The sequence below is a fragment of the Eptesicus fuscus genome, chromosome 16 (genome assembly GCF_027574615.1).
Source record: "Eptesicus fuscus isolate TK198812 chromosome 16, DD_ASM_mEF_20220401, whole genome shotgun sequence".
In the NCBI taxonomy this organism is placed as follows: Eukaryota; Metazoa; Chordata; class Mammalia; order Chiroptera; family Vespertilionidae; genus Eptesicus; species Eptesicus fuscus.
In genome coordinates, this window is record NC_072488.1 from 6,400,705 (window position 1) to 6,472,793 (window position 72,089).

A 72,089-nucleotide genomic window follows, 5' to 3' on the forward strand; every position below is an offset into this window, starting at 1 on the left:
CTTCTTCATCTCTAACATTCAGCTACATTTTATTCTAGTTATTTTTGTCTGTGTTTTTTTTTTTATTTTGTACTGTTGAGATCACATTGTATGAAAACTACTGTACTTTGACGTTTCATTTAATATAATTAGTACCAGCCCTTTTCCATGTCATTAAATGGCATTGCAAATGCCCACAAACTTTCGCACTGTGCACATGCATCGTTTAACCAGACTTTCCTCCCTTGTTTGGCAGTAACTGATAAAGAGCAGAATGAAGGGTCTCTTGAGGCATGGAGATCAGTGTTAGTTCTTGCTTGGGACTGTCCTAGCCAGGCTTCTGATCTTCCTGGGTTGAGGCAGTTGTTTTGTGTTCCCTCGATCTAGTTTATGTTAACCAACCATTTGATTATGTGGATGGTTTACTGGGCATGGGGGCAATAAGATGTCAGTTAAAATGAGAATATCCCCATCTTGTGCCTTCTGACTTTTATACTTTGAAAAAATAGAAATGACACCTAAACAGATGGATGACTATAGGCAAGCAAGTCCAAACACCAAATGCAGGTTTTTACCCTTTAAGCTTTACGGAATAATTCAAAAGAGCATGGGAAGTATATGTTAATCAGCTTAGTGCAAGTTTAAGACCTATGGAAACACAGTGTCATGGAATGAATAATCTCAGGATCCTCCTTTAGGTTGTGTCAGCTTCTGGGCCAGTAAGTTCTGTGCTAATGATTTGATATAGGACAAGGGGTATCCTAGCCTTGCATCTGCTAAGGAAGTGCCTGTCTAGGAATAGACAGAGCTGGAGGTTTGGAAGCATTTAATTTAAAGTGAAAACAGGTCTGTTTTGTTGGAGATTCAGTAGATCTGGAAATGAAATCTCACAAATTGTTTGTCAAATTGGATTTATGGGAACAGACTGAATTAGATATTATTCAATTGAAGATATAAGTTAGAGCTTCATTGATATGCAGGGTGCGGCAAAAGTAGGTCTACAGTTGTTCATATGAAAATAATATAATCTATAATAATAAAAGGGTAATATGCTAATTAGACTGAACATCCTTCCAGGTGTCATTCCGGAAGTCCTTCTGGACGAAGCCTGGGCCGGAGCGAAGCCCCGGGTCCCGGGTGCCCGAGGAAAGCCAGTGCTGGCAGCTGGGGGAAGGAAGACCTACTCTTGCACGAATTTTTATGCATTGGGCCTCTACTAATAAATAATACAAGAATAAACTGTTTCACATACTCATAACTGTAAACCTACTTTTGCCCCACCCTGTATTTGAGATGCAATGGTGTCATTTTCAAAGGTTCCTAAAGTATTTTTTTTTATATATTTAACATACACAGGTGTGAGGTGATACCTCATTGTCATTTTAATTTGCATTTCTCTGATGATCAGTGACTTGGAGCATTTTGCCATATGCTTTCTTGGCCATCTATATGTCTACTTTGGAGAAGTGTCTATTTAGGTCCTTTGCTGAACTTTTAATTAGGTTGTCTTCCTTCTGTTAAGTTGTATGAATTCCTTATACATTTTGGAAATTAACCCCTTATCAGATGTATCATTGGCAAATATTTTCTCCCATACAGTGGGTCCCTTTTCATTTTGGTGATGGTTTATTTTGCTTTGCAGAAGCTTTTTATTTTGACATAGTCCCACTTGTTTATTTTTTTTTCCTTAGTTTCCTTTGGGAGATGTATTGGCAAGCATATTGCTTTGAAAGATGTCAGATTTTGCTGCCTATGGTTTCTTCTAGCATTTTTGTGGTTTCATGACTTACATTTAAGTCTTCTATCCATTTTGAATTTATCCTCACCTCACACCTGTCAGAATGGCTACCATCAACAAATCAACAAATGACAAGTGCTGTAAAGGATGTAGAGAAAAGGGAACCCTAGTACACTGGTGGTGGGAATGCAGACTGGTGCAGCCACTATGGAAAACATTATGGAGTTTCCTCTAAAAATTAAAAATGGAACTGCCATTTGACCCAGTTATCCCACTTCCAGGAATATATCCTAAGAAACCAGAAACACCAATCAGAAATAATATATGCACCTCTATGTTCATAGCAGCATAATTTACAATAGCTAACATCTGAAAACAGCCCAAGTGCCCACCAGTAGATTAGTGGATAAAAAATCTGTGGCATATTTACACCATGGAATACTATGCAGCAGTAAAAAAAGAAGGATTTCTTACCCTTTGAGACTGCATGGAGGGACCTGGAGAGTATTTGCTAAACAAAAGAAGCTAGTCAGAGAAAGACAAGTATAAAGTGATCTCACTCATATGTGGAATCTAATGAACAAAATAAATTTATGAACAAAATAGATCCAGAGACATAGAAGCATGGAACAGAGCAACAAATCTCAGAGGGAAGGCAAGGAAAGGGGGTATTTGGGAGAGAAATTAACCAAAGAACTTATATGCATACATGCATAACCCATGGATACAGACAATTATATGGTGAAGGCCTGAGGGGTCAGGTGTGGGGTTGAGGGGTCAATGGGAAAAACAAGGGATATATGTAATACTTTAAACAATAATGATAAATTTTAAAAAATTGACATACATGGTACCCCAGGATGAATAAGACTATGTTATAGAAGAGAGGTAAGAAGGCAGGAAAGGAAAATTTAAACAAAATTAAAGGTAGTTTCTCACTCAGTGGAAATTATGGTTAAGCAGTCATTGCATGGTTAAGATAAGGCAGAGTGGGGTGGGGCCTGACCATGGCAAGACTGAAGATGGACATGACCGACTTCAGGACACCGAGTTAGAAATTTGAAGTCAAGGAGGTAGACATGCTCCCCATCCGCCAAATCCTGCCTCTCAGCCCACTGGCTTTGGCAGAGTGCTGTAGGGCCTGGTGAGAGAATATTGTGGGATAGGTTGGGTGATTTAATATTAAATATAGGAGATGTAAGTCCTACCTGGCAGAATTTTTCAAACTGTAGGTTGTTCCCAGTACTCGTCTAAAACATAAAGTAGAACAGAATGGAGTGAAATAGAAAATATCAGAGTGATATCACAGAGAGTGAAGAGAAATATGAATTCCTAAAACTTTGGTTTCAGTTTTGAGGGCAGAGCAAAGTCATATAAATTATATTTTTTTCTGTGACCCCGGGTCCGTAATGTGGAAAACAGTGCTCTAAAAGGCTGCAGAAAGCAAATTAGGAAGAGATTTGATAGGATTAATAGGATAATGAAAGATTTCATTATAGCATGTTCTTTATTGTATAATAAAGCTTTACACTTACTCCAGTGCTGCTAAAAATTGAATATTATCCAATATACTTATAAATGTATATTCCAAAGAACGAATAGTTAAAACAAACAAAAATAACAAAACAAACACTTCCAGGGCTAAATATTAAACAGTGGAGAAAACAGCTATGTGTATGTGTGCATATGTTTGAGTCTGTTCATAAAATAGGACTCAGTCTAAGATAGGAATTAGATTGTTCTTTACAAATAGCAATCTGACACTGAATGCAGGGAAGGGCAAATGTAATTGTCTTGTTATTTAGACTCATGGCTCTACAGGCTCAATGGATATTTTTCAGGACGGTTAAGCTGCCTAGAATCATCTTAACCAACAAGTGTAGTTGTATTTTCTTCAGAATATAGAAATACATATACTTTACAGGAAAGAAAGCTTATAGCATTTGGGGAAGCTGGTATCAGATAAATGGTTTTAATAGGCTTACGAAGGCCATTACTCTCACTGGGAAAATATAAATTACTTTGAATACACGAGCCTAAAATTGTTGCTACCAACATGTTTAGGGTTTTGTTATACGACAGAAGTAAATAGTTTGAGATGGCTTAATGGCAAGAACGTTTCTAAGTGAAGATGGCAATATCTGGAAAGGAATTTTGGCAATTAGCAAAATAATGCTGATTGTTTTGAAGTTATGTCTACTGAGTAGATTTCGTGAGCATGTTTTCATGTCTACCATTCTCAATGCTGGTTTAAAAAAGTACTCCATTTGCCAGCTGGGTAGAATTCCTTTTACAAAGACCCAACTGAATGGATTGGAGAGGACTCTTTATTTATCTATGATTTCAACTCCACCTGTTTACCATTTTCTTGTTAAAAGGAATTAGCGAGTGTTGGGTATGTGGCTATGAAGCAATTGAACAAATCTCCAGTGCAACTATAATACAAATCCATCTTCAATCCCAGAGCAAATTGTTCTCATTTTGGGAGGGGAAAAGGTATTTTCTCAGCTAAACACAAAAATTAACAAATATTTTGCAGAAGGTGAACTCTAGGGTCCCAACCAAATCCTGAACAAATTAGAGTGAAGCAGAAACAGCTGTTGGGTAAACTGCACATCCTAAGAGTAGGTTCTGGGCTGTCAGGCTGGATTGCTTGGAGCTGGCCGGTCCCAGCTTTACCATTTCTCAGCACCTTGGCAAAGAGAGGGAGATGTGGAAAGAGGAACACAAGTTCAAGAACAACAACAGGAGCTCCAAGCGCTCTTTGCTTTGGGACCTAAGGGATTCCAATGTAGATTTTCTTATTTTCCCCTGGGAAGTAGCTGATGATAATGAAGAAGACTTGTTCTGTGACAAGGGTACATGAAGCTGTGACGGACTTGTGAAAATGCAGCAGGCATCTCAAGAAAATTGTCATCTCGCTGCCAGAGGTGCCCTCAAACAAGGTTTAGCATGGTAATCTCATGACCTTCTCCCATGAAGGTTAAACTTTGCATGACAATGATAGAAACATCTGCATGTTATCCACTCATAATTTAAGTCAAGGGATATGGAATGACTTGGAAAGACTGAAATACAAACTTGATCATTTTCAAATTCCAAACGAGCTTTTCCTCCACCAAAAACTGTTGTGTTTGAGTCCAAGGGAAGTGTTACAGTTTCTCAGAACATCCTAGATATTTTAGATATGCTAAGGAATTGTGAAGCGATTCAGTGCTGGTCCCCTCCTCAGCTTGTTTTTCTTGTTAAATGTGTTAGAGAGTGCCTAGGGATCCATAAGAAAAGCACACCACTTTCCACCCAAGTTCCAAGGCAATTAGAAATGAGAAGAAAGAGAGTGAAAATTTTAAGGCCAAATATAACTTTTATAACGTATAAAGTCAATATGGTTCAGTATGGCTTATTTCTTGGGGCATTGCGTTTTTAAACTAACTGAACTAGACTGACATATTTCAGGGAGAGGGACAGGAAGAGATTAACCAATGAATTTATATGCTACTAGAGGCCCGGTGAACAAAATTCGTGCACTTGGTGGGGGGGGGTGGCGGTGGGGTTATCCCTCAGCCTGGCCTGCACCCTCTCGCAGTCTGGGAGCCCTTGGGGGATGTCTGACTGATGGCTTAGACCCGTTCCCTGTGGGGAGCAGGCCTAAGCCATCAGTCGGACATCCTTAGTACTGCCACGGAAGCGGGAGAGGCTCCTGTCACTGCTGCTGCGCTCGCCAGCCATGAGCTGGCTTCTGGCTGAGCACACTGACCACCAGGGGCAGCTCCTGAGCTGAGCGTCTGCCCCCTGGTGGTCAGTGCATGTCATAGCAACCGGTTGACCCGTCATTGGGCTGAAACTTGCTCTCTGACATCCCCCAAGGGGTCTCAGATTGCGAGAGGGCGCAGGCCAGGCCAAGGGACCCCACCGGTGCATGATCAGGGCCATGGAAGGACTGCAGGAGGGCTCCAGAGCATGTCCGGCTCATCTTGCTCAGTCCTGATTGGCCGGACCCCAGTAGAAAGCTAACCTACCGGTCGGAGCATCTGCCCTCTGGTGATCACAGCACATCATAGCAAGCAGTTGAGTGGCCTTAGCATATCATTAGCATATTATGCTTTGATTGGTTGAATGGCCAACTGGACGACTGGACACTTAGCATATTAGGCTTTTATTATATAGGATATGCATGGCCCATGGATAGGCAATAGTTTGGGGAAAGCCTGGGGAGTGAAGGGGAGCAAGGTGGAAAGAGTCAATGGGGTGCGGAGGGGACAGGGACATCTGTAATACATCAATAAAGATAAATTCAAAACAAAGAACAACAAGAAACACTGAACTAGAAATAGAAAGACTCATGGTGCCTGTTCCTCAGGTAGCACCAGCCAATACCGCAGGGAAGCCAATGTGACTGGGATGGCTACTATTATTGTTTGCCATGCGGCCAGGAAGAATTAAGAACATATGCTCTCAGTGGAATATAACCCCCCAAACATTATTATAGTAAAATATATCTTTTCTTATATAGCTAATTTTCTGTTTATAGTGCATACAAAGTGTGAAGCAGATGACAAAGATGTAAAAATGAAAATAAAGCCCCTCATTTATGTATCCTTCCCTCCTTCTCACACTCAAGAGGCACCAACTCTTAAATAGTTTCTGTTTTTACTTGCCCTGGTTGCTATCATTATAATTTTAAATGACATACTTCTATTTCTACTTCCAAAATTGTCTTTAAACAGTATCTGTTGATTCTCTTCCATAAACGATGAGGAATCTGGCATACTTACACCACCTTCAACCTCCTCTCTCCCCTTCATGTTCTAATTTTTATTAAGCATTTTGTTGTTGTTTTCACTTTTTTTTTTTTTTATGGAGGAAGCCTAGTTAAAAGTGAACCCCTAGAGTTCAAATTTCACTTCATCACTTATCTATTTATTTGCTATGTAATCTTGAAAAAGATATTTTGCCTCTCGAGACTCCAAATTCTTCCTTTCTAATGGGGGATAATAATGGTACCTCCTTCATAAGTAACTATGTGGACAAAACTGGCCAATCCATATAAAGCTCGTAGCATTGTGCCTCATAGTCAGATAACACTGAACAAATGTTACATATGGTTCTGTGACAAGAATAAGTTTTTATCAGGAGCTTGATTCTAAAATCAAACAATATATAATATGATGATTATTTAAATACTTTTATGGTAGAATCAAATAGTGATGCCATTGTAATTAGCTAGTCATTAGTAATAGGAAAGGGGCAAGAGGGGGGCAGACATGATAAGCATGGCAATTGGGCAGCTTCACCAGGAAGCTGCAGTTTTACACTCCCCAGGGGACCTTAGGTTCATTCCTGCAGATTACTGGGGGAAAGGACTGGACAAAGGGGAAGATGGACGCATGTGCAGTCAATAGGGGTAACATCAGGAAGGTGGTTGCTGCCAGTCAAACCTGGGACTAAAGATCATTGGCCAGAGGGGGTGGGGCCACTAAAAACCCATGGAAGTTTGGGAATACATAATCCCACAGACAAAGGAATTCTCTCTCTTGGCTCTTGATGCTCCTTTGGCTTTCTGATTCCTTTGGCTTTGCTTCTGCCCCTGTTCCTTCCATAGCTATATAGCCCTGCAGACTCCACACACACTGGACTGATGGACTGCAACTGAGAACACAAAGTAAGCTGGCTAGATGCTGGGCTGGCCACTGCTCCAATATGTAAGGAAAACTCTGGGCAATGGCTTTGATTTAAGCTCTGCGGAAGCCGCAGCTCCACTTCTTCTATGGCAGGACGAAGGGACATGGGACCTTGGAAACTAAGGGGTATAATTCCACAAAAATAGAACTTTCTGCAACACTCACCCTCCCGTGCAAGTCTCGGAAAATACTTTGTCTCAGGATATTGCAAGAAACCCACTCCCACCAGCAACCTATGGGGATGAGCAGTGCTCCCCACGTATAACAATAGCATGAGTGGACTCAGAAAAAGAGATGTAATTTTTTTGTCATTAAAACTTTGTCCTCTAAAAGATGCTCCTACATGTCAATGTTTAATAGATCTTCTTAATTACTTCTAGGTTTCATTATTTCTCCTTGTCATACTAGTTTCCATCTACTTCTTTGAGAAACAATATAGTACTGGTTTTCAGCTTACCTATTCTACTGTGTTTATGACATTATATAAGTTAATTAGTTTTTCTGTGCCTTATTTTTCTCATCATCAGATAGGGATAATAAAAGCATCTTCCTTAGAGTATTGTTAGAAATGAGAAATGAAATAATGTGTGTGCAGCTCATAGAAAAGCACACGGCACCCTATATTAGTTTGCTGTTTCTTTTTAAAAATTTTTGCTGGAATACTTTATTAATTTATTTATACTTACAAAATGTTGGGGACACTAAATGTTCTGGGTTTACATATACAAAATACATTTTTATTTTCCTCTCCTCCTCCCATATGTGAGTGCTTATAAGATTTCAAATTCACTGTGGCAATTTGGAGTTGCATTTTCAATAATGATGAAATCGCTTGTTGCAGACCAATACTCCCATCAAGAACATCTAGAGAAGCTGGGGAAAAATACCCAGGTAGACACTGGAAACCTAGCAAGGCAGCCAGGACTGCCCAGTTGGGAAAGAACCCAGAAAGAAATAGGTGCATTGAGGTGAATCCAACATTTTGCAATTTTTTTTCACTTAAGATATTTGCTGTTCTTGGCATGTGGCCAAAGGCCTAAAAAGTTGAGCAGGAAGTGGCAGCTAATTGAGCAGAGCATTTGATAAGTATGTGGACTGAGGAGATAAAGAATGGATTCAGCCCTAACCGGTTTGGCTCAGTGGATAGAGCATCGGCCTGCAGACTGAAAGGTCTCAGTTCAATTCCTTGGTTGCAGGTACATCACCAGTAGGAGGTGTGCAGGAGGCAGATGATCGATGTTTCTCTCTCATCGATGTTTCTCTCTATCCCTCTCTTTCTCCCTTCCTCTCTGTAAAAAATCAATTTAAAAAAATGGATTCAGCCTACCAGGAAAATGGGTCCTTGGTAAAAGTCTCCTACTTCCAGGTCAGACCCCTGGAGGAGTAACCTCTAGGAGTATAGGCAAGCTGGAAATAGATCATCTCTCACTAAAGACTGGATGACGGTGATCTGCACCTACTTTAAATGCCCACTAGAGAGTAAACTCTCCCCTTATTGGAAGAAGACAAATCAGTCAAATCTCAAATTATGTTTACAGGTTTCATTCATAATGTCTGACATTCAATACAAATAACCAAGCATTTCAGGAAATAGGACAAAAAGGACAAAAACCAAGAAGAAATACAAACAATAGAATCAGATCAGCAGGTGACCCATTTTTTATTTACTTTTAAATGACTATGATTCCTATGTGAAAGAAGACATGTCAACAGTTGAGAATTTCACTAGGGAGCAATGGCATATAAAATAATCTAATAGAAATTCTAGAACTGAAAACTACATAAAATAGAATTAAGAACTGAAAGTACAGTTTTAATAGCAAATTATTCATAGCAGGAGAGAAGTTAAGTAATCTAAAACATATATTACTATCAAATATCCAAACTCCTACGCACAGAGAAAAAACATGTAAGATAGATAAAAATGCATGAAAGACATATGGGCTTGGTGAAAAGATCTGACCTATGATGCATTTGAAGTCCTTGGAGGAGAGGGAAAAGAATTCTGGTAGATTCCAGATTTGAAGAGAAACTGGTCATGAAGGATTCCAAATTGATGAAAACATCAGGTCACAAAATTCAAGAAAAATGGCAAACCCTAAGTTGGATGAATAATATTTTAAATGCCTAGGCATAGCATAGTAAAACTACTTAAAAGACAAAAATCTTAAAAGTAGACCAAAAAAAGACATTTTACCTTGAAATGAGCAAAAAATAAGAGTAACAGCTAGACAACAAATTGACATCTTTAAAATACTTAAAGAAAATAACTGAAAACCTAGAATACTGTATTCTACTAAATATACTTCAAGAATGAAAGCAAAATAAGAAAATTAGAAAGAAATGATCAGAACACCAATGGTCACATGATTAATTTAAATGCAAATATATAAGGAATTACTTCAATCTGGTTCCCTTTTAACTCACAAAGGATATGCAGCATGAATGAGAAATTATCCTTTGTTGTTTTAAGCCTATTATATATGAGTTTTTTTAGTATAGAAATATAAACTATATTTATATTGACTGACAAGTTGATTCAAGTTTTTTCCCCCCTGATTCCTTCATTCTTCTTTCTACTATTTGTAATTTATACTCTACTAGAGGCCCGGTGCATGAGATTCATGCACAGGGGTGTGTGTCCCTCAGCCCAGCCTGCACCCTCTCCAATCTGGGACCCCTCGAGGGATGTCCAACTGCCCATTGGGATCGGGCCTAAATGGGCAGTTGGACATCCCTCTCACAATCCAGGACTGCTGGCTTCCAACTGCTCACCTGCCTGCCTTCCTGATTGCCCCTAACCGCTTCTGCCTGCCAGCCTGATCACCCCCTAACCACTCCCTGCCAACCTGATTGATGCCTAACTGCTCCCCTGCCAGCCTGATTGCCCCTAACTGCCCTCCCCTGCAGGCCTGGGTCCCCCCCAACTGCCCTCCCTTGCAGACCTGGTCCCTCCCAACTGCCCTACCCTGCTGGCCATCTTGTGGTGGCCATCTTGTGTCCACATGGGGGGCAGCCATCTTTGACCACATGGGGGCAGCCATCTTGTGTGTTGGAGTGATGGTCAAATTGCATATTACTCTTTTATTAGATAGGATGTCTATCTATGCTTTCAATAGTTACTCTAGTCATATTTTTTATTTTTAGAATGCATAATTAACAAATTCAAAGTACTTTGATTAGATTCTCAGATTTTAATGTATATTCACAGCCCCTGAGGATCTTGTTAAAATGCAGATTATGATTCCAGAGGCTAGAGGTGGGGCCTGAAATTCTGCATTTCTGGCAAACCCTTGGGTGTTGCCAATGTTACTGGTACCTGGACCACACTTTGAGTAGCAAGGCCTTAACACGTCACTTGGCTTGCCCCATCTTCAAACTTCTACCTTACTGTTTGTTCTCTATTTTATCTTTATTTCCCCACAAATTAAACTTCAAAAATTTTACATAGTCAATATTTATTTAGATTAATCCACTTGCCAATTTATTTGCTTATCATTCCTTCTTCTTTTTTTTTAAATCCTCACCTGTGGATTTTTTTCCATTGATTTTTAGAGAGAGTGGAAGAGAGAGGGAAAGACAGGGAGAAATATTGATGTGAGAGAAACTCATCAATTGGTTGCCTCCTGAATGAGCCTTCACCAGGGCCCAGGCCAGGGAAAAGCCTGCAACTGAGGTACGTGCCTTTGACCAGAATCGAACTCAGGACCTTCCAGTCCTCAGGCCCATGCTCTATCCACTGAGCAAAACTGGCTAGTGCATCATTTCTTCTTTGTTAACTTTATTTTTTTAATTTATCTTCATTGTTGAAAGTATTATAGTTGTCCCCTTAGTTTCTCATTGACCCCCTCCACTCTGTAGCCGTCCCCCCTTTTACTTCTTTTAGAATTTCCTTCAGTAAATGTATGTATATTTGTGATAAATGTCATGGTTCATCCTTCAAAAAAGTCTTTATTTTACTCTCCTTTTTGAAAATAATTTTATTGAGCAGAGCATTCCAGGACATTGCACAGCTTCTGCCCTCCCTATGTACTAATGTGAGAATGGGCCATCTGTCTTATTGACACTCAGGAGATGCATCCTTTCTCTCTATTTGCTTTTAGGAGTAATTTTCTTTGATGTTCACTGTTTATGCTACATCTTTTTGTGAAGTTATTTTTTATTTATTCTTTTTGGAATAGACTGGGCTTTTTGGATCTGAGAATTGGTGTTCTTTTGTGGGTCTGGAAAATTCTCAAAAGTAGTGTCATTAAACATTGGCTTATTCTCCTCGGATCTTCTCCTATATTGTAATTAGGGATTTGTCAGGTCTCCTCACTCTACGCTCTGGCTCTTAATTTCTCTTTCGTATTTTTTAATCTCTCTATCTTTATGAGTTGCATTTTTATACTATCGTTTTTATCTACATTCTAGGTTAACCTTCATCTTCTACTTAAACTATCCATTTAACTTTTAATGTTAATTATTATAGTTTTATTTCTAATATTTTATTTGTATCTTTTGAAAACATTCTTACATTTGAAAATATCATGTATACTTTGTTCATATTTTCATGCTCCTCCTTTATTTCTTCAAATAAAGAAGGTATAGTTATATATTCTCTGTGAATTACAATATCTGATATTTTTAGGAAACTGATTCTCCTGTACTTAATTCAAAATTCCTTGTCTCTCTGTGTTTTTCTTTTTCCAAGTGAGTTGTTCATGTTCTCTGGAACTGTGTCTGTGGGCATTCTTTGAGGCCTGGTTTGAATTAGTATTCCTCCGGAATGGTGTGTGTTTGCTTCTGCCAGTTTCCTGGGGGCACACTGACCTAGGACCACTTTAAATTAAATTGTCCATTTAAGATTTTTCAGACCTCACAAGTGGCATACATTTGGATGGCAAACCTGTGAAGGGTCTGTTGTGGTTATGAAACCTCCGGGGAGAGTTCTTTCCTTTACTAGTGCCAATGTAGAGACGAGGAAGATTCCTTGATCTTCTATTTTTGGCAGTGAGTTTATGTCTCCTTCAACCTTCTACAAAGCTGATAGGCCACCGGGGTTTTAACTTTATGCAGGGATCTTCTAATAGACTACCCACCTGGGAGCAGTTCCTCTCCATGTTATCCAAACCCCTTCACCCCTATCAGCTTTGGTGATGGGATCTCAAGCTCTCTAGGATTAAAGAACTCTGTATTCTGGAAAGTGAACTAGTTTGTCTTCCTTCTTCTCTTCCTTCAGGTTCCTTGTGCAAGCTGAAGTGGGCAGGTGAGGGAAGTCAATTGTATGTTCAATACCTTTGGACACTGTCTACCCGTTCTACATTCACATAATGCTATGTTATGCTTCTGGCCCAAGATCATCAATGGAATACTATACCATAGTGAAACTCATTTCAGTCTGTACTTAGAGGGAAACTCCCAGTAAAATAGGGGTAGTATCTGTGTGTTTTGCCTCAGTTCATACCTACTTCTTCATATATAGCAACTTCTCATTGAACGTCCAATTAGATATTCAACTAAAAGCATTAATGTTATGACTAATGTGTTTGTTAAACTGTGAAAATAAATCAACAGAAATCTTGAATTGTGTTAGCTTGATCATTTCTGTATTTGGGCACCTCCAGTCACTTCTGGAGAAATCAAATTCAGTTTCATAACTCTGTGTTTCATGGCTATGTGATTTAGAATGTTTTGCTTCCCAGAACCAAACCTGCCTCTGACTTTCTATTCTCAGCCATCTACATGGACAGTGGATGGAATCAAAACTACATAATCAAGTGGAAGAGATTTAAGATGTGTGTTTTGAGACTGTTCCCAGACCTGTCCCTGTGGTTGAGACCCCCAGATATCGTTCATACCCAAATCATACTGGGAGAATGATGGAGGCTTTCCTTGGGGCCTGAGACGAAGCCCAGTGAAGGGGCTGTGGTCAGTTCCAGTGGGATTCTTCATTCCTCCAAGGTCAGACCTGTCAGATTCTCCATAAGTCATGAGTTAGTTCTACACTTGGGACCTAGGCAGCCCTCCAGCCTCTCCCTCTGCGAAGCCCTCTGGCTCAGGCCCTCAGTCATGTTTCTTCAGCAGACAATCAATGGGGCTCCCCTACCCCTGCTCATGCTTTTCTAGCTTGATTTCAGGCCCCTTTGGATGGCTTGAACCCACCATATTTCCTGAACTTCCCCCCTTCCTCCATCTTGACAATTTTTACCACTGCCAAATTTCTCAGAGGGAGCCTCAAAAATTCTGGATTTAAAGAAACCACATTTTGGAGTCATTATAGGTAATCTATGGCATTACACACAATCCATGTTATTTCAGAAGGATGGAAGGACATGGACACTCAAAAGCTACTTCTATAGCATTTCTTTTTATTGGCTGCCATCTCTAAACGCTGGGGCTTATTCATAGTCACTCTGCTCATCTATCCTCAGGGATGATGCTCTTCTCTTCCCTCCACCCTTCCTGGGAGATGTATTTTTTTTTTCTTTCTGATCTTCATTTCTTATTGAATCTGGGAAACTTCTTTTTCACTGCATCAAACCACTGCACCCCTTTTTTTTCTCTGCTTGCTAGGGCAATGATGGCCGTCTTCCTTCTGGCCAGGGAGGTGTCCCAATTGCTTCTTAGAAGACAGACCTCTGCACAGAAACCAGGTCCTTGGCAGTTGATTTCCAAAGCTCTTAGACTCTCTATTGCACTCCCAATACCTGCTTGTTGTTTAAACTCGGCATGATTACATAGACTTAGTCGAGTTTGGAAGGCTGTGATCTAGATTTAGTTTCCTATTTTGCCACTATTCTGTGTGGCCTTGTTCAGGTTATTTATTGAATTTTCTTCTCTATAAAATGTGTAAATTAGTGTCTGCCTGGTATAGGGGTTGTGAGCAGTAGAGAGAAATTGCCTAATCTAGACTTGTGCCTTACAAATGGGAGGGAACCAATAAATGTTAACCCTTATTATTGTTGTTCTTCATCTATTCATTCAATAAACATTAATTCCGTGATTGCAACTGTGGCAATGGTGATAACTCATAGTAATTATAGTAATTTGGATTTGCCCCAGGGCCCTGGCCACCATGCTCATTGCCCTGAAGGGAGGGTGGATTTCTAATGTAGTCAAATGCCTGGATGTTCAGAGCTAAGTGGCTTTGAAGCTTCTCCTGCTGAAAACACCCTGCCCCGCACCCTCAGGCCCATGCGGAATTCCTGTGCAGTCAGCCCTCGCATGCGCGGCTTTGGAGGCTCTCAGGCCAGTGTGTCTGGGAGAGTTTCAGGCTGGAGGCATCAAGGAGTATTAGCGTACAGCTGTGGGATCTGTCAGGAATACGAGCTGTGGTGCAACAGAAACCACCTGCGAGGCTTGTGATGTTTTGAAACGGAGTGCTGGAAAGGAGAGGCCGGGCCAAGAAACTAAAACGGGGCGCGGATTCCTGTGCAGCTCAGAGCACAGGTCCCAGAGTGGGGGGATGGGGGGGACGTGGGGGGGGGGGGCTGCAGCTGAGCTGCCACTGCCCCACCCTCGCTGTGGCTCCGGGTGTCACTTCTTTATGACCGATGGACCCTGTCAGACTGAGGTGTGCTGGGCTTACTTCTGTGCACATAGAGAAGGGACTAGAAAAGGCCAGTATCTTTCTTAAGACACTGTGAATGTGTCACCCCCAGGAGCGACTCCCCCATACCTTTACATCAGAACATAATGGGGCCGAAACCGGTTTGGCTCAGTGGATAGAGCGTCGGCCTGCGGACTCAAGGGTCCCAGGTTTGATTCCGGTCAAGGGCATGTACCTTGGTTGCGGGCACATCCCCAGTAGGGGGTGTGCAAGAGGCAGCTGATCGATGTTTCTCTCTCATCGATGTTTCTAAGTCTCTATCCCTCTCTCTTTCTCTCTGTAAAAAATCAATAAAATATATTTAAAAAAAACACAGAATGGGGAGTTACCCAATGGTAGCACCAAGTCGTCCTGTGAGTTGCCAGGACCTGGGCTGCCTGCCGCTCAGACCCCAGGGACAGTACACTCTCCCAGGGAGCCTGCTGGCTCCATCAGCCTTCACGCACTGCCCCTCTGAGCTCGCCCCAAGCACCGCAAGGACACTGCGGAGGTGGGGAGCAGAGCCCTGCAAACAGGCAGCCTGGTGCCTACCCAGTGGCCCTGCTGCTGGGATGGGAGGCGCACAGCCCAGGGATGGGCTGGCCTGTCCTGTTTCCCGGCTCAGAGAGCCTTTGCCAAAACAGGCCTCATGGCTCTATGGATCTTCCAGAGCCACGAGTTCAAACGGGTTTTTCTGTTCCTAATTTATGCCACGAGAACCCTGACGGCAACTCAGTTAGGAGTTCTGGAATGGCAGAGAGATGGCTACTGAGGTGCACCATGCTGGCAGCACCCCCCAGGCAGACCCTGCAGTGCAGAGGTTCGCTGAATGAAGGCTGATCCTAAGGAAATCGTTCCCCAGCAAGTGGCAGCGGAAGAAGTCCAGCCATGTCAGGGCGCCGAGACATTGTGGACATTATTCAGGCTGAGGGGAACAATTCCCAGACCAGCCTTCCCACCGACGGTGCTATCAGCATGGATTCGCCCGGCACTCCCAGGCTTCCACCCCTCTCCCGGGGCCTCCAAGCCTCTCCATCGCCCAAGGTGCTGTCCACAGCAAGGCCGGCCCTCCTGACTTCCCACGTCGCCTGCTGAAAACCCACATGGATGGGAGAGAAGGAGCAGGGTCAGAGGTGAAGACAACACCTGGATGAGAAGAGAAAACTCCAAAACCCGCGACTGGAGTGATGAGTTGAAGATAGCTGACACTCCGGAGTAGTGAGCCTAGAAGTAAGTGCACTGATGAGGAAATGCATTAAAATGTGTTTTTCCCTTCTGAGATGGGAAATCATCAAGTGTAGAAATCTGAGAGTATATAAAATGCTGTTGTGAAGGAAAAACTATTTGTTGGCCTAAGTGGAATATGTGCATCTATTATAAGAGAGAGAGGATTTTTAATGGGATATACTAATTTTAAATGATATTGAATATAACACATTTTTTATTTTACCTCAAGGCTATCATGTAGAGTAAGCAGATAAGATGATATTGTGTCTGTTTTTCAGAGTGGGGGCGGGGGATTGTGATGCTTAAGACCAAACATGTAGGATCAGCAGAGTTGGATTCTCATCCCCGTTTTCCAACTTCAAATCGAGTGTTCTTTCCATGGGATCTCATTTTTGTTTTTACTTACCTAGCTTCCAAGCCCAAGGCTATCCTAAAATAAAATGTAATAAAGTGCTTATTTTAGCCACAAAATGTTCCGTGTGTGTGTGTGTGTGTGTGTGTGTGTGTGTGTGTGTATGCGTGCACATGATCAGGGTACATTGAACATGACTTGGTTTTTGGTCAATTTATATATAATCAGGAGAATCTGTAGCAGGACTTTTGAGTAAAGAGGCACTAAATAGGTTTGTAAATATCTAATTTGCTTAAAAGAAAGTATAATTAAAAAGAATGGCTGATTTCTAACCAATGTTCCTTTTAGGTACGTTCCTATTATTTCAGGAGATGGAGATTAAAACCTATGATCTTAAATTTTTGTTATTTGTTACTGTGTAGAGTCATATGCTCTGAAATAACTATTGTGTTAAAACATAGGCCCCTGCTTCGCTGACTATCTGTGTGGCCAGAGCAGATGTCAGTAACAGGCATTTATTGAGAACTTGCTGGGTGTGTCCGAGGCAGCATGTTAAACCCTGCAGCTGTGGACATATTTGCTTCCATCTTCCTCTGGTTGGTTTCCATGGGTTTGGGTTTTAACCTAGCAGATGTGTTTCTATGCCATCCACTTGTATTAGTCAGGATAGTCTTGGTTATAGTGCAGTGACAAACAGTGCCCAACTTTCAAGTTTGTCACAGGAAGTTTGTTCTGTCCCCACACCAAGTTCACTGAAGGTCCAGATGATTATACATAAGCTGTCTTTTACATGGTACCTGCGTGATTCCAAATACTTGAGTCTTTATCATCTCCATATGAGACGTCTGCATTTGGAATCAGGTAAACAAATCCATTGACATGTCAGACTTTCTCTTCCAAGCTCTGTCTTTAAGGAGTGCACAGTAATTCTCACAGTTAGTCTCTGGGCTGCTGTCACACAGCTCAACTTACCTGTGAAGGCATTTAGGAAGGAAAGCCTACCTTCTATCTGGGAGCAGGAAGACAAATTGATATCGTTAGCCACAATAAGATCTACCACCCTGCCTCTGTATGGAGAGCCTGAGTAAGATGCTACAGGCAATTACAAACCATCTATAATAATAAAAGGGTAATATGCTAATTAGATCGGATGTCTTCCGGATGATATTCCAGATGTCCTTCCTGACCAAGCTGGGATGGAGGGAAGCCAACCCGGGTCCCGGGTGCCTGCCAGCGGCCAGAGGAGGGAAGCTGGGTCCCAGGTGCCAGAGGGAAGCCAGTGCTAGCAGCTGGGGGAAAGGAAGGCCTATTCTTGCACAAATTTTTGTGCATCGGGCCTCTAGTAGCATATAATAAGAACCAAATGAAGGGCAAACTGAGCTGAAACAATGTGCAGCCTCACATGGGCTGAGGTGGTCACGGGGGCAGAGCTAAGCTGGGCCTGGAAACATGAAGAGGAGCTGGAGAAAGGGAGGGGAGCTCCTGATAGGAGAGAGGCCCCGATGGTTCTCCAATAAAAGAACCAAGCAGGTGAGCCATCCTCAGACCTACTCCAGGTGAGCCCCTCAGCAGGGGCTGCACTTTTAATGGTGCTGAGTTATCCAAGCACAATAAACTGAGCAGTGAAAGCAAGCCAGGGGATAGCAAAAATCCTGCTTGGAGACATCTGTGTGAGGTTTGAGTGCACATGGTTTTTCTGGGAAAACCTTGATGGGCCATCTCTAGCATATAGGCACCTTCCTGAAAGGTATTCCCAGTACACCAGAGGGATGCCAAGTGCTGTATCCATCGAGCTGTTTGGCCAACTCTTAGAGAATCTCAGCTTCCTTTTTTAAAACAAATTAAGTTAGATTTATTAGAGGATAAGTTACATCCAAAAAAATCGATCCTCTTTCTGAGACTACAATAATTTTTAGCAAAATACATAAAGTCATGTAACCACGGGCACAATGAAGATAGAAACCACCTACATCACCTGACCAGGTTTCCTCATGCTCCCCTGCAATCAATGCACTTCCTCCATACCCAGCCTGGATCAATGCACTTCCTCCATACCCAGCAGCTACCCCTGTAATCAATGCACTTCCTCCATACCCAGCCTGGATCAATGCACTTCCTCCATACCCAGCAGCTACCACTGCTCTGTTTTAGGTCCTTATCATTTTGCCTTTTCTAGAATATTATATAAATGGGAACATACAGAATGTAACTTTTTAAAAAATATATATTTTTGTTGATTTCAGAGATGAAGGGTGAGAGAGAGATATAGAAACATCAATGATGAGAGAGAATCATTGATTGGCTACCTTCTGCATGCCCCACAATGGGGATTGAGCCCACAACCCAGGCATGTGCCCTGACGAGGAATGGAACCATGACCTTCTGGTTCATAGGTTAACGCTCAACCATTGAACCATGCCAGTAGGGCAGAATGTAGCTTCTTTATCAGCATCATGCATTTGTGATTCATCCATGTTTGGTGCATGCGACAGTAATTCATTTCATTTTATTGCTGAATACTATTAAATTCCATGGATGTTCCAGTTTGTTTATTCATTCACCAGTCAAAGGATGTTTGGGTTGTTTCCAGTTTTTGGCAATTATGAATAAAGCTGCAATAAAATTTCCCATCTCGATTTTTATGTGAACATTTATTTTCATTTCTCTTGGGTAAATACCTATGGGTGGGATCATCAGGTCAAATGGTAAGTGTTTGTTTAACTTTATAAGAAATTGCCCAACTCATTTCCAATGTCTCAGCTCTCCCTATAATTCCTGCTGCAGTTGCTCTCATGATGCACCAGGGAAGTTTTTAAAGGCAAGAATGATATTTAATCCTCACATATTCATATATTTCACAATTTATGAAGTACTTTTTATCATTGTTTTATATGGTCCTTGTAGCAACCAGAATAGGAATGATGCCAAATTTGGAGTTGCATGCTATAAACAAGGCCATTCCAAACTTAGATAAATCCTTTGACTTTTCCAGATCTCAATTTCTTTCTTTTAAAAATGGTCATGATATTCAGAAGGGACATTATGGGAGTAATAATGATTAAGAGCTTGTATTTTAATGTCACCTTGCCTTTGAATCCTAGCACTGCTACTTAACTCTCTGTGATATCAGCAAGTTACTTGACCTAGCTGAGCTTCACCTATAGTGATAATTGTTATTATTATGCAGAAACAATAATTACTTTTTGGAGCTCTCTTGATGATTAAATGAGATATATGTAAAGCACTTAGAGTCTCATTCCAGAATAAATGCTTTATAAATAATGGTTATTGCTACTATTGACAGTAATATTACTATAGAGAGAGTATTCCTGAATTGAAAGCATTATATGAAAATGAGCCACTTAGCAATTAACAAAATTAGGGCTCAAGGCATTCCATTTAAGTGATACTCTCAGTCATAACACTTCTCATGTGCGAGAACTTTAAGCCTAGAAATCTATCTTTCCACCATGTGGCCTCTTTAAAATCTTTCAAGGGATTTTTCAAATAATTTCTCCTGTGAGTAGAGCCTGCAAAGCTCTAGCACCGGGTCCTTCTTTGTCTTTGCTCTTTAAGCTCTCAGATTGCATTCACTAAGGTAGAGGCCAATGACCATGGGGAAGAGAATTCATCCTCAAGGCCACAATGCATCTGGGCTGCTCTTGATGTCACCAAGGTCCTGCAGAAAGTGTGGCATCATACTCTTCAAGGCCATCTAGGGGATCCTTATAGAGTTGGGCTGAGGTAGTTTTATGAGGGTCAAGATTTCTGTAAGTGCTTTCCTGGAAGTGGCTGTATATTGGTGCACACATGTAGTGCTCAGGTGATACTCAGGTGTCTGGCTGGTTGCTACCTGGTAAATTAAACTAACTGTGGGGCCTGTTGAGCATCATTATTTGGTCATACATCTTGAATGGGGTTTGTTTAACTTTTTATTTTGAAATAACTTCAAGCTAACAGAAAACCTGCTCAACTATTAATAAAATTTCCATAGATCATTTACCAAGATTCACATTTAGCAAAAGCTCTCTATATGTCTGTGTGGGTCTGTGCACATCTTGTAATTCTTTTCTGAATCATTTGAGAATAGTTTACATGCATCATGCTCTTTTACCCCTTAATATTTTTCATGTATTTTCTAAGAAAAATGATATTCTGTTATATAACCCCTGTATAGTTACCAGATTTAGAAAATGTATTGATACAAAATTTTTATTAAACCTGCACTGTGTATTCCAATGTTGTCAATTGCCCCAATCATACCATTACTAGTATTTTTATTTTATTTGCAGGATTAAGCGCAAGGTCACAGGTCACATATTACATTTAGTGTCCTTTAATTTGGAACAGTTCCTTGACCTTGCTAAGCCATTTGTGTGATTGACATTTTTGAAGAATAGAGAATAATTATTTTATAGAACATTCTTCTATCAGGATTTACCTAATGTTCCCTCATGATTCCATTTTGGTTCTGTATCCCTGGTGGGAATACCACAGAAGTGAGGTTGTATCCTTCTCAGGATTCACATCCAGAATCTACAATGTTTATCTGCTCTCATTGGTGATGCTAATTTTGATCATTGGTCAAAAGGTAGTTCAGTTTCTCAACTTATAGTTATAATATTCCCCTTGCAATTAATAAGCTTTCTCTCCTAGATTTAGCATTCATTAATGATTCTTGCCTAAACCAAAGATAACTATACAACTTCATTCTCATTCATCAGTGGGCATCCTATTAAAAGAAAAAGCTCCGTTTTCTTTCTCTATCTACTTACATACCTATCTGTAAATATTCTATTATCTATAACTTTTATTGTATATTCATAAATGGGTCATAATCATGGCTCTTAATCCATTATCTTCTTTATTTTGATGCCAGTGGTTGCCAGTTTAAGCTGGCTCCTGTATCTTTTGGCATCCTTCCTGCATTCTTTTGAGAACTTTACTTTTTAGTATAATAAGATATTTCAAGCTCACCTTGTACTTTTATCACTCCAGCCATAGATTCAGTAATTTCTCCAATGATCTGTTTTGTTTTTTTTTTTCTATCAAGGAATGATATTGACAAACCAGGATCTGGGTGCTAGATGGGCTCATTACTACTGGGTGCCATTGCTTCTCAGCACTTTCCACAGATAGAGCTAGGGTTCAGCAAACATATTTATATGTATATATTTCTTTAGAAATTGCAAATTCAATTAACACCTACATTCCAGTCCAAATCCACATGATTCTTCCTTGCTTTCCCCCTTTCCCAACTTGCTTCTTCCATAGTGAGATCTTTGGCTACTAATTACATCAACATATTTACTTAAGTCTACAATACATAACAATTAGTTTTAGAATTGTTGGGCCCAAAATAATATGATAAAAGATGAAATCCTACTCATAAGAGTCCATGGTTTATTTGAAGTTTCATTTCCTCGAATCTTAAGTTATATGTTAATAGTACTGTACTTGGCCCTAGCTGGTTTGGCTCAGTGGATAGAGCATCAGCCTATGGACTGAAGGGTCCCGGGTTTGATTACAGTTAAGGGCATGGTCAAGGGCATGTGCCCAGGTTGCTAGCTTGGTCCCCAGTAGGGGGTATGCAGGAGGCAGCCAATCAATGATTCTCTCTCATCATTGATGCTTCTATCTCTCTCTCTCTCCCTCTCCCTTCCTCTCTGAAATCAATAAAAATATATTAAAAAATAGTTCTGTACTCCACACTCACTGGCATTAGATCTATGTTTTCCTTTAGTGTGATTATATATATTTTTTAATTTTAAATATAGTGGATTTATTTGTTTCCCTTTTGTATTGTTTAAGGTTTTTCCCAACATCTTTGTTGATTTTATTTTTGAATATGTGGAACATTACTGCAATTTCAAAAGTTCATACGCTGCAAAATTTCATACTTATAGGAGTCTCTTCCCTTCATCCCTGCTCTTGCCTTTGTGAGGCAAACACTTAGGTTGTTTATGTTAATCCTTCCCATTTTGCCTTATGAAAAAATAATCAGATTTATATGTTTTCTTATTTCCTTTTCTTTCCTACATTAAGTCTTTTACCAAAACTCATTATAATAATAGATCCAATTCTACTAACCTCTGCCTTATCTGTGCTGTGGATTTATTGCACTTTTATATTGTGGCTCAGTTGAGCATAGTAGATGCCTCTGAAGTACCGCAAGGCTTAGCAAAGAATTGGCACCCTATACAATTATGGGATAGATATTTCATTGAGCTGGTCATTGAAGGGAATGAGGTGACAACACTGAAATAACTGGTGCATACTGGATGTGTAACCACCTCTCTGTGGCTCCTATCATCTTTGAAATAAAGTCTAAACTCGTCAGCTGGCAGGTATGACTTTTAGACTATATCCCAAATCCTCTTTTTCTACTTGTCCACATAGATCTTAGGGAGATCCATCCTTAGTACATGATCCTTATTATAACACACTATTCCAAACTTTTAAGTATTTGAAATTCCATTTTAGTTGTCTAGAATTCTCTTTCTACCTTTTATGCGTGATCAACATTTAACCATCCTTCCTTAACTAAGTTACTTTCCACCTTCTCTAGGAATCCCTGGTTATGCTACTCTGGCAAACATATTTCTACAAAAGCACTTGGTACACATCTCTAATAATACAACACTTGTTGACCTGAATTGCAATGCTTGGTATACTTCTATGTCTCTCCCATGAGTTCCCTGAGAATTAGGATCTTTTTTTCTCCAGTGATGAACACAGTACTGACTGACAATATGCTTAAATAATTCACCAAATGGATAATACTCTTCTCCTCTAATTACCTTAATCTATTTTAGATTTCTGATGAAGGGTCTACATGAGATTATAGTTACAGACTTTTTATAAATCTAACAATTTGAGATGCTAAAAGGCAACCTGATTTTTTTCCTTGACCAATGTCATCACTGACAGGAAGGGGGCGCCATTTAACAGTTTGTGGAGAGAAAGATTTTAGCTTTTGGAACTTCTTTTATAGAAAAACATGGTATTACTATTCTAGATGAAATTGAAGTATATTTCATATTTCACCCTGAGATGTCAATTTATTTAACCTTTGACATTTGAATTAATAATGAAGCTAAGGGTACCTTATCCAACTAAACTCCATTGAAAATTTGTGTGTAGCATTAATTATTTTTATAAACTCTAGAGGGATTTATAAAAAGTTAAGAATGTTGATAAGGAAAATGAGTCATGGTTGGTGACTCACATTTTTAAAATGTATTCACACATTCTGTATGAATGTTTATGTGTTTGTATTGCAGTACAATACGTGGGATTGCTGGAGGGGTTTCTTTGAGTAAAAATTAATACCAAAGTGTATTTTATAGCTCCTGTTTCTATCAGGATAAGCAGCAACAGCAGAAAATACTTTCTATCAGTTCCTTCTGTCACTTACAGTATGTGCTTTGTATTAAGGCTGTGCCCACATTTGAGGGGACTCTGTGCCTGAAACAATTCAGAGCCCAGAGTATGTAGAGGTCCCGGAGGACCACACGCAGCTCTGAGGTCCGAACAGTTGATCCGAATGCTCAAACGGTCTTATTTAAAGGAGGACCCGTCTTGGTGAAGCCTCGCCATGCTGCCTGCTCCACTTTGTAGGTGCCTGTCTTGATCTAAGTTGTGCTAACTGCCTGGGCCCAGCCCCCCGAGGCATAAATAGAGCTTGTTATTGTAAGAGGCAACCTCAAGCCACTCTCCAGTGCAGTTACATAAATAAGACCAGGGCTGGCTTGGAAGGGATGTAAATCTCTGGCTAAAATGAGAGAAGAGGGAGCCATTCGCTTGAAACCACAGTTAACATGCTGACGGAGTTTCCAAATAAACTTTTATGTCTTAAGACCGATGGCTGGTGATGGGGATAAAAATGAGCATGAGAATGCAGCCACAGAAGTGACCACACCTTTCCAGATTCTTCAAGAAGGTTGCTTAGCTCTACCTTCATTGGGCATTGTCCTGGAAGCAAGGCCAGGTGGCTCTGGGTCCTGAATGGAACTCAACTCTCTTACAGACTGAAAGGGGGATATTACCCACCCTCGGGCTTCTCTTGCAGCCCCTTTCTGCCAGTTACAGAGCACAGAGGGGCACAGAAGAGAGGACCCACCTAGAGGATAGGTTTTAAGCCAGCTGTTTCCTGCTGCATAGAGGGTGGGAAGTTGCCCTGGCTGGTGTGGCTCAGTTGGTTGGAGCATCCTCCCGTGCTCCTGAGGGTCGCAGGTGCAATTCCTGGTTAGGGCACTTGCCTGGGTTTTGGGTTTGGTCCCTTGTTGGGAATGTGTGAAAGGCAACCAACCAGTCCATCTCTCTCTCTCTCTCTCTCTCTCTTCTCTCTCTCTCTCATCAAAACATAACCTTGGGTGAGGATTTTTATAAAAAGGTGCAAAGTCATTGTGCCTCAGCCTTTCTTATCGCACAGAAAAGGAAAATGCCTCATAAAAATGCCTCATCTTTGAGTGAATGCCTGTGGGTTCTGTGGCCGGAGTCAGACCGCCGACCCAGGGCACTGTGCAAGCTAGGAGATGGCGCTGGTAGATTGCAGTTGTCGCGTCTCTTAAAAAAGTGACCAGGGCTGCAGATCTTTGAGGCGTTAGCTTCATCTTGTGTCTTCCCTTGATTTATAATTTTATTTGTCCTTAAAGTGATTTTTATTTTGCTGCCCATATGCACAATGCAAAATAGCAACAATGTGTTTTGTGTTTGAACTTATTTGATTTCCGCCTCAACATTAAACTAAATTTCTTGCATTAGTTTAGACCTTTGCAGTAAAGATCAGTGATTATGAATTAGTGTTCGCCCCCCCCCCCTCCCTTTTTTAGAGTCAGCACCATCGAGGAATTTGGGGATGAGTTGTGTTTTTATCTTCTTCTGAAATGGATATTTTTTCTTTTCTCCCTTATTTTTTATTTGTAAACTGGATTACCAATTGAGGAAAGCTTTTTGAACAAACAAACAAAGATCCTCTGATAATTGAGATATCAGCAGCCAAATGTGATGTCCAGGGAAATATTTCTAACTTGAGATGCAGGTTCCTTCTGACACCCTCCAGTGCCGGTCATCGTAGGGCCCAGGAAAGAATTACGACTCGGTGAACTGCATGCTGACATAGCTAAATAAGTAAATAGCTGGAGTGAAGGCAAACTGCTGTTTAACAGCTTCCCCTGTTACGTATACACTTTCAAACAAGCATGAAATGTGAGTCCCTGGACATCACTTAAAAGAACCAGAAATAAGCAGAGTGTGTGATCCCACACTCCTATTCCTCCCGGACAGAGAGAGCTAGGCTGGGACTTGGGGTGATTGTTGTTGCCCTTCTGTCCCAGGCCTTATAAACACGAACCCTGTCGCTCAGAAAGCTCGGGGTCACGCTGCTGCTGACAGACCCGTCGAGCCTGCAGAAGTGAGGGAACTGAGGAGGCAAAGAGTCCGTGACCCACGGGCCGTCGCCTCACCTCCTGTTTTGCAAGGAATCACACTCCAGACTCAGATGCTTCCATTCTGACATCTGGGCTAAGTCAGCCTCGAGGGCTGGGAGCCAGATTTGCCCATTCCCACGTGCAGCTCTTTTTTTTACCTGCAAGATATATGTTAAGCTCAAGCCCTGCAGCTTGGGGTCAAATGGGTGCCAAGGTAACGATACTTTTATGTGGAACATTCCTTTTGCATTAAACACACATTACAGCGGGAGGGCTTATCAGACAATTACCTATTCTCACTTCTTCTTTCTGCACATGAGGAAACTGAGGCAGAGAACAGAGCTCAGGAAAGAGTTCGAGTTTCCTGATTCTTGGACCACTGTTTTATCTCAACCTTTAACTCTCTGTATAGTAGTTAGTTGCCTACTGCCGTGTAGCAACCCACCCCCAAAATGAGTGGCTTAAAACAATGATGATTTAAAAAATAATTTTTATTTTTAAAATTGAGTTCATTGGGGTGACATTTGTTCATAAAACTAACTATATAGGCTTCAAGTGTACAATTCTTACATCGTGTGCTCATGACCCAAAGTCAAATTATCCATCACCATATATTTGACCCCCTTTACCCTTTCCTACCCTCTACACTCCTTCCCTCTGGTAGCCACCATACTGTTGTCTGTGTCTATGAGTTTTTGTTTCTTTTACTTGTTTGTTCATTTGTTGCTTCCAGTTTTATATCCCACCTATGAGTTAAATCGTATGGGTCTTGACGTTTTCTGTCTGATTTATTTTGCCTGGCATGATATTCTCAAGATCCATCCATATTGTTGCAAATGGCAGTATTTCATCCTTTCTTATGGATGCGTGGTATTCCATTGTGTATATGTACCACATCTTCTTTATGAAATCATCAATCACAGGATGCTTTGGTTGTTTCCATGCCTTGGCCACCGTGAATACTGCATTATTTGTCTCAATTATGTGTCTGACTGAATCAGTTGTGCCGCACTTGATTGGTTTCACTCATGCAACCACATCCATCTGGCCGGTTGGCTGGAGGCCGGGCTCACCTGCATAGCTGGCCTGACTGGGCCTGCTTCTCTCTGCTGGGCTTTCACCCCAGCCTCTGCACAGTATGAGGACCCCAGAGCAGAGATCCAAGAGGGCAAATCCCCAGTGTGTAGGACCTTATCAGAACTTTGCCTCTTCTCTTTGCTGATGGCCCACTGGCCAAGGCAAATCACAAGGCCAAGGTCAGGATGAAGGTGGGAGAGGAATGTAAAGAGGCCTGGATGTCGGAGCATGAGCAGTCAGGGGCCACTGCTGTAAAACCACCACACAGCGAATGGCAGCCTTGCTCCCAGTGCCCCATCCAATAATGGCTTCCTGGAATATGTTCGAAGGCCTGCCTTGAAAAACAGGTTTCTCTGGTCAAGACTGTGTGCAATAAGTCCCAGGACTCTAATGTGATAACCTGCACTGTGTCCCAGGCCACGTGAGGAGAGAAGAGGCAGAGGAGAAAGGAGCATTTTGAAAATGCATTTGATGGAGATTTCCTTTTCCTCATGAAGCAGCTGTTAACACCCTGGCCTGGGGCATTAAGAAGAATGGCTCCTCCCACCTTTCTGCTCTTCTCCCTCCAAATACATTTTTGGTGAACTTGAACTCAGTCCGTGGGGTTTCAGGATCGAATGCTGATTTGTTGGCACTGTGCATTTTCACAGTGACAGGGCAGGGGTGGCCCATCTCAGGGGGTAAACAAAGGCTGAAGGCCTGACGCTCCGTGGACTGGAGTGCCAGGGCACAGCCCTGGGCTGATGAGACCTCAGAGGGCTATTCTAAGTCAGAATGAGCTTTATTTCCCAGGGGTTTTATATTCCCAGAGAGCTCTGCTCTGCGTTAGAAAGATCTCCTCAGTGTCCCACACTACAGAAAAGTGCAGGTGGTATTCTGCTTGCTTTTCTGGTTTATTTTTAAAAATATATTTTTATTGATTTCAGAGAGGAAGGGAGAGGGAGAGAGAGAGATAGAAACATCAGTGATGAGAGAGAATCATTGATGGGCTGCCTCCTTCCTGGCCCCTACCGGGGATCAAGCTGAGCATGTGCCCTGACCGCGAATCGAACCATGACCTCCTGGTTCATAGGTCGACACTCAACCGATGAGCCAAGCCTGCTGGGCACTGGATTTAATTTTTAAAATACTTTCTCTGAGTTAGCACAGAATGATCATTTTCTTCAAAATATTCTTTAATTCAGAATTAAATTCCCTTTTGCAAGTGTAATGCATGCAAAGTGCAAAAGTTAAAGCAATGCAAATGTATAATACAGTGGTCGGCAAACTCATTAGTCAACAGAGCCAAATATCAACAGTACAACGATTGAAATTTCTTTCGAGAGCCAAATTTTTTAAACTTAAACTTCTTCTAATGCCACTTCTGCAAAATAGACCTGTCGAGGCCGTGGTATTTTGTGGAAGAGCCACACTCAAGGGGGCAGAGCCGCATGTGGCTCGCGAGCCGCAGTTTGCCAACCACTGGTATAATACAATGAAAATTAATACCTGCTTCCAATCCTCAGCTGTCCCCAAAGGCAGTCGCCAATTACCCAATTCTTTTATATCATTTTAGGGATAGTCTTAATCTATGTAGATACAGGACTATATGCACAAATAGCACCATAATACATGAACTACGCTGCCTCTTTTACTTCAGTTTTAATTTTAACAAACTTATTGAAGTTCATTCTATATAAATAGAGAGATGTTTAGCTGAAAAAAGAGCATCTACTTTTTCCACAGAATCCAGTTTTCAGATTCACATCTTTCCATTTTTTACTGGATCATCTTATAGGTCATCAATTTCGGTCAGCCACAGCTGGCCATTATGTTTACATTATGTTTATAGTATCTGGTCGAGGCTGTCGAGGTTTCTGCCTTTGGTCCCGGAACAGGTGGCTGGTAACAACGTGGTGGTGGAAGGACGGGGGCCTGGATCCACACGCAGCCCCACACTCCACTCTATTTCTCTGACTCTTAGTCTCTTCTTCTTTTTTTAAAAAAATATATTTTTATTGATTTCAGAGAGGAAAGGAAAGAGAGATAGAAACGTCAATGATGAGAGAGAATCATCAATTGGCTGCCTCCTGCACGTCCCCCACTGTGGGCATGTGACCTTGACCAGAATCAAACCCTGGACCCTTCAGTCCGGAGGCTGACACTCTATCCACTGAGCCAAACCAGCTAGGGCTTTCTTTGGTAAAAAAAGAAGATAATCACAATGGCCTTGCAGATGGTTATGATGGTAAAATATGTTTGGAAGTGTTTAATAATACTTAGATGTTATACAGTCATTCTCCTATCAGCCTCCTCCCCTGCTCTGGAATGAGGTGTGGTTCTGAGAGGGGCTCTAGGTCTTGAACAATCAAGATACGCATTACATCAGGGCTGTGTGTGAGTGTGTGCATGTGTGGGTGTGGGTGTGAGAATGCGGGATAAGTACAGGAGATCTGGAAGATCCTGGGAAGACGATCTATGGGTTGAAAATCTTCATGTCTGGTTTGCCAGAGGAGAGAGATGGAGAAATAACTATGTCCAGTTAATCAAATTCCTCTGATTAACTTAGCCTAAATCATCTAATCGGTACCTATGATAAAACATTTTGATTAAAAAGCGACACAGCTCTTTGTTATTCTCCTTTAAAAATGTCTTCGTCTTTATCCTTCACTGACTGCATCTCTTCGTCCCTCTTTCTCTCTTTCTTTATCTGTGTCTGGACATGTGTGAGCATGCATGTTTGTATGACTGTGTGTTTTAAAGCATTTCTTGATGTAAATATTCATAAAAACTAAAATTTTTTTAAATGACAGGAACCTCCAAATGCTATTGATTGCTAAAGTAGGGGCCACTTTTCATATGAAATTTAAGTGTCCGTCAGTCTTTTTAAGGTTTGTTTTGCTTTTTTCCCCCCAAGTTTCGAATTGGAATGTGCTACTTTGCATATACCTAAAGAAGCTGATGAGAAGCAGAGTCCACATTAGAAAACACATTAACCAACAATGACCTCGTTAAAATAAATGGTGATCTTGGTTAACAATGAATATTGAACATGGAGTGAGGTTTATTTCTGGGTGTCCATCCACATGTTAAATCAATGAGCATTGCAGCTCCCTAGAGAAGTGGCAACAGCCTCTGAATTCATAGGAAGCTTGCTTGAGTGGAGACCAAGGGCTGTGCAGCACCGTTTTCTTTCTGTTGTTTTTTTAAAAAATATATTTCTATTTATTTCAGAGAGGAAGGGAGAGGGACAGAGATAGAGAAACATCAATGATGAGAGGGAATCATTGTTCGGTTGCCTCATGCATGCCCCTCACTGGGGATCGAGCCACCAACCTGGGCATGTGCCCTTGACCAGAATCGAACCCAGGACCCTTCAGTCCACAGGCGAACGCTCTATCCACTGAGCCAAACCAGCTAGGGCTGCAGCACCATCTTCTACAGGCTGGGGTGACAATGAGGTCCCGTCATGGGGAACTGTCAGCAGAAGGGTTGGGGAGGCGACAGAGTTGGGTCCCTGGCTTATGATGTTTCAACTTATGATTTTTCAACTTTATGAGGGTGGGACAGTGATTAACATTCAGTAGAGACTATGCTTCAAATTTCGAATTTTGATTTTCCCCCCCTCAAGTTTCTTAAATCATTTAGTGTAATTGCTTACCAGAGTCCAAAGTTTTGTTGCTTTCTTTTTCTATTGTTTTTATCTTATGGATCTACACCTTAAAATATATCAGGTCATTTTCTGAGGGTTCCAGGAAGGAGCAAAAGTACATACATGTTTATTTTGCTGCCTGCATCTGGAAATCTAGAGTAGCTAGATTCGATATGTATTTGGTAAAAATACATTTCCAGCGTTTCAGCAATAACCTACAATTTGAGAACATTAAGTCCAGTTGCCTTGTTTTCAGGTTATAGGTGATATTCAAAAAAGCTGAGTAAGTTATCCCAACTTCCACTGCTAATTTACCAAAGAGGCAGCGTTCAAACCCTGTCACCAAATGTGCTCTTGCTTGCATGTAATAAAATACCTTTCAAATGACTCATATCATTAGCAACTTAAAAACAAACATTTTGTTCTAGATTGTTCCTTTAGTTTCACTGAAAATCACGTTACAAAATACATTGCTTCTTACAAAGAAAATTTCTGTATCTCAGATATTATTTTCTATGGTAAAATAGGATTGTTTTCTAACTGATGTATTTTGGCTCCAAAGCATGATTTTAAAAAATCACATAGCAAACTCACAAATACCTATAGTGTCTAAAAGTGTTGGGGTTTTTTGTTTGTTTGCTTGTTTTGTTTTCCTGCTAAAGCATGTGTGACTCTAAAAATGAAGTCATAGTTACCAATGAAGCCTTGCGACTTAAAATGCCACAAATCAGAAACAGGGTTCTCTTCTTGAACCGTGGAAGAGGGCCTGTGTTCTCTGCGCAGCCTGTCTCTTTAAACTCAATCTTGGGTTTTATCTCAGTTCCAAGGTAAATATTCTTTAAAAGTCTAAATCTCTTAGCTGTTCCTTTAAAAGGTTTATCTTGTGCACGTATTGCTTGTTTATTCAGTAACCCTGTGAAGCTGTGGACGTGTTTGTTTAGTGCTCTTTCTAAATTATTTACGGCGAGAGCCAACTAATCTTCCGTCACAGTGAGTTTCAGGTTCTGGAAAGCGCTACCCTTATTGGTGCTATTTCCAATTGAGAATTTCCACAAAGTGATAGAGCTTACATTAGTGTTAGATCTTTAAGCACCTTTTTTTTGCAGAGAAAAGTGAGGGAGTTTTGCACACTTGATCTTATTCCCAAAGGAGAGTTTGGGAAACCAATGAACCTGTGGATATTGGGAAAGGGTTATGTCTTCCATAGTCATTCATTTCTCACTCTCCCTTTTATTATTGAGGTAAAAGGAGAGAAGTGAGGGGACTTTCATCAGGCACTCAGAGGAAACTGGAAAAGTAATGAAGACAGGAGCAAAATACAAAGGCTCACAGCAAACACGTCCTGCAAGAAACGGCAGCAATGCAGGGGAAATGCAGTCTTCAGCTCCTCATCCTATCTTAAGTCTTGGCAGTTTTACAATTCAGGGCAAATGACCGGCAGACCCTGAGCTCTACTTTCCCGGTTCACAGAGGGGCCTCCGTACTTTGGAGAAAAGGGAGTGTTCAACTTCATCTTTCAGGGCAAAGATTAGAATCATAGAATGTTAGCACTCAAAGGGAATTCATAGATCATCTACTTTTTAGTTCAATCTCTTTGTTTCACAGTTGAGGTCGCTCTGAGGCCAAGAGAAAGGATCTAAGTTTTCCGGAGTCATACAGTAAGTTAATGGCAAGGCATTGATCAAAACCCACCCAAATCTTGATTCTCAGACTACAATGTCAGCAATAATGTATTAAAATGCAACTGAAATCCAAGCTACTTAACTTGGCTGACCTTGTCTTCTGTCACTCTCCCCATTATTCCCTCTGCTCCTGCCACACTGGCCTTCTTCTTGATCCTGGGACATACCAAGACATTTCCTGTCTCCAGATCTTGGCTGTTCTCCGGGCCTGGAATGCTGCCTCCTCCCCCTACCCTCTCCCTCCAGCTCATCTTGTTTTCTTGTCAATCATATCTGAGTCTCAATCTGAATGCCATCTCTTCATTGAGTCCTTCCCTGACTAGGCAATACCAAGTGTACACCCAGGATCTCATTATCATGTCATTATATTTTATTTCTCAGCCTAGCCCTTATCATAATCTGTTTTTGGATGTGGCTGTTCCCTTCTATGAGTGTATAGATTTTGTTTGTTTATTGTGTTCATCAACACCTAGGCTATGTCAAGGATATATGAGGTATATAGTAAATTCGTGTTAAGTAACTAAGTAAATAGATAGATAGGTAGATGATAGATAAAATAGTTGTAAATACGCATAATCAAAAAATCTTGTGGTATAGATATTTATTTTACACATTTCAATTTCATGAAGCTCTGTGGTTTATTCTTAATATTAATCTTTATAATGTATATATTTCAAATTAATATGTACAATATATAAATGTGTATATGAAAATGAACACATACATATATACACACAAGGTTCAATGACTGGATTCTATCTAAATAACCACATATTGATTTATAGAGGGGAAAATGGTGCCCATTTGATGACTTCTTATTACACACAAAATTGTGTTCCTGGAGATGTTTATGAATTTGTCAGGAATCCCAGGTTTTTTAAAATGAGGGTCTCCTGTGATGTTAAGAGAACCTTCACTGATGTTGGAGGTGTGGTCATGGCAATGTCCACCAAGTTCATCCATAGCTTCATACGGGGACGGCCTGGAGACACACAGACTGGCATGCTCCCTGTCTTTTTGCCTGGAACGTCATTGATGTGAGAGTGATGTTGACATTGTTAGCCTCACTCCTCCTGACCTGACAGCTTTAGGAGATCATGGGCGGGAATAGAAATCCCTGAAAGGAATAGTAAAGGCCTATTTTCACTTCCCCACACACCCACACTCTTTCTAATTAGAATTGTAAAAACATTGTTAGTTGTATAAGTACTTTCTTGTCGAATTCTAAATTTCACAATTTGAACAGCTAATATTTGGATAGCTCCTGCTTGACTCTAAGGAGTGCAAAAGGGACTCTGACCCCTCTGATTCTCATCAAAGAAGAAGCAGATTCTATTCTACGTTGTCCATTTGGATCCTTGTTCTAGAAAAAAAAGGGAAGACCGCTCTTCTGGGGCAATTGATCCAATTTACTCCTAGAGGGTCAGAAAGGGATAGAATCATAAATCTCAAAGTGACATTCACATCTCTTAGCTGTCACTGGAGCAAAACTTCCTTTGTCCAGTGTTACCAATGTGCCCTGGTGGTTCCCCAGCAACAAAGAGGTATCATGACCTACTGACGGGAAGCCTACAGCCCTATAAAGAGAATGATGTACTCTCTCACAGCACACTGTCAATGTTGAGATACAATTTGAGCCCAACTTGTATTTGAGTATTGTCTCTATAAAATGAAACATAGGAACCAGACTCTGTTTGTTTTTTTTCCTTTTAACTATAATAAGTGCATGACACCCAAAAAAACATAAGCAACAGAAGAAACATAACAGTAAATTGAACTTCGTAAATGTAAAACTTTTATGTTTCAAGGAGACCATCACATGAAAAGACACCCACATCAAGGAGAAAATATTTGAAAATCACAAATCTGATAGGAGATATACATCTAGAATATACAAAGAACACATGTAATTCAATAATAAAAAGACTCCCCACGTAAAGGTGGGCAAGGGATCTAACGATCTAACATTTTTCAAAAAAAGATATATAACTGGTCAATAAGTATGAAAAAATACTCAACATCCTGAATAACCCGACCCACCTCCTTTACTTCTCCTGGTATTAAGAAGCTGTTAATGTACTCTGTCTATGTAAATTTCCTATTCTAGGCATTGCATGTAAGTTGAACCATTCAAATATGTTGTTTTGTGACTGGTTTCATTCACTTAGCATAAAGTTTTCAAGGTTTATCTATGTTGTAGCAGGTATCAATACTTCATTTTATTTTATTGCTTCTTAATATTCCATCATATAGATATATTAAATTTTACTTATGCATTTATCATTTGATGGACATTAGTTTTATTTCCATTCTGGCATTATGAGTAATTATGCTATTAACTAGAGGCCCGATGCACAAAATCTGTGCAAGAGTAGGCCTTCCTTCCTCCAGCTGCTGGCACCAGCTACCCTCTGGCACCCGGGACCCGGGCTTCCCTCACAGCCCCAGCTTCGTCTGGAAGGATGTCCGGTCTAATTAGCATATAATGCTTTTATTATTATAGATATTTGTGTACAAGTTTTTGTATGGATGTATATATTTTCTTTTGTCTAGGGTATGAATAGTGAAGAAGAATTGCTAGGTAACATGGTAAAAACTGTGTTTAAATTTGGGGCAACTTCCAAACTGTTTGTTCAAAGTGGCTATAACATTTATATTCCCACCTACAATGTATAAAAACTGCAATTTTTCCACAACTTCTCTAACACTTGCTGTTATCTGACTTTTCTTTTAGCCATGCTAGTGGGTGGGAAGTGGCGTCTCACTGTAGTTATTGTTTGCATTCCCCTAATAACTGATGATGTTGAGCATTGTTTCAAGAGTTTTTGCCCACTTTTATATCTTCTTTGGAGAAATGTATATTCAAATCCTTTGCCAATTAAAAAAATAGGTTATTTATATTTATGTTACTGAGAGAAATGTATATTCAAATCCTTTGCCAATTAAAAAAATAGGTTATTTATGTTTATGTTACTGAGTTTAAGAGTTCTTCATATATTCTCAATCCATTACCACATATAAGATATGCAAATGTCTTCTCTCATTCTGTGGCTCATCTTTTCCTGTTCTTGATGGTATATTTTGCAGCATACAAGTTTTAAATTTTATTCAGTTCAATTTTTCTGTTTTTTCTTTATGCCTTGGGCTTTGATGTCACACTTAAGAAACCATTGCCTAACCCAAGGTCACATAGAATGAGATCTATAATTTATTGTAAGAGTTTTTTAGTTGTATCTCTGAAATTTAGATCTCTATGTCATTTTGAGCCCTTTTTAAAAAAATATTATTATTAATAGGGTTGGATTTACATGTGCCATTTTGCTTTATTTTTTTCTCTATAAGTTTCATGTGTTTTTTTGTTGTTGTTGTTTTCCTCTTTGTCTTTCAATGCTTTTGTTTTCTATTAAGTGACTATATTACAGTGTAATACTTTAATCTATAATAATAAAAGTGTAATATGCTAATCAAACTGGACGTCCTTCCGCATGACCTTCCACATGAAGCCAGTCCTGTGAGGGAAGCCTGGGTCTGGGTGCCAGAGGGAAGCCAGTACCGGCAGCTGGGGGAAGGAAAGCTTACTCTTGCATGGGTTGCATGCATGGGGCCTCTAGTACCTTTAATAATTGTAATTATATTTTTTAGTTATTTTTCTTTGTGATTGCTCTAGAACATATAATACACCTCTTATCAGAATCTATTTTAGGCTTATACATGTAGGCCAAGTAAAATAAAGAAACTTTACTCCTATATAACATCATTTCTTTGCCATCTTTTAAAACTATCACTGTTATATATTATGTCAGTATACTAGTATATTACAGATCCAACAATACTTTTTATAATTGTTACTTTATATAATGTTATGTTTTTAAATAACCTGAGAGATGTATAGCAGATATGTGTTTGTAAAGTGCTATAGTGACTACCTTATTTACCCTTTCTGGTTCTCTTCAATTCTTTCTGTGGGTTTGACTTACCATCTGGTATCATTTCCTAATGCCAATATAGCCTTCTCATTGTCAGGTAGGTTACATTTCTATATATTTATGGCCCAACAATGCAATGTGTGCAACAGTGCACATATTGTTTTACGTGATTGCTTTTTAAATCAGTCAAGAGAAGAAAGGAGGAGAAATATGCAGTTATACTGTCTTTTTCAGTTACCTGCATAATGATCATCACCAGTGTTCTTTTGCTTTTTCATGTGGATTTGAATTACAGGCTGGTGTCACTTGCTTTTGGCCTGAGGAACTTTTAATATTTCATGTATGAAAAGTCTGCTAGTAAAAAATTCTTTCAATTTTTGTTTACCTGGGAACATCTTTATTTTGCCCTCCTTTTTCAAAGATATTTTTGCTGGATATAAGATTCTAGGTTGACATTTTCACTTTTGGCACTTTGAATACATTGTCTCACTGCCTTCTGGACACCTTGTTTGTGAGGAGATGTCAGCTGTTAATCTTAATATGGTTCTCTTTTATATGATGAGTTATTTTTTTTCTGCTTTTAAGGTTTTTTGTTTTGTTTTGGATTTCCATATTTTTATCATGACATGTCTGGGTGGATCTTTGGTATAGAGGTGGTTCTATACAGATGGGAGTCAGATCATGAGGAAAAAGCCTGCAGCTTGACTGAGGATATTCATTGTACCAAAGATGGGGGTGAAAAACTGTTGTGGTTTTTTGAGTGCTCCAGCTGTATGAGTAAGCATATGGAGGGTGGTAGACAGTCCCTGGTCTTCGGAATCCCTTCTGGTGTGAAACATCTTCCTGATGAGTGAGCTGAGATAGGGCTATCAGAGTCTAGTATTCTTGGCTTCCTGGGCATAGGGTAGAGCTTCTGCTCTGTGAATGAGTGTGGGCTGAGGAGAAGAAACATGGTCCTCTCCACAGTGGCTGCCTGGAATAGAGCATCTGCAACATGGGTGTAAGGGGAATAAAAATTTCCAGCATCCTTCCCCTCCTTAGGGAAGCATTAGCCCGAGACTGGGAGCCGGGAGGTTCCTGTAACCTTGAATTGTGGGGGGTGAGGGGGCTAACATTATAGACTGTGGCTAAATGCCACAGACTCTCAATATTTTTACTGATACTTAGTAGATTTTCTTGAATAAAATAAATTTTCTTTATTTCCTGAATGCCCTTAGGAAAATTTCTAGACACTTAAAATGAGTATTTAAAAATAATGTCACTGATTAAACTGTTGTTTTGTTGGGAGGGGGGAGGTTCTCTGAGCTCTTTATTCTGTCATTCTGAAGTGGTGTATGTGGTACAGTCGGTTTTGTTTTAGATTAAAATATAACTAACATTTTAGTTATATTAGTGAAATAATAGCAAACATTACTCACTGGTTTCTAATTACTAAATTTACATCCATATATTTGTAAAGAATTGTATTCATTTAACTCATTTAGTGAGTATTTACTGATTATTTACAAAATGAACAAATGCAGCTCATACAAAGACTTCTACAGCTCAGGTGCTTGCTCCCAAGGATTCCTTCATTTCAGTGAAAACAGATATGAACACAAATAACCAATACAGTGTGATCAGTGCTAGAGAAGTATGAAAGGAGAAGAACATTAAGATCCGTGTGGCTACAGAGGAAGGGAACATTTTCTGGGGAACTGATGACCTCTGAAGCAGATGGTAAAGAATGAAGGGGAGATTGGTGCAGAGACACTGTGTGGAAAACCTGGGGTCACTGGTTAGCATGCAATGATCTGGGTAGGCAGCTGAGTCCAGATGCTGATCAGTGTCTTACATCATTCTAATGAGTTTGGGTTTCTTTTGAAGGAAACACAATGAAAGGGAATCATTCAAGGATTTCAAACTCTTAGGTGGTATAGTCGAGTTCCTCTTTAGAAAGATACCTCGTGGCAGTGGGGCAGGGGGATGGTGGAGAGGTGATAGTAGAGAAGACACCAGTTAGAGATCTGCTGAGGTAAACCAGAGCTCTAGGGGGACTAATAAGAAATTGATTCCAAAGAACTTTAGGTGTTAGCGACTAGATTGGGCATTCATTAAATGGTAGGTATATGCTAGAAAGAGTATCTGGGATGACACCAGACATTTGGCTTTGGGGCCTAGGCACAAGGAGGTAACAGTCCTTGAAACAGAGGTGCTTAGAGAAGAAGCAGGTGTGGGGCATGAAAATGAGTTTCATTTTGGCAATATTGAGGTTGCAGTTCCTGTGGATCATCCAGGGGAAGATGTGTACTTGAAGATATGATTCAGAAAGTCTATCTTATCTGTCTCAATTGACCCATCTATTCATCCAGTGCATGTTGGTCATTTGATGTCCATATTTTATTTCCATTACATGGGTCATGGTGTGGCCTCAAGGTCAGATGCAGTTGATAGAAGATGAAATGCCATTTTATGAGCTTCACAGAGTAAGAATGGATATGGGACTTTGTGACACCCTAGGTGACCACATGGACTTGAATCTCATGTATGTTCTGCTTTCTTAACCTGGAACATCCCTGAAAGATATTTCACTGATGCTTTTCCCCATAAAGTATTCTCTCTTTGATGTTTCTTCCTCTCTCTCTCCCCCCTCCCTTCCTCCCTCCATGGTTCCTCCCTTCACCCCATCCTACTCATTTTTCTTTTGTTAGATCCCTTTCCTTCTGGATATTTTTACCTGCTTGAAAGGTAAATTTCTTTCCTGGGCCTTCCCTAAGACCCCTTTTAATCCTGCACTTCCATCTGCTGCATGACAGCCCTTAGAAAGCCAGCGTTTGGAGCTCCAGTGAAACATAGGGAATATCTCCTGCAATGCCTTGATTTTGCTGACTTTGTGTTTGCAGAGAAGAAAGAACTTGTTCAAAGTCACATCACTAGACAGTGCCTTGCATGCACTTTTGATTATCTAAATCCCTCTAAGTTCAATTCTTTGAACATGCTTTCTATTTATAGTATAAATATATACATCATGGATTTTTAAAACATGAAACATGAGTTATTAGTTACAAACTCATTTACATCATACATTAAGAAACACATTCTGAGACTTGCTTGAAAATATTTCTTCTAGCCCCGTTGAATTTTATCATGTTTGTTTATTAATGTAATGAAATTGCATTTAGATTTCCGGGTGAGTTTTTTTTTTTTTTACAGTTTGTTGCATAAGTAGAATGCATTTCAAATTAGACCAGTCTATCTAATGTGGTTTATAAGTATTAATTTGTTTAATTATAAATGTATTTATTACTTTTAATATGTTTTTATTTATTATAGAGAGAGGAGGGGATAGAGAGATAGAAACATCAAGGAGAGAGAAACCTCTATCGGCTGCCTCTTGCACGACCTGCTAGGGATTGAGCCTGCAACCTGGGCATAAGCCCTGACTAGCAATTGAACCAGTGACCTCTTGGTTCATGGTTCTACACTCAACCACTGAGCCACACCAGCTGGGCTAAATTTATTTTTTAAATGTTGCCCTTTAAATCACATTTACATTTTTCTGGACTAATACTTAATACATAATCACTATTCAAAAGTTAGAAACTATTGAAAATTAAGCAGAAGTTTTAAAAAGTCATGCATGTCTCAATACAATTATATAACACATTATTTTAGTGTGGGTTTACATTAACTATTCCTCTTCATGTTAATGGGACTGTAATATATATTTTATTACTTTTATAATCTAACCAATGTCCAAAAATAGATGTACTGAGTGAAAGGGGATAAACATTTGTGTCTGACAGGAAACCCATGGACCTAGGGTTAGCACGGTATACATGCCACAGTGACTTCTGAATAGTCTTAATGAATATGGTCTGAGAAATCTCACTTTTGGGCTCCTCTGGGACCAATAGAATATATTCTGAGATTAATTGAGATAAAGGATACAATTCTTAACTGACGAAGCAGAGGTTTTGCCTTGATCATGCCAACTTGCCCATATGGGCCATCAACCTTGCCTGTAATAGCATTGGACTTACAAGAATTATGCTAATGTGGTCGATTGCCTATGCTTCCAGAGTGCAGATTTTATAAATATGTATTACAGTTACATGGTCTACCTTGCTATTTCATAGAATCATAAAGTTTTAGAGCTGAAAAATATCCTTAGAAATATTCTCTGTTCTATACATGGGACAGTGTTAATGAGGGAGGAAGGAACTTCCCCATCATTCATGCCACAGCCGAATCTAAACCTCTTGATTCCCGGATAAGAGGTCTTTATCTGAATACTAGATAAGAATGAATAGTTATTTTATGTGAGCTGGATTGAACCTTAGTGGACATTACTCCATTAAAAATAGTGTCTGCCTGGATTTTCATTGACTCCCAGATACCAATTAACATGGGTAAAGGCAGACCTTGCTTAGAGACATTTGGGAAATGAAGATACTAGAAGACAATTTATTCTAATGCTATGTCTCTTCATTCAATTCCAATGATTTTACCCATAGATGAACAGATAAGAGATATAGTTTCCATTGTAGCACGACTATACATTTATTTATATATAATGTTTTATATATGTTATATATGCCTGTATATTGTGGTGCACGTTGCAAATATAGCTGGGGAAGGCTTTGCAGAGAATTGAATTTTAAGCTGGATCTTGAAGAAGAGGAGCAATCTAACTCAGACAAGACAGAAGGGGTATCGGAATGGAGGGCCAGCCTGTGTGGGAGTACAGAGGCATGCAGCCCAGTTGCATTCGTTGCACTGTAAGGGCTAAGAGGATGGCAGTGAGGGTGAGAGGAAGGCAGCTACAAAGGATTCTCAGGAACCCAGGTCACCGACGCCTGTAGACTCAAAAGGGGACTTGATTTGATGGAGGATGGTAAGCCAGTAAATGATTCTAACCCAGGGAGAAAGCTCATTTTGAACATTGAATAATAAAATGTAGTTAGAATAATAAAATGTAGTTAGAATTGTTTAAGTTAACTTGCCACTGAACAAATTGCATGTTTTTCATCCCCAATATGGCATCGAGTTGGCATGTGCTTGTGGCTTCATCCATCACGGGGGAGTTGCCGAGACTGTACTCAGCATGTAATTCACCCTTTCCTCCATTTCTACGAACGGTCACATTTTTAGAAAGTATACACCCGATGGCTTCATGAGTGAAGTAGTCACAAGAGCTACTAAAAGTAGTGCTTCAGTGAAATCCTTCTCTGGATGATCTTAGGTCTGACCTTCTGTACTTTATCTTCCCAAGATCAGCTTGTGGTGTTAATTATGGGGTAAGTAAGCAGTTACTTCCTACAGCAAATCAGCCAAAGCCCAGGTTTGCTCTGGAGGTCCCGGGGATCAGAGCTCTGTGTTTCTTCAGGTTTCAATTTACCAGCCTCAAACCACTTAAAAGCAGGAGGAGGAAAGACTGGGGAGTGATCAGTTTACAAGTGACCTGGGAGTTCACAGCTTTCATCCCTGGAAATCACAGCCCATATAATAGGCCTTGAGAAGATACAATTGGGACAAATTGACTCAGGCGTCCTGCTTTCAGAAATGCAAACCCTTTTTTCCCTTATCAGTATCCCCATGCCTGGACTGTTGGAATCAAGCATTTGATGGAGGATGGTAGTTGTTCTAAGGTCAAATAGAGGATGTAGGTCCCCAGTAAGAGTGTAGGCTGTTAAGTGGCACCCAACTGTGTTAATTGGTTAATAGGACTCTAGCTAGTTTGGGGACTTAAAAGTCCCACCAGAGGAACCATGCTTAGCAGGCTTTTTCTATTCTAGGCATGTGAGAGATGTAACTGTGAAAACAAAGTATGGCCAGCACCTCTTTTTTTTTATATAGTTTTATTGATTTCAGAGAGGAAGGGGGAGAGAGAGATAGAAACATCAATGATGAGAATCATTGATCTGCTACCTCCTGCACACCCCCTACTGGGGATTGAGCCTGCAACCCGGGCATGTGTCCTGACCAGGAATCCTATGGGTGATCTCCTGGTTCATGGGTCCATGATCAATCACTGAGCCATGCCGGCCAGGCTGGCCAGCACATCTTGGACCTACACCACTGTTGTACCAACTATTTGTGGATTGCTTTAGATATGCTTTTAAAATGTGTGAATGTTTTCAAGGAAGGCATAATTCCAACTTGGCACCTGAAGTTGACTTTTAGAGGCAGTTTGAGTCACCACGAACCCAATGTAATGGGAATGGTGATAATTGTTGCCAAACAATCACACTTAGCAGAAAGAAATGCCTCTTTGAAAACGAATGAGAATAAAGATTATCTTGATTAGTTATCATGGCACTTTCCAAAGTAGAAGAGAATCTGAAGGGGACTGTTGTCCATATTCATTTGGATATAGAAAGTGGCCATTAGGAATTCCATAGGCTTGCATTAAAGTCATGCATCAAGCACACAATTACAGCTAAGCATTCAGGTACTTCATAAAGTTAACAAGCATTGTGAGGCTACAGCAAGGTCAAGTTATGACACCTCACAGATGGATGGATGCTGTAGTGACTGTGCAGATGCTGTTCAGTGCTTTAGTACTGAGAAAGGCTGTGGCTGTTAGTTCTTATCACTGGTGGATTAATGGTAATTATTCTCCCATTCACTGTTCATTCTATGCCTAGGGTAATTTTTAATGTAATTCTAAGCTTAACACCTGCATATTTAAAGCCTTTCCATGGCTCCCTCATGCCCCACAGAATAATCTCCAAATGTTTCAGTCTGCCATTTTCAAAGGCTACAGTGATCTGCCCTGAATTAGTCTATCCAACACCCTTCCATGATGCTATATTCAAACCACATCAGGCACCTCACTAGTTTCCCTACTAATTATGTACAACCTCTATTTTAACTATTACCTCTGCCAGAAAGTCCTACTATTTTTCCTCTCAGTAGAAACTCCCATCATTTTTAATATATATATATATATGTTTATATATATTTCAGAGAAGAAAGGAGAGAGAGAGGGAGAGAGAGAGAGAGAGAGGATAAGAGAAAAATCATTGAATCATTGATCGGCTGCCTCCTGCATGTCCCACAGTGGGGATCAAGCCCGCAACCTGGGCATGTGCCCTGACTGGGAACCAAACCCCGACCCGTGATCTCCTGGTTCATAGGTCTACGCTCAACCACTGAGCCACGCCAGCCAGGCGAAACTCCCATCAGTTTTCAATCACAACTTGGTTAGTGAAGTTTCCCCCACTTTGTAAAATGCCCTACTCGAACAAGTTCTCCAACTGAGGAATGGCTAACTGAATGCATTTTGTTTTAAAATTTTATGGCAATATATATTCTCTTAGCATGCGATACTTTCTATATGCAAAGTACACAGCACACTGCTTAGTACAGTGACTGGTGCTCAAAACATGAAAGCTATTATGATCATTTGTATACTTGAAAGTGAATTTTTTTGTTACCCACACAACCACACTCGAAAGAATATTTTTCTATTTGACGTCAAATACCAATTTAGTGTTTCACTTTCCTGTAAAAGTTTATGATGACAGAGATCTTTATTAACATCAGAAGACAGACACTTCCTTAAGAGGCTTTTGTGATTTCACATCTGTGTACATATGAGGGAAAATGAATACTATGTGTATGGAAACTACGTTTGAGCAAATTATCTGAATTTGTCTAACTCTATCTATAGTGAGGGTTAGAAAAAAAAGGTAACTTTTTTTTTCCCTAGTCCTTGGAGTCTAAGGAATTTCCGCTCCCCATTCACTCTTCATTAAATAGAGGGGTTAAGAACAAAATCTTTTTTGTGCTGCTTAGCCCTCTTTAGTTTTAACATCTGCACAGATGCATATACATTTTCTTCAAATAGCAAATTTTTGGCTGAAGCCACATTTCAAACTAAGGCATTGATTGTTAATTTTACCTATAATTATTCATTTAGAAAAAAAATTCTATGTTTGACACAATGATAGTGAATAGATATCAAACGGGAAAAGAAGTATATGGTTCAAAGTATATGTTATGACAAAAAGAAAATAAGCTTTTGCATAAAAAATTTACTTTAGGAAAATGTATCTTGTAACAATCTGAAGCCACCAAAATTTATTGTGATTAATCTCAATAGTTGATTATCCTTCACTATACAAAATAATTTAGCATTCTGGGGATAAGTTAAACAATGTTGGTAATTTCATAAACGCTTTCTGAGAGTTTCTCAGACACCATGTTTTAGGAGTATACCTCTATACCCATGACCATGTGATAAAACTCTACAATCCTGAGTGAATATCTAGTGACAAAACCTCATCTCCAATGATATAAGATGTTATAAATATGATTTTTGCCCATCACTTTTTCAAGATACATACAAATATGTAATTTCAGGGAGCTAATAATATATCACCTTCATTATTTCTATATAGATTTATCATAAGAGGTGATTTAAGTGTACTGTTTGTCGACTTTATTCTATATTTTACATTGCTGGCAATCGTTACATATTGCAAAATCCTCCAAGAAATCTCTGTTGGAGGATGTGGAGACTCTAACCTGCATGCAAGGGACTTGGCATCTTCTATCTTCTCTCCATCTCTTCTCCACTTTTTTACTATTTTTAGTCTCTTGACCACAGTCCTTTTGTTAGATTCTAGTTGATTTCATTTCATTTCACGTGTTAATTTTGTCCCCTAAAGTGTGGTACATGTTTCTTTTCTGTGTCGGGACCTAACACACCCAAAGAAACCTTCTGAAATTCTAGCCCCCTGTGCAGGCCTTGGTTGGGCAGTAATTAGATCATTATGTACTACACTAAGGGGTTAGTGTTTTCATTCCCACAGCAGCCTGCAGGCCCCACCTGTCAGCTGGGGAGGGACAATCTCATAAACCTGCCAATACCATGATTTAGCTGAATACATGTTTGTTAATAAATCTTTCATCATATTATAATCAAAGAGCTCTTTCAGTTTATGACCTACCTAATGAAGGATTTGGAGTGTCTGCTCATCAATTTGATGTTTGTAAAGACAAAGCTAACGGGTGTCATTAGCGTGTATTTACCCCCTTGACTCAGGTGAAGAGTGGAGAGGTGGTAAAGGAAATGAGAGAAAAACGTTAATTAAAAATAAACGCATGGTGTGAGCCATGTACCCGATCCTTGAAAAGTAATGTACTGTGAGAAAAATAAGATGTTTTGACATCTTTTCCAGTCAATAAGCCACTAGGATCTATAGTAGTTCTTTATCAAATGCCTTGTCCAATATTTAATGGCCACCATTACTAACCAAATAAGTTGATGTGGTTCTCTCCATTATGGGAGTGTAATTATTTATACAGTGTGAATGGAGTTCAGAACTTGCTAAGGCTTGCCATCCATGCCAGCGTACAATAATGAGAATTTGTATTGTCTTTTTCACATGCATGCTATGCATTCAATTTTCAATTTCATGCTTTATCTGTGCTTTAAATTATAATCAGTCAATATATTCTCTTGGTTATCTTTCTTTAATACATTGAGGGTAGATATTTTGGCTGTAGTCCAAATGTATCTAATGATACATAATTCCCGTTGACACATACCAGAGATCTTAATGAGTGGAAAGCAAATATAAAGGGATATATAATTTGCTAAAATTACAAAGTAGGTTGTAACTTATGTTGAAATTCTTTAAAATTGCACCCACCAACAGCTTGGTTAATTTATCATGCTATTCTCTTCCCGGTCAAAGCTTTTGTCTGTGGTCCAGTTCTCAGCTGCCATTGACTGAGATCCAGACAAATAAATCCAGAGAAAAAGACAGGACACTGACCTTGGTTTCCTATGTGTCTCATTGCAACTCTGGACCAAGTTATATTTCAGCTCCACAATCAACAAATAGTTTCAAAAAACAAGTAGGTCACACTGCTGGAAGTTGGCGAGAGTGAGGTCAAATAGTAGCCTCAGATGGCTGTCTATAAAGCCTCCTCATCTCAGTGGAAATTTCCAATCTTCACACATGCATCAGGATATCCTCTTTGTGCACTGGTACATTGAAATCTTTGGGCTGCCCCAGACCCGCCTGAAGATGACACAGCTGTACCAGGCTGGATGACCTTTCATGTCATATCTGCACCCATTGCTTTCCCTATTTCCTTTCCTTTGTGATATTTTCAGCATCAGGAAGTTTCACTCACCTTGACCATTGTTTTCACACATTTGGGCTACACACATGGGTTGTTGTTTGATTTGAAACCAAAAGGATGGACAGGAAGGAAAGCAGACAGTGGAGATATCACCCATTTCCTAAACTGAATCATAACACTCTATTTTCATGACTTTGTCACACTGCCGAAAAATGCAGGGCATTCATATGCAGAAGCGTAAAGAGGTGGGCCGGGATATGGTCTCTTGTTGAGCATCTAATCGAAAGGCTAAGCTTTATTTTGGAGGGGATTTTAGCCTTTCTGATGACACATTCCCCTAATAAAGTCTAGATGTGCCACAAAAGGTGTGTGCAATTTCCCACTCCTAAAAATTTGAGTTCTTAAGTAAAGATCGCTGTTTCTACTATTTTTATGGTGGGTCTACAGAAATAAGGCTGCTCGGATTTCTTCTTACTTTGCTGTATATTACCTGGGGGAATCACAAGTTTAAGATTTCCACTGCAAGTTTTAGGCAAGTTCTCATAATGGGAGAGTTTTATAGTGAATTCTACAGATGCTGATATCATTTTAAAAATTTCTATTTTGGAAAAAATTAGTACAGTATATATATATATATATATATATATATATATATATATATATATATATATATATATATATATATATATATGTATATAATGTATAACATGTAATATAATATATATGTATATATATGTATATATATATATATATATATATATGTTTTGTTTTGTTTTGTTTTAGAGAGAGTTTTTTTTGTCTCTGTCTTAATGAGGATATATTTTCTGTAGCTTTTATTTTTCTATAATGCCTTTGTTTGATTTTTACAGTTGGATAATCCTGGAATCATACAATAAGTTGTAAAGTATTCTTTCTGCTTTTCTATGGTGGAAGAAGTTGTGTAGACTGGGTGTTGTTTCCTTCCTTAAATCTTTGGCAGAATTTGCCAGTGGAACCCGCTATACCTACCTTGGTGAATGTTCCCTTTACTTTAGAAAAGAAAAAAAATATTCTACAGCTTTCAAAAGCTACTATTTTTGCTTTGGTTCCACTCAGCCTACTACATCCTTCCCATTCTTGTAGAGATGCTTGGTGCTGGGGTGGCATGTGGTACCCCAGAGCACTATCTGTATGATCCTGAGTTTTAGTTCTCGCATTTGTTCCGTACCCCGGAGAGGGTCTCTTTGCAAGCTCCTGCTCCTCTTCTGCCCCTCTCTAGCAGCACTCCTGTGGCATCTCATTCCGCGTCTCTTAGCTTCGTGGTGGTGTGGTAGGGCCTCTGCTGTTCTAATTAAAGCTTGGTCTTTGGTATAGGCTATGTCACTGGATCTCTCTGTCCTCTGCCACTCCCCTGGCTCTAGTTGTGGGTTGAGCACATAACTCTATTCTTCTCCCAGGACTAGAGTTTTTCTCTAATTGTTCCCTTCCTCTAGCTGCAGTGATGTTCACCTATGCCCTACAGCCCCTCCCCTTCCCCTAATGGCTCTGTTCCATCGTGGGGATATAGGAGAGGGATCAAGGAGAAAGTATTGTCCCTGTTGCATGACTACTCTTCCTATATTTACAAAAAATCTTGTGGATTTTGACAGGAATTGCATCAAACCTATAAAGCAATGTGGGAAGACTTAACCATTTTGTTATGTTGAGTCTTCCAATCCATGAACATAGTATGTATGTCTCTTCATTTATTTAGGTTTTCTTTTAGTTATTTCCTGAGCATTTAGTAATTTTAAGCATAGAGATCTGTACACATTTAAAACATAAGTATTTCATTTTCTTTGGAACAGTTAGAAATGGCATTATATGTGAGTATTTTTTGTTTTGTTTTATTTTGTTTTACCCATTTCTCTATCCCACCCACCAGGGATAGTGTTTCTGAATTATAGCATGTATATCTTTATAGAGGATAGCTTCTATAATTCCCTTCCTTTGTCCTTGTACCACATTCAAAGTACTCTAGAAATGTTACCATTATTTTATCCAGTCTCTTTACAATTTATACTTTACTCAAGTGCATAAAATACATAATTTGCTCTTTCTCTGCCATTGACTGCTGTGCAACTCTCTTTATTTTGCCTGCCTCCTGTGTCCTCATCTATCAGTTGAGGTAATGCTCCTTTCCCTGGCTCCCTTACAGGAATGGAGTGAGGATATTGTGAGATAAAGGACAAGAACATGCTGTAAAAAAGTTAAAAGCACTTTTAAAATACAATGTGAACAGATTTAATTCCTGCCAAGAAATCTCTTTTGAATTTGTAGATTGGCTAAGTGTTCCTTTTCTGTGTTCTCACAATACCCTCATTTACATCCATTTTATCGCTTAGAATATTTTATTGAAATGATATGTTCTTGTGTGTATTTCCATTAAAATAAAATGAACTGCTACATCCAAGAGGCATGGAGTATTTATCTTCGTAGCTTCTGCCCTTAGGTTCATAGCCATGTCTGTTCTGCCACACTGCAGTTCTTTGGTAAGAGAGCTGCGTCTGTGTCTCTCCAGAAGCAGGCTCAGTTTCTTGGGGCTTTTTTTTTTTTTTTTGTCTGTACAACCTTCCATTACATGTGAAGAGACCTTGTCAGGCTCTTTGGTCAGGCTCCATGATGACATCCACCATAAGAAATGCTTAGGTGGGGAAACCCCTATCTCTCCTCCCCATAGGCCCCAACATTTCTGAAACTCCTTAATACCAAAGCTTCATCTCATGAAAAGAAATTGGATGAAATTCAAATAGAATCATAAAATGTTAGAGTTTTAAGGGCCTTTAGAGACTGCTAGTAAATTCTGCCCTGAAAGCAGTTATTTCCAGGAGGAAGAAGAAGGCTGTGAGAGAAGTAGAAGTGATGGACTTTGATGAGAGCCGGGCATGAAAGGGAAAGATAGAGTCTCCTCATTTTTTAGCTTTTCCTCCATTTTTCCAAAAGTCAACTTTTGTCCCTCCTGTCCTTTATGCTTAAGAATACCCTATCCCTCGACAGGGTAGATCTTGATCCTTCCAGGAAAACTAGAGGTCAGTCAGAGGGCACAGCCTCAAAAGAGGACTCCTAGGATTCCACATGCTCATGCATTAGAAATTGAGGACTTGTTTGGGTGCTAAAGTCCTGGTTTGACGTCCATGAGGTCAAGGGTATAACTGTGTCTTATAAACCACAAAGGGCTGTTTCAGTAGGAGAGCCAGCATCACTGACGGTGGCTCTAGGAGAACAGACGGGCTGTGGTCTTTCTTCCTGGTGCATCAGAACGTAGTTGGCTCAGATTGTTGAGACACAGATCTGGGGAGTCAGTCTTGGGCTGGGTAAACCTTTCAGGCCTCAGAATCCTATGCCTAGCTCCAGCAGGGCCATGGTAGGCCTCCCCTCACTCGCACAGTCAGTGACACAGGAAAGAGGCAACCCCAGAGGTCACAGAAGAATACTGCAAAGGCCCCCAAGTGCTTGGCAGAATGCCCAGCGTGCATTTCTTTTAACCAGAGAGAGAAGACAGATCTTTGTGGGAACGCGATTCAGAGACTCGGGAATACATTGGAATTGAGCCAGACGTTGAATCCTGAAAGGAAAAGAGAAACTCCAGGCATTGGACCGATGTCCCTGGTTGGAACAATTGAGTTACATATATACATGCATGTCTATATATACTCACATGTGTTTATGTATATGTGCATATATTTATTTCATATTTTATAATTTGTAATGTTCAGACATATAACAGTCACACTCCAGGAGGTGAATTTAAACAAGGTCTTCAGGAATCTGAAGAGTTTGCCCAATGAGCTTTAAAGTCTGCCCTTGAAAATTTAAACCGGAAGAGACCTTAGAAATTGACACTGGCCCTCCCCACTCTTGTTTTATAGATGAGGAAAATGAGGCCTGGGAAATTGAGGGGACATGCTCAGAGTCACAGAGGGAGAACTACTGGGAGTTTTTCCTAAATTCAGGGCAGAGAAAGCCTGACCCCCTTTCATTTCAATGCGTGGGCCTCTCTGGATCACATGACTGAGTGTCGCCATAAGCCTAGCCCTGTACTATATGTAAGGGCTTTCTCACAGATGTCTCTATTTAAGCCTCACCTCCACCTTTGTGGGGAGGTAACTTATTTTCTGCATATTTCCCAGCAGGAAACTGAGGTCTTGCCTTGAGTCAGTCTCCTCTATTTCTTAGACACATGACTGGTCCAAGGTCATGTGTCTAAGAAATAGAGGAGACTGACTCAAGGCAAAGACCATCTGCCTCTCTGTCATCACAGCTTCTCAAGGGGAAAGGAGAGTAACAAGGCGGTTAGGGAGCGAGAGTGCTCTCTGCTCTCCTCCAGGGTTCTTGCTGGCTCTCACCACAGACCCTGAGATCCAGCCCCATGGGCCGGGCAGTATTGTGCAGACGCCACCTGCACCCTCTGTGCTTTTGTTCTTCATGGAACCTCCTTTCTCCCCACTCTCCTATTCCAGCTGGAGGCCTCCTGGGTTAAGCATTTCCAAACACTTTCCTTGCCCTGCTCCTTGTCTTAGTCCATTCAGGCTGCTGTTCTGGAGGCTGGAAGTCCAAGATCAGGGCACCTGCAGGGTCAGGTTCTGGTAAGACCCTTTTCAGGGTTACAGACAGCCAGCTTCTTGCTGTGTCCTCACATGGTGAAAGGGGTGAGGGATATCTTTTAAAAAGTGACTAGTTCCACCCTAACTGGTTTGGCTCAGTGGATAGAGTGTCGGCCTGCGGACTAAAGGGTCCCAGGTTCGATTCCGGTCAAAGGCACATGCCCGGGTGGTGCGCGGAATCTCCAGTAGGGGGGCATGCAAGAGGCAGCCAATCAATGATTCTCTCTCATCATTGATGTTTCTATCTCTCTCTCTCTCCCCCTTACCCTTCCTCTCTGAAATCAATAAAAATATATATTTTTTAAAAAGCTACTAGCTCCATTCAGGAGAACTCTGCTCACATGACAATCACCTCCCAAAGACCTTACCTCCCAACACCATCACTTTTAAGGGTTAGGATTTCCATGTGTGAATTTGGAGGGGAACAAACCTTCAGATGCTGGCACCCTTCTTTCTTGCAAGAGCAATTGCCTGTGCTTTCCAGGTTCTTCCAGTGGTTTGCTTGTACCTCTCTTTCAGCAGATGTGGGCCAGGCTAGGCCAGGGCCCTCTGTCCCCCTTGCCTAAGGCAGGCATAGTGTGACAGTCTTCTTGCTCTGCCTAAGTCCTGGCACGTCAAGGGTATTCAACATCCACTTGATGAGCAAATATAATCTGACTGTTAGCCCAGAGATATTGACGTTTTGGGGGAGTCTATATGACACTAGTGCCTTATACAGAGTGAATGGTGAATGTTCCCAGAACGTTCCCTCTCCCAAGGCCTGGACCCATGTTCCCTACTTTATTGCATCATCCCCAGCAAGTTACATCTGTCTTTCCAGAACACTGCTCTCCTGGTCCTCAGTCACTCTGCTCCCCGCTGACTACGCTGGCTGGGAATACCAGAGGGGATACTATTTTGATAGAAAATGTTTCAAATGTGTGAAATAGAATGAAGGCGAAATTAAGGCAGATAGGATAACTGGTATGTTGAGAGTTCATATATAAAGTCCCTTCTCAGCTGAAACGAACCCTCATGTGTGTGGCAAAGAGTCTGGAGGGATAGAAAACCGTGGTGTGGGGCGTTTTTGTTGGGTTTTGAGACCATGTTCACACACGAAGCTAAGAATCTGAACCCGCAGCGCTCTAGAGCTAAGTGGAAAGTGGGGGATGGAGGTGGAGAGAGCTTCCTCCCAGCTCCACTCAGCTGCCCTTTGATCTGGGAGACGGGCTTTCAGGGAGAGAGTGCACAGGTGGCAAGATGTCAACAAAACAACATCCCGGGCCTTTGTCAGGCCTCTGACAACAAAGTGGAAACAAGGTGGGCTCCTGTGCTGACCAGATCTTAAGTCATGCGTCTGAGACATGCCTGCGCGGTTCACCCCCATTCACAGGGCAGCTCAACGAGCCCCTGCAGGCAGAGTCGGAGTGACCACCGGGGCCAGCGGACTCTGAAGGGTCTCGCTGGGGTCCCTTTAACAGCCCTTCCGTGGAAGCCCCATGGGTCTTGCACCCAAGGCTGGTGGCCGCAGAGAAAATGCCCATCGCTGCCCGGCCTCTGCCACTGCGCACGTCCTGTGTCTTCTCCGTTCCGAAGTGAGTTCCGTGGTTGGGCCGCGGGTCGGGTGAAGAAGGAAAAAGCAGTAGATTCTCCATCTCCTTCCGAAGGAAACAAGCCCGAGGCAGGAAGTGGGCTGGGACCTTTGGAAGCCTCTCTCCGTTTTCTCACCGCGGAGGCACTGAGGCCAAGGGCTGTTTGTGGAGAAGCTGTGCTGCGGGCTCTGCGCCCAGGGGCGCCCCCGGGGCCTCGGCCCGGGCTCCCGGGACCTGGCAGCCGCTGAACGGGGCAGCTCTGTGCCAGCACAGGCAGCGGAGTCCCTAGGTGTGGGCTCAGGGCTCCGATGGGGCGCAGGGGGCAGGGCCGGAGCAGGGGCTGGTCTCCTTCCCTTGGGACCAAGGACGAGACGCCTTTCCCCGCACTGGGGACCGGACCCCTGGCTCCTGGCCTCACCCCCTGTTCTCTCCCGAATTCCTCGGAGCAAGACACGGCATTTGTGTATTTGGAGAAGTCAGAGGCCGGTGCTAAATGTTCCTCCCTCTGAGCGAAAGCACATTGCCTTCCCCGCGGGCCTGCAGGAAGGGGCGCTGTGCTGGGGCCCCGCCGGCCCGCTGGGTGCCAGGTCCCCGTCTCTGCGAAGCCCCCGAGGACCAGCAGCGGGCTCAGCTGCAGTTCATTTTCATTTTCTGTTTGTATATAAATGCTTTTAGTACTTAAACTAAATTCAGATCAATTAAACTAATGTTGTTTGACATAATATTCCTTGTTCCAAAATCAATATCCTTCGTTTGACAGGCTTATTCTTGAGTCCAGGATGTTTATTGTTCTTAAAGCTTACCTATAGACCTGGGTTTTGTCTCTGCTGATAGAAAACAGCTCTTCCTCGCGTACTGTACGCCAGCGTGTAATGGGGCTCAAATTTCTCTGGTAAATATCTTTAATTGTCCCATCATGCTTTTAATCTCAGCGGCACATACCCGCTCCTTCCCTGTCTCCATTTGTCTCCTTAGTTTTAAATGCATTCCCCGAACGGGGTCTGTTTGGAAGGAGCTGGGGTGAATGAAGGAGCCGGGCCGGGATCTCAGCAGCCCTCTTTCCGAAGAGCCTGGCCAGCTGGGGAGAAGGGGCCCCCCCTTCCCCCCCTGCGCCCAGACACCCAGGCTGGCTGGCAGGCAGACTGTGGCCACCCCGGCCCCCAGCCCCACCACCACCACCACCACCAGCCCCCCTCCCCTCCTGCTCCCGCCCCATCATCATAAAGTAGCATGCAGCTACCAGGACGCGCCCCAGTTTCTCATGTGGTCTGTCCCCCATGCCCTGCGGCTCTTCTTCACCCTGCCTTTAGCTCTTATAAATCTTGTTCTGTTTTCCCTGGCCTTTGTCCAGAGGCAGGCCTCACTCGGCTCCGGGGAGAGCAGGCCGGGGGTCATTTATCACTTGAACAGTGGGAATGGGGGGCTGAACAGTAGTTTTTTTTTGCCACGGCCACGGCAAAGGTCTGCGCACGGCCACCTAATTGGAAGAAGGTGGCCCCTGTCCTAATTGCTCCGCCCTGATCACGGCACCCAGGTCAGACTGGCGCACTTCGTGACACAGAGAAGGACCGGCTGAGGGGCCGGACCCCTTGGTGATAAAACAGGAATGGCTTGCCATGTTTTTCTTTTTTGCCAGGCAAATATTTTCTTTCAATTAATAGTCATTGAAATGATGTAAGCTGGCATTTGGGAGAGCTTTAATCAGCCTCTGAAATGCATCCGACTTTGCTCTGTGACCAGCCTGCAGGCAGGAGGAAGCCTCCTGAAACCCGAGCTGGGCTTGCTGTCCCCGCCATCCCACCCGAGGGCTCCCTGCAGGGAATGTGCCCAGACTGGGACCAGTGCTCCAATCTCAGCCCAGCCAGGCTCTGCCCCAGCCCCGGCGCACAAGCGTGCACGCACACACAGAGGCACACACGTGTATGCACACACATATGCTTATTTTCCCCCCTATGTTATATTTCAAAGGAGCAAAGATCAGAGAGACTTGGTTGAACTCAAGAGTCCCTGACTTTAAGTCTTGCCGAGGTGGGGGATGGGGGAGGGAAATTGGGGGAATAAATGGTTCGTGCTACCGTGTTTTGTTTTCTATGAATGACGGATACAGCTTACCTTGTGTTCCGTACAACTTGTGACCTCCCAGGTCAGACTGGCCCAGGGACCAGTCGCCCTCTCTAGTCTCTTGTCTTGCTTCTCTCTGCTGGAATTTGGTCTTTCTCCTCTTTTCCTTCTTTTTCTTCTCATGCTGCCTCTGTCCTCTGGGTGTCCACAGGACCCCATCTGGAATATTATCCTGATGGGGCTGAGCCTGGTCAGAGTAAATCCTTTGTAACTGTAGGTTGCATTGACTAATACGATGTGCAGGGAACAGCTTCCCACAGTCCCTCTCTTCAGCGAGTCCTGTTCCTTCCCGTAGGATGCCTTTGACCATCGCCTTGACCACACCTGGCTGCATTGTTTTTCTATTCTTCCGGGTTCCTGTTGCCTCTGTCCATCTGCTGAGTCCTGTTCCCCTGGGGATCTAGCTAGGCTGGGAGACGGGCCCATGTCCTATTGCTCCTTGGAGAGAAGTTTCAGAAGGACCCTCAACCTCTCACTCAGCTGCACCCTGGCAAGGCTCCCAGCAGAGGCCAGGGAGAGAGGGCCCAGGGTCTGGTCTACGAAGGCAGCAGGGGCTCTCAGGGTAATGTCCCAGAAAAGCTCAGGAAGAGGAAAGCCTGTGTGGAGTTTGCTCAAGAGATGTCCCTCATCTGCCATCCGAAGAAGGACAGCAAGGGCAGTAGCCCGTGGGATAGAGCAGATGGTCAGCGATAGCATCTATGCAATTCTCAACACTGCACATAGCAATTTTTCAGGTAGTTTTTTTTTTTTTTAATGCTATTTAACCTCCACCAAGTCCATGTGAGGTGGGAAAGGCTGGCTTTAGCAGCCCCATTTCACAGATGAGGAAACGAGTCCCCAAAGAGTGACTTGTGCAAGAGCTAGACGTGAGGGTGCTCTGATTTGAATCTAGGCTCCCAATGCCTGCTCTGCAGCTCGCTGCGCGGTGTATGCCGCACCCCTCTTCAAGCCCCTGCAGGCAGAGTAAGAGAAAGGCAGTTTAGCTAAGAGAAAGGCAGTTTTCAAGAACTCGCCTCTTCAAAGAGCAAGCACTTCCCTGGTCTCTGCCATCCTGTTTCGCTTCCCTTGGCCCACATCCTTTTTTTTTTTTTTTAAATATATTTTATTGATTTTTTTACAGAGAGGAAGAGAGAGGGATAGAGAGCTAGAAACATGGATGAGAGAGAAACATCGATCAGCTGCCTCTTGCACACCCCCTACTGGGGATGTGCCCGCAACCAAGGTACATGCCCTTGACCGGAATCGAACCTGGGACCCTTGAGTCTGCAGGCCGACGCTCTATCCACTGAGCCAAACCGGTTTCGGCATGGCCCACATCCTTGAAATGGGCTTACCACTCAGCAGGCTTAGCCCTGTCCAGAGCCAGCCCTCCCCAGAGCGCTGACCGCACCATTCAAGTGGCCATGCGAAGAGGAGCAGTGTTTCAGGGGACAGCTCCCCAGGCAGATCCAGCTGTGGATAGGGGCCTGCCTACCACATGGTTCTTGCTTCCTAAGCAAACCTGCATGCCCCTCGGAATCCCTAGTTTTAGGTTTGGGGTGTGTGTGACTTAACTCCTACTGACTTACCTAACACATGTTGGGTGGAGATAAAGTTAAATGAGATAGTACATAAAAGGTGGTTTAGTTCAGTGTATGACACATGAGAGACTCTTGATAAATGAGAGTTTGAGCCCTTTCTAGAGGAAATTTCCAGACACAATGTGACAGACTAGGAAACTGAGGGTGGAGATGTCCAAGCCAGGTTTAGACAATATCTTTTTTATTTAAATATATTTTATTGATTTTTTACAGAGAGGAAGAGAGAGGGATAGAGAGCTAGAAACATCGATGAGAGAGAAACATCGAACAGCTGCCTCTTGCACACCCCCTACTGGGGATATGCCCGCAACCAAGGTACATGCCCTTGACCGGAATCGAACCTGGGACCTTTCAGTCCGCAGACCGACGCTCCATCCACTGAGCCAAACCGGTTTTGGCCTAGACAATATCTTAGTGCAGGGTCATTTTCTTCTCTTTCTCCCGCATAAACACACCCAGGCCCACTGAAGATGACAGAGAGGTGATGATAGCCCTCAAACGCCAACATCAGACCCCCATGGATTTTCAATGAGATTGGCATTAAGATTGCTTAATAATGAGACTAATTAAATATAACTCCAAGATTAGGCTTTGAGCACCTACCTTCACTTCATGTAGATCTTAATATATAGAAGTTCGTAGACAAATGTAGTATATTAACTTTAATAAGAAGGCAGATCTCAGTAAAGGAACCAGAAGTGGTAGGTGAGGGTTGGGAGGTAGGAGGGAGTAGGCAATGAAACAGAGACTAAAATAAATACGAGAAAGGGTGCCCGTGGAATATTCTCGTAGCAATGCCCGTGAAGGGTTTGATGTCTTCCCTGGTAACTCAGGATTGCCAAATTCAAGGGCAAGGGGGCCTGGCCTTTACATTCAGGGACCTTCCTCAATCCCACTCCACCTTTGCCTTTCAGTAGCTTCTCAAAGCATACTTTGCCGGTGGCACTGTTCCCCTTTAATTATAAAAACCCAGCGCATTAAGAGAAACGCATGCCATATGGTTCCGATTCCTGTAGACTTAAAGCCTCAGCCTGCTATTAGCTAAGAGAAAGGCAGTTTTCAAGAACTCGCCTTAATACTAGTAAACAATGTGAGCAAGAACCCTCTTAAGAAAGGAGATTTGATTTTTCTGAAAAGTGAGAGAATGAACCCTGGACAGTCGGGGTGGGATTCGGAGCTGGGCCACTGCGAAGTGCAAAGTGAGCGAGCATCGTAAGCAAGCCTTCCTGTGTCTGGACTGAGGATCAATCTTTGTCAAACTGGAGCTAGTGAGGTCTCCGGGGAGCGAGGGGAAGTAGTAATTTAGGAGAAAAAGAGCTGTTACCTAGGGCTGCTGTTTACCTTACAGTAAATATAGGGGAATTGTGGTTAATAAAATAGGTTTATATTTTTCCTTTAAGAGAATAGCTATAACGTATGAAATATATCAGCATTCGGGCTTTAGAGCAAAACAATAGGCCATGGGATTTAATTAAAACAAGAAAAAAAGAAAGAGAAGAAACACTGTTTCTCCTTTCATTGTTTGCAAATGTGTGCCATTTAGTTATTAACGGGCCTAATTTTTGAAAAAGGAGTATTCGTCTTGACTGTGAACTTTTCCCCCCATCGGGCTCATTATGTTAAATGTTGCATTTAACCCACACTTTAGGGGGGATAAAAAGCAGTATTTCTGTTGGTTTAAACTGTCAGATGGACTCACATAGTGGAAAATGGGCGAGCTGAAAGCGGGGGAAATAGTTCAGTAGAAACAACCACCTCTGGAAGGGCCTGGCTCCAGCCTCCCCCCAGCGGTCAGCCTGGGCTGCATGGGTGCCTCCTGGCCTCTCCCAGGGGAAGAGCCTGGGGAGAGGGCACGGGAAAGAAGAGGCTGACTTGCTAGAAGCTACCACCACAATGCTGGCCTTTCTGCTTCCACCCTAACAGTACCTCTTATTGGAGAAGATTACCACTTACTGGCGAAATCCTGGCAAAAATGGCAAGGAACAGAGCTGGGTTCATACCCCCAGCTTTTCTTTTGTTTAATTAGCTGATTTAAAATCTCCTGCTGTCTGTAACTTTTTTTAAGTCTGCTATGTTGCTGTGTGTCTTTTCTTCTAAGTGACAATGCAAATCTAATTCTCCATGTGGAATAGGCCTTCATGTCTTCTTTTGGGAATGTTAGACCTTAGACCTTATCAGTACCTGGCATATAGTCAGAGCTCGTCACTGGATATTGTTAAAATAATGTTCAGGGGGTGGAGAAAATGCTGAGAAACAGGCTTGTGCCATGGGTAATGGTGTATATTTAAGAATTAGTTGGGTTCAAATAAAAGTTTTGCGGACTTGTCATTAGGTTAGTTCTTGGGCCTTTAAAATATATATATATATATATATATGTTTTTATTTTGTTGTGTTGTGTTATTTTTTAGAGATAGAAAGAGAGAGATAGAAACATCCATGAGAGAGGAACATCATCAATCCACTGTTTCTTGCATGGCCACCACCAGGGATTAAGCCCACAATCCAGACATGTGCCCTGACCAGGAATCGAACCGGTGACCTTTGGTTTCTGGGTTGACACTCAACTGCTATGCCACACCGGTCAGGCTCTCAGGCCTTTTGTAAAGTAGGCATAAGAATGGCTACTTCAAATTGTGTGAGAATTAATGAATCATGAATATGTCAGTGCAGACACATGGCAGGCACACAATAGACAGTTGCTGTGTGTTCATTCAGGGTGTTGTATGGAACTGTACATAGCCCTGAGACTGCCCGGCTGAAAACCCTGTTGCGTTGCTAACATAGATAGGTCATTTAGCCTTTCTAAGCCTTCATTTCTCTTGGTAAAATGGAGATACGATACCTGCTCGCAGGGTTGTTGGAAGGGGTGAGGAAGGTTGTTTTTTAAGTGGATGTGATGATGGATAAAGCCATCAACCTCAGGCCTGCTGCTGCTGAAAATACTCTTCAAGCATTCTTCATCGTGAAACATCTTTAATCAAGTCTGAAACTTTTGGTTTATGAAATGGCTTCAGTGACTATATCTTCAGGGAAGATGAAGAGAAGATTGGCATTTACTTCAGTCAGTTACAATTTGAGGGGAAGAAAAACTCAATAACTTGGTGGCAATGCGAACATCAGCAGTGCCTCCTATTGGCAGAGCAGACCCAAAGGGCCTGTTCCTCGCTCCGTTGACCTTGGCTGAGAGTGAGCATCTCTTTGTTGCTGCAGTTTTACAGAATAGTTAATTTAAGAGTAACCGGCAACCATTAGTGCAAAGAAATGATTTTTTTTCTACGCTCTATCAGTCTTCTAAAATTGGGATATAAAATGTTGAAGATAAAGTAGCAATAATATTTACTTTTTGATACAACGCCAGATTTATTTCTGTATCTCAAAAGTGCAGTCTATAATAGTGATATTCAGTTTCTGCCTTGGCTTTCAACCAAGTGGTGACTCTAATAATCAGCCATTCAGCTCGGTCAAAATGTGTGTGCCTTGATGAATGTGCAGTACCTAGTCAATTACCTGAAAATAACAAGCACTCCGTGGACGAATATTTTATTATTATTGGTTGTGAGGATCAAGAGGTTTCCCTGTTGGCCAGGTTATCACAATATTCAGGAGGCCATCCACTGATGTTTTGTGGATCTTAGGCAAGTTTATTCCTCTTTGTGGCATGATTTGCCCAAACGTAAGACGAGGGGGTGGTTTAGCCTCCACAGCCTCTAGCTCTGGACTCTCTGCGTGCTCACCAAGCACTCTCAGTGTTTTCTCCACTCATCGCCATGGATGCATTACAGATCCAGGAAGCAGCCATCCCAGGTGTCCATCTGGACCACTAGCTCTTTATTCTTCATCCAAACTCTTAAGATCTAGACCTTAGGTAAGTACAAAAGCTAAAGCCATCAGACAGAGAGAGAAATAATGAGCCCCTTCCTTATGATGAAACATGGACATGGATACCTGGTCTATGTTCCCAAAGAATAGCTCAACTCTAAGATAATTGCATGTCAGGGAAAATATAGATTAAAAACAAATAATAAAACTCATTTGATGAAGAACCTAGATGGAAAAATTTATGAGGCAACGAGCAGTGCCAAGAAGTGGTCCGTGGAATCAGTGCTGCCTGCACTTCCTGTTCCTTTATCAAAGAAAACGATAGGGGAGAACTGGCCATTGATTGATCTCTATGTTCCAAGCCATTACTAAGTATCCGACATACATTTTCTATTGACTGCTCATTACAACACTACCAGATGTGCACTAAATCATGCCTTTTATCGACGAGAGAGCCAGGGTTCAGAGAGATTACCATGCATGCTCGGGTCACGTAGCAGGAGAGCTGGGTGGCTGAGCGTGCCAGCCCTGGAGTCAGACTGCCTGGGTGTGTGCATGCCGGATCCACCTTTCATTCATCCTGGGGTCCCGGGCAGCGTTCTCATCTGCAACATGGAGATGATGATGGTGCGCATGCCTGAGGGTTTAACTCACTTTTTTCTTGGGTAGTTTTTGGAAAACTCTCTGCACATAAGGCCAGTAAACCAAAAGACAGGGTGGTGCAAAGTCGGTTTATAGTTGTGAGTATGCGAAACACAGAGTTTATACGTGGATCTTGTTGATGTATTCATTATGGTATTGGAAAAGAGACACAACCATAAACCTACTTATTGTGAGTACGAGAAACACAGTTTATTCTTTTTTTTTTTTTTTAATTTCACCAGAGGATATTTTTCCATTAATTTTTAGAGAGAGTGGAAGAGAGAGGGAAAGACAGAGAGAAATATCGATGTGAGAGAAACACACTGATTGGTTGCACGTACCTGGACCAGGGCCTGGGCTGGGGAGGACCCTGAAACCAAGGTACGTGCCCTTGACTGGAATCGAACCCAGGACCCTTTGGTCTGCAGGCTGACTCTCTATCTACTGAGCCAAACTGGCTAGGGCCAAAGTTTATTCTTGCATTATTACTCATTCATTACTGTATTCGAAAGTGGATACACCTCTAGACCTCCTTTTGCCCCACCCTGCTTTCTGAAGAGCTGCCTGTCTGAGAGAGGCTGGTCTGGGAGGCTTACCTCTTGTGAACTCAAGGACTTAGTCACTTCCCACCCCGAGCTCATAAAAAGCTTTGATGGAGGCCAGGGGGCCTTGAATCTTCGATGCAGTTTAGAGTCTTTGAGAAATGCTATGACCGCGTCACTCCTGACACCCATAAACTGTGCCTGGCGTGTCCCTGGTGTTGCTGGAGGAAGGGAACTCCCCGTGTTACAAGTTCAGCATCGGCAGCCTTTGCCCTCACAGAGGACCCTCTTCTCCATGGCTCTCTGCTCGCATTAGGAAGGCAGACACACTGGGCCGCTCTCTCTCACACAGAGCTCTTGCTGGCTGGTCTAGAATCAGCACAAAAAGGGCCTGCAAACAGCAATCTGTCAGGGGCGGAGAAGAAAGGGATCTGATTAGGAGAAACAAGTGGAGGCTTTTGTGTGCCTCCTGCATCAGTGCCTCTTCCGAGTCAGGGGGCATGGCAGCCAGAAGAATGAGGAGTGTTGAATTTGCTACAAGTTTACCTGAGATGGAGGGCGGGTTGGATACAGCCAGGACCTTTTGTTCCACTGTTGACTTAGTCTTGTTGTCACAAATCAGCTATTGATTTTGGGGTCCCCATTAGTCTCGGGAAGAGAGCTAATCCTTCTTTCATGTTTGTTTATATCCCATATTTGGCCAGAGCTCCGCGTGCACTTTTCACCTTGATCTGCAAGTAGCCGGGCAAAAACATGACCTGGGTCCTGGCAGCCACCCTGGCCGGCCACTCTCCGCTGTTTGTTTAATCTCCTCCTGACTTCTGACTGCCTCCTGTTCCCAGGTATCGGGACATGTTACAAAAAGAAAGAGACCCCGAGATCAAAGCACTGGTCAGGATTTTACTAGGGGGCATGTCTGAAAGGATTTGCGGGCGTGGGTGAATGGCTGGTGCGGTGACCTCCAGAAAATACTTTGCTCTCCAAATTGGGGCCAAAAGATTTATCACTGGCTCAGCCCGGACCTTCCAGGTCAGTCTCGGGTTATTTTTTGTGCATTGTGTGCAAAGACATGGTCGTTCTATTTCAGAAGCCTGGAGAGCAAATATTTAGGACATGCTTTTAGGATAAAAGAGACTTCGGAGAGCATTTTTTAAAATCTTATTTTAGAATTCCCTATAAAAATGTTAACTTCAGTGTTGTCTGCTTGGAATCATTGTCCCTGGACAGATTTCTCCCTCGGCCACCAGCGCTGTGGCAGTTTGAGACGATGGATGCTTTGTCTTCTGCTCTGTGGAATTTCCATTTTTAGTCTGTGAAAGGCTACATCTGATGACAAATGATAGTCCAGTTGTTTTGCTTCATTAGTTGTATGAAGTATGTTTCAATAAAGGGGGGATATCAACATGTGCAATATAAAATAACTTGGTTCTATTATCATTTTATTGAAAGGGTGGCGATTTAAGGTGGTTTGGGGCATTCTTGTTCAAATCTGCAGAATAGGGAATTGACAGGAAGTGCAGTGTAACAGTTTAGAGCACAGAATTGGGGAGATTTATGTTCAAATCCTGACTTATCATCTTTGTGATCTCAGGTGAGTCCTTTAAAGCCTTAATTTCATAATCCATAAGAGGGAGCAATGTTGGTATTGACATCACAGGTTTATTTTTGGAAGGATACATGGACTTGAGTTCCATCTAGAGTTCACATTGTGCGTATCTCAAATCCATGTAACTCAATTCCCTTAAACTTCCTTCTATTGCTATTTATGGTGTAATATTCTCACATCCTTCAAACATGAAAACAAGAAATCAATTTTGGCTCTTCTGTGTATGCAGCCAGCCCATCGCTTTTCCTGTTCCCTTTCCATCCATATCTCTTGAATCTGTATCTTATTTCTTTTCTCTAGTTAGCAGCTTGCCCAAGGTCACTGAGCTACTCAGATACAGAGCCAGGATTGGAATCCATTCTGTCTGACTCACTAAGTAATTCACCTTCCTGGCTTATGCTTGAGTAACTGGGATCCTTTGATACTACGAGAGGCAATTCCAAAGAATGTAACTTGTAATTTTCTGGAACACTTTGGGAAGGAAAATACTCCGTGGACTTTTGTTTTGTCTTATGTCTGAGACTTAAACCGGCTATTTTATGAGCCATTGACAGAGAAATGGATAGATGGACTGGTTTATTTCCCATAACAGGATGCAATCCGAAGACTGTCTAAGGATATAAAAGCTAATAAATAGACTAAAGTATTTGTATCTAAAACTTTTCTGGTAAAAAACCATCAACTGCATTCACTAGGACCTCTCACTTCCACCCCCAAAGTTCCAGTCTTGTTGGTTTTAACGTCTTCTCCTGAGATTAATTTGCTCCCTAGGAGCTCACCTTAGACACAGGCTAAACTTTATAAATCTGAGTTGTCATACATTATTGTCTTAAGCCTGGATAATCCAGAGAATGTTTGGTGACAGAATGAATAAATAATTGATAGTTCAATTGCTTAGTAAGTACATATGTAAATGTGTATGCACAGCAGTACCAATGAGCTGACTGATCTTTGTCTACTTTCTTACTATTTGTCTGTCAAGTAAAGATGGAGAAGACATCACCTGATCACAGTATGACATTGTCTTCCCACTAATAACTGCTTTACCTCCAAAATCAAGAATTCTCACATCCTACTTTTTGACTTCCACTCTACCCAAATTTTCCCCTAGACCATTCTTAAACTCACTGGTTCCACCAGTTTAGTTATTTTTAATAAAAAATGAACTAAAACAGTTTAGGCTTCTACATTCTGTGTGATGAAAACAACTATATGTGAACTCTTTCTATAAACACTATAAAAACTGAACAAAAACCTATGAACTGATTGTTTTCAGACAGTGCACAAGAGGAAGAACAGGGCTGTGATTCACCGATGATACTAGAACATGATGCAGGGTGTGGTGGTCTCTGAGATGAAGAGGGAAAATAAAAGAGCTTGGAGAGACTGAGAAGGGACACTGGAATTTGTAGAGAGCAGTTCTAGAATTGAGGAAGCTAAAGGAACTGCTAAGGACTGGATTATGCTCCACCCCTCACCTCCCAGAATTCATATGTTAAAGCCCTAACTCCATTATATGGGAGGATTTAGCCACGTGGTCTTCTGGAGGTAGTTAGGTTTAGGAAATCTATGGAAAAACCTGTGGCTAACATCATGTTTAATTGTGAAAGTCTGAAGACTTGTCTCCTAGAATCAGGAACAAGGCAAGGGTGTTGTCCCCTCTGATGATGCAAGGCTTGGAACCAGTGTTTCACAGAACTGTTAGCTGGCTCTTTGCCACACACCAGTGCCTGCTGACTATTGAGTGACACTTTCACCTTGAGGTGCAGAACTGAGTCCGATGGGAAGACTGTGCAATACTTAGCCCAGGAAGGTGTTTAAGTCTGAAGAAGCTGGAGAATCCCTTTTGCTTGGTCTTGGTGGGGGCTCAACAGCTTGATTTCTGCCTCTGCTGTCACCTGGTCCTTCTGTTCTTCTGTTGGGAGACGCTGTGGGGGAAGGCAGGGCTTTCTGACTCCTACCTGCATGATATTAGCAGGTTGTCAGTGTCTCACCACCTTCCCTGCAAAGCAGGCGCTGCTACAGAATTAGCAGACCGCACCTCCATTCCAGGGATTGCTGCTACCCTCGGCCAAGTCTGGGTTTCTGTTACATCCTCACATAAAAGGCAGCCTGGAGAAGCCACTCCAGGGAAGGTGCATACAGATGGGGAGTGTGGATGGTTGAAAGGCAGCTACTCATGCCTTGAGCAACTCCTCTATCCCTGTGACTCTATGTGCTAGGGACAGGGAACCCAGGAGCCTTGAACTGCCTTCCGTGCTGGAAGAGGGCACAGGGGATATCAGCACCTGGGTAAATGAATGGATGGTGGCCCGCTGGGTGAGCTCCATGCTCTCTCCACACACCCAGGATTCTGCTCTGACATGTATATGAGGATTCCTCTTGAAAGTGGATCTGCCTAGTGAGCTTTCCAGTATTAATGTAAAATGCTAGGGATTTCCTACTATACCCATGGATGGATTCTTCATGAGGAAACAAACTCTATTTTTCTTTTTCCTCACCTGAAGATATTATTTCCATTGATTTTTAGAGAGAGTGGAAGGGAGGGGGAGGAACAGAGAGAGAGAGAAAAAAAACACACATCATTGTGAGAGAGACACATCGATTGGCTGCCTCCCACAAATGCCCCGACCAGGGCCAGAGCCTGCAACTGAAGTAAGTGCCCTTGACCAGAATCGAGCCCAGGACCCTTCAGTCCTTGGGCTGATACTCTATCCACTGAGCCAAACTGGCTAGGACAAACTATATTTTATAAACATATAAATCAGTGGTTTTATTGTATCTAAGAGTTGCAGCCTTCAAATCTCAAAATGTGTCTCCTAGTGGTTTATTGACAAATATGTGTCCACTACTTCTAGTAGTTCTCATAGTTCCATTTATGGATGCATTCAGGTAGTGAGTGATTCCTATGTGCCTGTTAGGGCCCAGGCTTGAATCAAGGGAAATATGATAATGTGTTTATCTATCTATCTAACCCGTAGAATGTAAATGCCTTGAAATCAGTGAATTTTTTTCTAACTTGTTTCTATAGGACTAATCCATTCCCTGATATCTGCCATGTAACAGGTGTGAGTGAATGATTTCTGAAGGGTGTATGAGGGGGGCAAATGGAAGAATGATTCTGCACAAAGAAGAGAGAATGCTCTTCCTCTTATTCAAATGGACAGACAATCATTCCGAGGACCTTTAGGAGTGCAATAAGCAATTTCTCTGAAGGCCTCCCCATTCTGAATAGTAAAAGGATTTGTCAATCTGGCACACAAGTCTCTTTCCTGCATAATCCTCTAAAGAAGAGGTTGTAGAATATAAATGAAATAGTAGTTTGTATATCTGGAGTTGGCTATATATTTTCAATAGTCATGTAAGTAACATACAGAAGGCCATCCAAATGAATGAATGTTGCATTGAACAAAAGTATAGTAATGAACAAAGATGGAAAGTTTTCCTATTTCTATAAGCACCCAATGTTTTGAAACTAACTGTTAAACAAATAAATAAATAGATAAATAAATACAGATACGTTTGGATTACCCCATATTCTGAAACTATCAAGACCCCACAATACTCTTATAGGGACTTATGAATCCTTAAGAAAAGAAAATATACAAAACACATACTTTGTGAAATAACATTAATTAATAATATAATAAAATGGTTGATGCTGTAACATTCAACTATATTGGATGTGTTTGATAGCCATAGAATGAGCCAGACATTACTGAGCACCTACTGGATAACAGAGCCCTATCTTTGGGGATAAAATAATTAATAAGATTCTCAGAGCTATAATGAGATGAGACACAGGCACTTGTAAAGCTACCTGACACTAAACGATTTAAAAGACAACATCATACCACATCCTAGTTATGGCCATTACTTTCTTAAAGCATGGTAATTCTTATTTCTACTATAATTTGAGTGTCTATTTTTTTTCTGATGATCAAATGGCATATTCCTACACGAGTGGTCATGAAACTAGATTTTTCAGATTCAAAATAAGTTTCACTACTCCACTTACTTGAAATAACCAATGACTACGTTGACCCCTGGGAGTGAGGCCCACAAACGCACGTGGTTGGTTTCTGTACCAGTAGGTGAGGGATTAGTGTTAGAATGTTCCTCAGCTTCTTCATGGTTTTAATTTCCAAAGACTCTTTAAGCCTGATTCCTAGAGAACATGGAACTATATTGACCAGAATTTCAAAATAGACATGTTATTTTCAGCCATGCAATAGTAGATTGAGAAGGAACTTAGGAATATTGCCTGACAACTCCCCCCCCCCCTTTTTTTTTTACAGACATGGGAAGGGAGGTCCAAAGGGAAATGACTTGCTCAGAATCATACATCAGTTGAGCTCACAGCTCACCTTGAAGTCAGGGGCTCTTGATTGTATTCCACCGACCTTCTGTTTGTCTCAGGAAGACAGCCAGAGGAGTCCTTCTGGAAGCAAGGGCTTACAGATTCCCACAGAAGCTGGCACATTCACACATGCTCACCATGGGGTTTTGATTTAAATACTCAGCTGTTGTTGAAGCCTCTGAGATTGGTGGCTGATCCCTCCGTTTATGTTGGTCTCCAACCCAGTAAACAAGCCGGGCTCAATCCTGAGCCTGAGGTGCTCACTTTGTTCTTGCTTCCCAGGGAGGCTTGTCCCTCACTGCAAAGATGCTCTGAAAGCAGCAGGAAGGCCCGGGGACTTCGCCTTTCTGAATATCTCATTTTCCAGATGTGCCCTCCAACTGAAGCATCGTGTTCAGTATTTCTAACCTAGAAAACACTTTATTTCACAGCCCTTCGTTAAGCGTTTTAGAATTCAGGGATGGCATCCAACAGTTTTTGAAGGAATGCTTAGGAAAGGTCTGATACTCTCTAGGCGATACCAATGGCTCAAATTAAGGAATGCTTAATGTGTGTCTAAGGGTCTACATCAAACTCACTTTATAGGCTCTCCTGAATTTTTAAATGATCACAATTGGCTTCCATCATTCTGAAAAGTTGAAGTAACATGTTTCTTTTTTTTTTAATTTATTGGGGTGACATTGTTTAATAAAATTATATAGGTCTTGGGTGTGTAATTCTATAATACATCATCTATCTCATTGACCCCAAGTCAAGTCTCCTTCCAACACTATTCCCCTTTTACCTTCTTCTACCTCCCCTCTTTCTCTCTGGTAATTGCCACATTTCTTGATCATTCTAAAAATTTATGAAGAAAAGGAAACTTTGAATATTTCAAGCCATGTTCATTTTTCCTTGAGTCATAAAAGCTGTAGCCACAACCATCTCTGCAGCCCTATTCCTTCCTCCCCAGCTACCATTGCTAGATTTAAAACCCTGGAAAAAGTACAATTTCACCAGCCACCACTAGTACCCAGTGTCAGCAGCTCATATAAAACCTGGGAAAATATAGTCAGGATTAAAGAAATCTGTAAAACTATGAAGTAAGGCCATAGCATGTAAAATTCAATTCCTTTTACTGAGTACATAATTTATTAGGAAAGCTCCTTATTTATAGGAAATGTGCTTGACACCTTATCCTTGGCAATTGCTTACATTTTTCAGAAGAACAAAAATGGATAAAATATTTCCCAGCATAGAAATTCATTAATTTCTTAATAAATATCTCTAGATCCAGGCTTCATACCCACTCCTCTAACCACAAGCACAATTCTCCTTTCCTACCTTTCTCCCTCAAGTATGTCCCCCTTCCTCTCTAACCAGTATGGGGCTAGAGCTAACAGGGGTGTATGCATACTCTTACCCCTGTCCCCACTATCTCCTCCTTCCTCCAGGCACCCCATCCCCACTATTCCATTCACTGCTAAGTAACAAGCATTTGGCTTCTAGACTCTCATTTCAGTTCTCTCCTAGTTCTGTAAGGCATACTCAACTTTGTAGTGAGTTAGGATTTGGTCTTTTTTCCATGGTTATTTTCTCAGGAAAACATCAATTACCCCAATTTTGAACTACTTGACAAATAGAAGGAGCCCTTCATTTTCAGACCCCTTTTGAGAGGTGTCACTGTCACCAGCACTTTCTCTTGGCCAGAGCCCCCCTCTCTTCCCAAACATATATTTCTTGTGTATCTGCGCTTCCTGACACCCTTGGGTTACAGAATGCTCACGAATACCCTTAGCTGGCTGCATGCTGAGTGGGGCTGTGTGAGCAGCAGGACTTGGGTGCAGAGATTAGCCTCAGATCTTCCAAGATTGTTGCCCTTTGCACTTTGCATTTCGTTTCTGGAAAGGGCATGCCCTGATTTGTTTTCTCAAATGGAGCTCTGAGGTACTATATCACACTGTCATCTCTAGGGTTCCTTTCTGTTCTGGGGAAAGGATAGGAAAAGCTCCACTCATTCATTTCAGAGACAAAACTCTGGATGAGGCAGGAGCGTGTGGTGGGCTTTGATGGGTGCAGGGCAACATGGGAAGGAAATAGAGGGAAGGCCCCGCCCCAAGCCCTCCACATAGAAGCTCTAAGGCAGCTGGCACCAGGATGCTGCCCTGGGTTTTCCAACTCTCTTCATACCTGCAGCTCTGTTGGTAGCCAAAGGGGCTGTCTCAGGCCAAGAACAAGCTCATCCTATGGCCTATGAGGGGAGTTTCTGTGTAGATGATGGGGGCTGGGGTACAAATATTGATTACCCAAGTTTATGATCTCATCAATTTCTTATTTAAAACTTTACACCCAAGGCAAGGTGTCCCAAAGCCTAGATTGTCTGTTCCTAATTTATCTGTGGGGACTTCGATGTTGAACAAAGCAATCAAACTTTAAGGTTTTAAAAATGTATTTCAAGAAAATATCAAGTTCAAAAGAACTTATTTTAGGGTTTGCATTTTGATCCATTGTCCCAAATGCTAATCGCAAATCAGGCAAACCCTTTGTTGGAACCAAGTGAGAGAGCACGAGGAAAAAAAGTATTTAACATTAAAAGGGGGGGATGAGTTAGAAAGAACTATTTTCCCCCCTTGGTACATCTTTACATCTAAACAAAAGTAAAATCAATACAATGTTTAAGTTGGTGATTTATTCATTTACTCTGCAAGACAGATTATCTATCTCCTCGAATACCACAATCTTGAATGTAAAAAAAAAGAAAAACTTACAGTACGTGGGCTGATTCTTCTCTGCCTGCGAAGCCTAGTCCTCTTGCCCACACCCTACGCGCTCCACCCTCCTCCTGCTGGAATCTCCTGTCAGGGGATCTCTTCTCTAATGCCTTCCCTCTGCTCTTCACAAGAACCCTCACTTGGATCTTTCTAGACTCTGAGTCCTTCGTGCTCTGCCCACCACGTGTCTTTGGCTCACTGTGTAACACAGGGTCCCATCCCCCAGCGATCTCGGCCCCTGGAGCAGCAAGCTGCCTTGGAAGAGAATGAGATTTGCAGTCGGATAGACCCGCAGCTCTGCCTCATCCGTTTAGATGTGGAACTTTGGGCGAATTACTGAGTCCTAGGTTCTTTACTAAAAATGGGGAATAGAAATGTATTCTTTGCACTGACAATCTTGTAAGGCATCTAGTGTAGCATTTGGCACATACTTGGCATTACATTTATGTCTTTACATTTTTTTAAGATCTTTGGTAGGTGAACATTGCTTTTATTTTATTTTCTATCTCAATCCACTTCTTTTAAAAACCTTGATTGCTCAAGGTGTTACCTAGGTCCTCCTTTTAGGTGAATATTGCTTTTAATTCATATTTTACCCTGCTGCAGCTAAAGTAGAACGAAAAGACTAAAATATAGGCTATGTGAAAACTGACACAAATCTAGGTTTACTGCTTCCTAATTGTGTGATTTGAGGAAATTTCTAAACTCTCGGTCTAAATTTCACTTTTTAAAATTGAGCCGAATAACTAAATACCCCACAGGGCTGTGTGAAGGTGCAATGTGATAATGTACTGGTATCAAGGTAATTAACAAAGAGCCCCGGCTAATAAATATTCCACCGATATTAGGAATGCTCTTCAAAAAATGCAGCCTGAGATCCAGCCAGGAGCAAGTATCTCTACAATTCCGATTGGCCTCCCCTTCCCCGGAGCTCACTGTGTCCTGGGTAGGATGGGGTGGGGTGGGGGAGGGGGCCTTTAGGGATTCTCGGGGCCACGGCCCTCATGTACAGAAGTGGAAGCTAAAGCTTGGGGCGCTCTGGGGCCAGGCCAGGCCACACAGGGAGCTAATGGCCAAGCGCACTGGAGTGCTGGCTGTTTCCACAGTTCCCCAGGGTCTGACCTCCCTGCCACCTCTCATTTCTGTGCCTTTTGACCTACAGGAGTGCACAGCAAGGCCTTTGACAAATAAACAGTGGCCTAGAGATTAAACTGCACCTGAAGCTGGTTACACAGGTTCGCTTAGCATTTGAACCAAGGGCGGGCGGAAACTCAGGCTGCACCCCGACTGCAAAGGGATTAACCCGTTCCCTGACTCAGCCTGTGAATTATTGCCCCCTTAGTCCACACAGAAAGGGAGGGAAGAGCTAAATCTCGTTAAAAGAAACACAAGCCTATGTAAATATTTTAAACAGGCAACGAAAACCCAACAACAACAAATAAAACAGTTGGAAAGACGCTAAATATTTTTGGATGTACAGAAAAAGTATCCCACATTACCTTTCTTCTGGCTGTCTCATACACCAGAAGGGAATATAGTGAAATACAGTGAAAAAGCGTCATTTTCTCTGAGAAATCTTGGGGGCCGCCTTAGAATTCTGCTGATCGCCATCATGATTCAAACATCTTAATCTTTCCAAGTACTCCGCTGCAGCCAAGCTGGGCTGCTTTCTGTGCCCTAAACGAGTTAACTATTCCTTCCTACCACAGGCCCTTTGCACTTGCTATTCCTTCTGTGTGGATAGAATTCTCATGCACAGTGAGGCTTCTCTGGCCATTTTTGTTAGAGCCCCTTCTCTCTCTGCCTTCTCACGGACATTCCCTCTTTCCTCTAGCTTCCTAAAACTTCCTAAAACTACATTTATTTATTTACTCATCAGTGAATGTATTTATTGTCTTCCACTTCGGCCCTCCCCCTTTAAGCTCCTGGAGAGAAAGGACTTCTTCTGTTCATTGGGTAGCCCCAAGGCCGGGGTCAGTGCAGGCACAATCTAACATGTAATAAGTGCCAAGCACACAGGAGTGCATGCTTTGTGGAAAGTGAGAGGGTAGAGGGGTGTAAGAGGGAGTGGTGAGGGAGGAGGCTGCAGTGTGTAGCTA